Below are 72,089 nucleotides of genomic sequence, written 5' to 3'. Positions count from 1 at the left end.
AACAAAGAGTGACATGGATATATTAACTTAGACACACCTTCAGCTTTAGATAAGATAATTCTTCCAAACACTGTGAGATCTCTGGTCAGCCAGTGACTTAGCGATTTTTTCATATCAGCGACACGTTTTTCAAAGTTGACCTCCTCAATTTTACGAACATCCTTAGTTATAGTTAAACCCAAATATTTGACCTCAGTCTGAACATTTATTGAGGCAATAGAATTCTCGAAACAAGAGTGAATAGGCAACAGAACACATTTTTTAATATTGAGAGACAAACCAGAGGCCTCTGAAAAGGTTTTAATTAATTTTAGGGCAATATCAACCATACCTTTATCTTTTAAAAAAATTGCAGTATCATCTGCAAATTGGCTAATCTTAAATTCCTTTCCAAAGATCTTAATGCCTTGCAAATTAAAATTATTGACAATAGCCAAAGTGAGCATCTGAGTAGTTAGAATAAATAATTTTGGAGAGATGGGACATCCCTGCCGAATTCCTCTAGACATTTTAAAGCTAGGAGTAATTTCAGAACCCAACGACACCGAACTAGATATGTCTGAATATAACATTTTGATTATATTGCAAAATTTATCACCAAATCCCAAACTTTTAATGGTTTCAATAATAAAACCATGCTCCAACGAGTCGAAAGCCTTATAAAAATCAAGGAATAATATTAGACTCTCATTTTCTATAACATGACTGTAGTCCAACATATCAAGAATCAGTCTTGTATGAAAATGTATATTCCTTCCCTTTATAAAAGCAGACTGACATTCACAAATAACCTTATGCAAGCCACTATCAAGGCGATTGGCATAAACACGAGCTAGTAATTTGTAATCTGTACCTAACAGGGTTATCGGTCTCCAATTATCGATAGAAAGTAGATCTTTGCCGGTCTTTGGGATCAATGTAATGAGACCACGCTTCATAGTGGGAGAGAGATTTTGATTTAAAATACATTCACTAAGGGCTTCAAATAAAAGCTGACGAATATCCTTCCAAAAAAAAACATAAAAATCAACCGTTAAGCCATCTAAACCCGGTGATTTGCCCTTGGCCATTTGATTAATAGCTTTATCTAACTCCTCAATTATTAAATCATCCTCCATATTATTCTTAAAGTCATCCTTAATTGAATCAATCCAACCTTGAATTGCTTGAAAAAAGGATTTGCAACTTACCTCGGAGTATTTGGAACAATATAGATTATTATAAAAGTCTCTAACTTCCTTATTAATCACTCTTAAATCTTCAGTAACCATACCGTTGATGCTTAATTTAGAAATGTTCTTTTTTGTTCGCCTCTGTTTCTCAAGATTAAAAAAGTAGGAAGAATTTTTTTCACCCTCCTCTATCCATCGAGCCCTTGATCGAATAAAAGCACCACCCCTTACGAAACAAAAATATATTGCAATATACTAGAATTTATATTGCAATACATTAGAAAATATATTTCAATGTATCAGAAACTTCCTCATATATTTAAAAATATATAGCAATATATGGATGGACAGCCTATTGCTATATATTGATTCATATATTAAAATACATTGATATACAAACAAAACTGAATTATTTCATGTATGTTTATTGAAACAAAGTATTTTTTGTGAGTTAAGCAAGCTCCTGCATATGTTTACAGAGGTTGATTAACAATAGCCCAAATCAGATGGTGCATGACATTCAATATATTTTCTATATTTAGAAAATATGATGGTGCATGACATTCAATATATTTTCTATATTTAGAAAATATTTCTATTAGGGCCGGGACTTTAACGCGTTAATTAAGATTAATTAATTACGTGACTTTAACGCGTTAATTACGTGACTTTAACGCGTTAATTAATTACGCAAAAAAAAAAAAAAAATTTTTTTACCACACTTATTTTTGCACCGCGGAACGTTTTTCAATGAATGAGTTTCGACGGACCAATTATACTGGAACACCAACTAGCGCTCCGGAGTCACGACAACAACGAACCATGTGAACATGAACGAAGCTATGGAACAAGCTGATGAGACTGCTTTGCTTGGCCCCGTGGATGGGAAATTTTGTTTTAAAAAACGAAAGAATGGAAGCGTCGTCAAGAGAATGGTTGTGTGCAAGCTGTACAACAAGGAATTCGCGTATCACCGCAGCACATCGAGCCTCAGATATCACAAAAATGCTTTTGCTAAACTGGCAAACATGCACTGGTCTGCTGGACTGAAATAAATAAACAATATTTTGTTGATTAAGCTTATGTATTCAGTCATTATTCAATGGTATACTAAAAATACATGTGAAAAATTACTTCTCATTGTTCTCAGGTCAAATATTTATATGCAATTAAAATGCGATTAATTAATTACAAAGCCTCTAATTAATTAGATTAATTTTTTTAATCGAGTCGCGGCCCTAATTTCTATATTATATTTTAATCTGTTATATTTTAAAATATATGACAGACAGTGTACATTAGATTATTTCATATTTACCATGTATACAATATATATGATAATTATATACTATGTAATATAAATCAATATATTTAAGACATATGTTCCCATATAAATCTGATTATATTATCCAGTACATTGAGGTATATTATCTCATATATTTTTACATATATATTTACATATACAATGACTCTTCCAATATATAATTTCATATATTGTAGGATATATTTCAATATACATAGCAATATATTGAATAGTATAATGATATGTATTTAGTCAATATATGAAAACGGCAATAATTGCAGTATTGTCCCATATATTGCAATATATGACTTGCATATATAATATATTATTATATAATATATCATATGATATATTACCATGTAAATTTCACAATATATGGAGACACATGAAATATATTGTCAACTAATATATTGAGAAATATATTGTCAACTAATATATTGAGAAATATATTTTTGTTGCGTAAGGGACGAGCTTTATCTAGGAATAAAGTATCTAATTGAAGTTTTAAATTTTCTAATTGGGCTTTCTCCACCCTAGACAACATGGCTTTAGAGGTTAGCCTATTAATGTTAGTAACAATTTCATTTTGTTTGACCCGCTTTTGAAGAGAAGAGTGTTTCCCCCATTTAACTGCTACTTCCTTCACTTTAAACTTAAACCACTCCCATTTATTCAATGAAGAAAAATCTAAGGATAACACTTCATCAAGGAGATTTTTAATTTAATCACAGAACTCATTACTAACTAAAAGATTACTATTAAATTTCCAAACTGTATTTTGAGGTCGTTTGTTTTTAATTATGGTAAGGATTAAAGTCACTGAGCAATGATCAGTCAGGGGAGCTGACGAGATTTCACATTTAGAGATATTATCAATCAAGTTAAATGGAATAAGCCAGTAGTCCAGCCTGGAGCACTGCCCATTATTAGATGCGTTGAACCATGTGTATTTTCTAACTCCAGGATTCTTACATCTCCAACAATCAATCAAATTTATATTTGAAACCAAACTATTGAAAATGTCATCAAAGGTGTGATGGAGCCCTCTGGAGGGAAGACGGTCAACTGCGTTATCAGGGACCAAATTAAAATCACCTCCTAAAATAACTTCATCTGTTAAATATGTCGACTTCCATTGGTTAATCTTCACACAAAGGTCAGCATAAAATAATTTGTTATGGGCTTTACCATTATAACCGTACACACAGATTAAAATGAATTTAACCCCGTCAATCTCCACAGCCACCATTAACCAATGGCCATTTGTGTCACTCTTATGGTCGATAATTAAGCCTTGGAACCTAAAAAACAAAATCATAACACCCGCTGAATGAGATGAACCATGACTGAAATAGGCAGAGTCCCCCCACTGAAGTTTCCAAAAACGTGTGTCCTCAGGTTCAGAATGAGTTTCTTGCAGAAAACAACAATTCACCTTCTGCTCCTTACAATAAAGAAAAATTGCTTTACGTTTGACGTTATTTTTCAATCCCCTTACATTTAACGATAACAAGGATAACATAAAAAGAGTCTATCTATATATGCACCAACAGATAGAAAATTAACAAGAAGAATGCGCAGGAATGAGAAATCTTACTAGCCACACTCGCACACAAAACAGAACCATGGTGATCTGTAATAGCCCTATAACAGGTAGAACATACCTTAGACCAGTACCATTAATACGAACAAAAAACAAAAAGTCAGTCTGGGTCCACCCTCTTGTTATCAATCAGAGCATAGCCTTCTTTCAGGTAAGCACGCTTCCCCCTCCGGCGGGCCTCCTGGACCAAGGGCCATAGTTTAGTACGGGCTAGTCTGTCCTCCTTGGAGAAGTCTTCCTTGAAGCTGATGTGAAGCTCTTTACAGACTCTGGATTCCTTAGATTTTCTCCAAACTTCATCCCGCAACGTGCGCATACCAAATTGAATGATGACAACTCTGGAGACGTTGTTTGAAGAGGCGGCACTCTCTCTCTTGCCAAGCCGGTGCACGGTATCCACGGTGTCACGCAGCCTCTCCACCGATATAGGGACAATCCGGGTCAAGATCCCGATGACCGTCTCCCGGACATTCTCGTCATCTTTTTCAGGCAAGCCGATCAGCCTTAAGTTCCATCTTCTCTTATAACGAGAATGTTCTTCACAGGCAGTCTTCAGAATTGCATTCTCTTTTCTCAGATGCACTACTTGGGATTGAAGGTCTGAAATGTCTTTCTTATTCTTGTCGATGGCTAAAGAATTGGCCCCAATCAGCTTTTCAAAGCGTATAAAACGCTGAGTTTGGTCATCCACTTTTTGAGTTAGCTCGTGCACCGCCTGGAGGATCGCATTTGCCGTGTCTTCTTTGGCGTGATCGTTCGGAGCTATGACATCTTTAGGAAGGTCGTCTTGTGACTTACTTCTTTTCGTTTTTTTTTTGTTTTTTATCGGCGTGTGGTCCCAGTTAACCTTGTTTTCTTTGGACAAGGTCTTTTCTTCGTCGCTAGCTTTGGCCTGTTCAACTTCAATCTCCACAATCATGTCATCGTCGCACGCTTCATGAATAGCATTCAAGTTGTAAACATGGTCCGACGTCATTATTAGTAGATAAAAAATGGCTATCACAAACTACCTGAATTAATTACTTGGCTGATTTTAGATTTCGATTCAGAGCCTGCTAAAAACACAACCTCTCACTCCGCCATCTTGGGACCTCCCTCCAGGTCTCCATATTCGCACTAACAAGTTCGTCTTTGATCCTTTTAAGTCAAGTCGAACAGCATTAGATTGCCCCCTACAGGTCAATACCAAACAGCTCACTCTATAACATCCCATTCCACCCAAGTTGACATTGATATTTCCTCCATAATAAATCACAATATATAGCACAATCATATAACTACAATAATATTAAAGAGCTCACCATCACAAAGCGGGAAACTATACACAACCAAAACCAATTAAAGTTCACAGTTGTTGTTTTTTTGTTTTTTTCAATCAATCTTCCAATAACACTTCTTTTTTTTCTTACTTCAGTTCATAATCTTTTAAATGATCAGGCAATTTCCTGGTTCTCTGTGACCGTCTCACAACAGGGCTAACTGGTTTGTTCATGTCAGTGCTCATCTCAGAAGTTTGGGAGGAATCCCCAACTGTTTCAAAGGGATTTGTTTCTCAAGGAATGTCCACAGTCCCTGTTTCCTCAGTCTCTTTAGAAACGATCAGAGCAGAGTGATTAGAGAAGTCAGAATCTGGTTATTTACAGTCCATGTCCTCTGAAAGGTTCACATGCAATTTCGGCCGGCCATGAACTTGGCCTACATGTCTTCGGACCACTCTCCCATTGCCCAGCATCATTTTTTAAGAACTTTGTGCCTTGGAATCCATTACTGGATCCAGTACTGGATCTCCAACACCAAAACTACATTCATGGGCCTTTTAATCATGATGGACTGAATTTTTCTAGTTAAATCAGGATAAATAAAGTCCAAAGAACATAGCAATTTCTGTACATGTAATATTTCATCTGGGGAGAGCCCTGTAGTGGTCTGAGGAGTAATTCTATAACTGAATAACACTCGGGTCAATTTAGTGGCAATCGTTCCTTCAACACATTTTTTTAACATGCCTTTAATATTTTGAACTCCCCGTTCTACTAAACCATTACTGGAAGCAGGATGAGGTGCAGACGTTACATGCCATACTCTGCTTTTATTCAGGGACTCTTTGAATTCAGCATTCAAAAAACAAGTAGCGGATACAATCAGTTCAGGTAGTCTGACGCTATTACGCGAACATTCAATAGTGGTAGCAGATGTGGCTGAGTTCGCTGGATACACATCCATCCATTTTGAATGGGCATCAATCAAGACAAGAACATTTCTCCACGAATGGACCTGCATAATCCACATGCAATCTCTGCCATGGTTTTTCTGACCAATTTTAAGGATGGAGTGGAGCTACAGCAGGAACATTCCTATGCTCTTGGCACATTAGACAGGTTTTAACCAACCTTTCAAAAGCTTGATCTAACTTGGGCCACCACACATAACTTCGGGCCAAAGCTTTCATCCTAGACGCTCCTGGGTGGCACTGATGCAGTTGTTTCAGAACTTCCGATCCACCCAAACTGGGAATGATTACTCGGGCCCCCAGAGCACACAGCCATCACAGAATCATCTTTGTACCATTTCTCTCACCCTGAAGAATACCAGATCTTTTTTTGTGTCCATCCTCTCACCTGTTCTATCAAGGTTATGTCTGCATTCTCCAGCATAAGGACTCTTTCCTCCTGTTCCGGGCCAGATTTAGTTGACAATGGTGAACGACTGAGAGCATCTGCAGCGTGATCCTTGCCAGGCTTGTAGATGATGGTGTATTTTTATGCTCTTATATGCTCTCACATTGTTGAATCAATGCCACATAGAATTATGGCAGGTCTGAAGGAGAAAGGGGGTCAAACACAGTATTAGTATGGTGTTCCTAATAATCCTTTAGGTGAGGGTTTATATATATATATATATATATATATATATATATATATATATATATATATATATATATATATATATATATATATATATATATATATATCCTGCTATTTTGCAAGTTCTCCCCCTTAGAAATCATGGAGAGGTCTGAAATTGTCATATTAGATGCATGTCCACTGTGAGAGACATAATCTAAAAAAATATCCAGAAATCACAATGTATGATTTTTTTTAAACAATTTATTTGTATGATACAGCTGTAAATAAGTATTTGAATGCCTGAGAAAATCAATGTTAATAATTGGTACAGTAGTCTTTGTTTGCAATTACAGTGGTCAAACGTTTCCTGTAGTTTTTCACCAGGTTTGCACAGTGCAGGAGGGATTTTGGCCCACTCCTCCACACAGATCTTCTCTAGATCAGTCAGGTTTCTGGCCTGTTGCTGAGAAACACAGATTTTGAGCTCCCTCCAAAGATTCTCTATTGGGTTTAGGTCTGGAGACTGGCTAAGCCACGCCAGAACCTTGATATGCTTCTTGACAGAGCCACTCCTTGGTTATCCTGGCTGTGTGCTTCAGGGTCATTGTCATGTTGGAAGACCCAGCCTCGACCCATCTTCAATGCTCTAACTGAGGGAAGGAGTTTGTTCCCCAAAATCTCACAATACATGGCCCCTGGTCATCCTCTCCTTAATACATTGGAGTCGCCCTGTCCCATGTGCAGAAAAACACCCCTAAATCATGATACCCACCTCCATGCTTCACAGTAGGGATGGTGTTCTTGGGATGGTACTCATTATTCTTCTTCCTCCAAACATGTTTAGTGGAATTATGACCAAAAAGTTATATTTTGGTCTCATCTGACCACATGACTTTCTCCCATGACTTCTCTGGATCATCCAAATGGTCATTGGCAAACTTAAGACGGGCCTGGACATGTGATGGTTTAAGCAGGGTTTCCAGCTCTTTGGTCTTGGCCATGTTAGTAGTTGGATTTTATTAGTTAGGAGTTTATTTGATCATTGTGATATATTACAATTTAAAACAATTGATTTTCAATAAATTATACTCTAAATGATCATTTATATCTGTGATGCAAAGCTGAATTTTCAGTATCATTCCTCCAGTCTTCAGTGTCACATGATCCTTCAGAAATCATTCTAATATGATGATTCATTTTCAAAGTTGGAAACAGTTCTGCTGCTTAATATTTTTTCATAACCTATGATACTTTTTCATAATACTTTGATGAATAAAAAGTTAAAAAAAAAAGAAGAAGAAAAAAGAAGCAAATGTATTAAAAATAGAAATCTTTTGTAACAACAATATACACTACTGGTCAGTAACTTGGGGTCATTCATTTTATGCCTTTATTTTTTTTTTAAATATATCAATAACTTTATTCAGCAAGGATGTGCTAAATAGATAGTAAAGGAGATTTATATTATTTGAAAATGTTTTTATTTTGAATAAATGTAGTTCTTTTGAACCTTTTATTTATCAAATGTAGGCAGCAGATTTTTTTGATCAAATAAATGCAGGTTTGATGAGCAGAAGAAACTTCTTTCAAAAACATTACAAATAGTAATGTGTCCAAACTTTTGGCCTGTACTGTGTGTATGTGTGTGTGTATATATATATATATATATATATATATATATATACACACATACATACATACATACATCATAATATAATATATATATATATATATATATATATATATATATATATATATATATATATATATATATATATATATATATATATATATACACACACACACACACACACACACACACACACACACACGTAGAATTGAACATAAAAGAACACCAACAAGTTCCGGAAACAGCTTCCTGTTCTGAAAACTCTGTGAGGTTCCTTCCTTGCAACCTTACAGAGCTTTCAGAACAGGAACCCTAAAGAGCAAATACCTTCTTGCTCATCATTTCCTGTTTTTTCTGTTATTTCCTGTCTCTTCAGTCCCAACATGACGAATACAATCAGAACTTAAAATCTTTACACACAAATGGATAGCTGAAACAAATATCCAGTGACCATTAGTTGTCTTTCATTATCTGTCCATAAAAAAAAAGGTTTCAAGAATTTCGGTCCTCCTCCTCAAAGAGACTCATCCTTGAGACTCATCCTTGTCCCCATACTTGTGACTTTCATCATTGTGCTCATCACCAGCTGGGTCTGTCCCTGCTGCTGCCTCCACTAAAGGTCAGAAGTTCTAGACATAAGTGTAAATGTATGTACATCAAAAGAGCCGGTGCTTTTAGAACAGTCATGGCGACACAATACCTTCCACAGCCTGGCATTCAGGGCAGTCGGTACCTTCCTAACCAGCCTTTGCCAAGTAACCCACCTTACCGAGGCCAACCCTTGCTAATTGGACCTTTTAGGGGGCAACCATATCAGGAGGCTGGTAATGTCTGCAACAACATGACCAATGTTATTTGAGCAAGATGCCAAACAATGAAAACGATTGCTTTCTTTGTCCTGCAGGTCCAGAGTATTCTGTTCACTTTAGTCAGGCTCCAAATGATGGTGGTCAGGCCATGTACCCTAAACAGCCAGCTCAACCAACCACAGACTACACCTCACCTCAACCTGCATAAATCCCTGCTTACCGCATAAACCTTTGTCTACACCAGCACAGTCAGTCGAGACAAGTTACTAAACCAAAACCACTGGGTCACGCATTTCCACGCTGCAATGCTGTCTGGGTAGATTGTTATAGATGTTTTGAGATTGTACTAATCTAATCTTGTTGGATTGAATTCATTTCATGTGAAAAATGAACCGCAGGCACTGAGTTGAGTTAGTTGACTATCAGAATCCAGAGCTTTTCACTCAGATACCTAATACCTAATGTTTCGCAATTGTCTTGAAGATTGTGACTTGTCTGAGACTCTTGTCTTTGGTTCCGTCTGTTTGTATTTTACAATTTTCCATTGATCAAGACATTAAAATGAACATGTTTCAAATGATACTGGTGGTCTTTCTAAATCCCCTGAAAACTGTTGCTTGAGGTTGCTAATTCAAAGCAAAGCCGTAGCGTAACGCCTTGATTTTGCAGGGCTTTTTATTATGCAGCAGATGACCGGTTTTGTTTCTTCTGGTCAATGTAATGTGTGTCCTGATTTGGCACTCGTTCACACATGTTCGATGAGAGAGAGTTACGCAAGGCTTTAAGGGAAAGGGTGAGCGTAAAGCATTAATATGGAGATGTTGTGGGCGTGTTTTATACAAACGACTAACCTTATGGACACGACCGCTTGGTTAGAAAAATCCAAATTCTCAATTGAACGAAATTAAGAACAAATTCACATGGGTACGAGCATGTTATGAAGTATGAATAGACTTTTCATAAGAAGAAATACGAAATAATCCAAGCAATCATTAGTAAATTAGACTCATTATTCATTGTATGTCCTTATTGGTTAATAAATTGCATGCATCTTAAACTAACTGATGTGTTTAAAAGCATCCACACATTGGGCAAAATATATTTTACACCCTCTTAAAGATGCCTTTTGAACATTAATTATGGAATGATTTGTGCTATAATTAAACAAACAAATCCAGCATTTTGCAAACAAACACGATCTGCTTTGCAAAGGAAAACACAACTTGCAAACAAACAGAAAGCGATGTGCAAATGCAGTTTGTGCAGATTTTCTCACAAATGCAGATTCTCACAGATGCAGTTTGTGCAAATGTTCTCATGTCTCTCAGTTTAACCATGTCTTGAACATTGGTGGGGGGACCAATTGTTTTATAAAGCATAAAGAAACACAACAGTGAACAAAATTCTAGGTCTAATTCTGAAATAAGCCTTTTGGGACCATTCACAAACAACATTTGCATTCATTTTGCATTCACATGTCAAATATATTATTAGTCCAGAGATTCTTCGCCAGTGGTCTGGTGATAAAATGTATGTTAAACTGTAATTCATGTTCAACTGTAATTCTGTATTGCAAGCTATCAAACAAATCAGGCACTGGATCAACATAAGACCCTCCTACATATACAACATTTTTATTCTTAAAGGTGCCCTAGAATTAAACATTTAATTAACCATGGCATAGTTGAATAACAAGAGTTCAGTAAATGGACATCACATACAGTGAGTCTCAAACACCATTATTTCCTCCTTCATATGTAAATCCTGTTTGTGAAAAACACCCCGGAAAAACAGGTGATTCTCAACATAACACCACCAGTGACGCAATCTCTGGGGTTCCTTAATATGTACGCCCCCAACATTTGTATATGGCAGCGCATGTGTCACGCGAGGATAGCGAAAATGGCAGATCATGCAAATAGATGTTATGTTCCAGGCTGTGCTGGGGACGTGAGGACTTTTCATACCCTTCCCACTGAACAAAACTGTCAACAGGCATGTTTATCTATAACCGGATACCGCAACAATTTAATTAAAAGATGTTTGTTTGCTCGGCCCATTTCACCATGGACAGTTTTTCTAACCTTGATAATGGCAGGATTCGCTCAGCGTCTGATACTGGAGAAGCGACAATTCAAACTATATCCCTGCGAGCAGAAAGTAGTGATTTTATCCACTTATTGACCGTCTAAACAATTTCTGATTAAACGGAAAGTTTCTTAGTGAGACAATATTAACGATAATATCCCCTGTGTTGTCTAGATCCAATGCTAGTACAGAAACAATAGGAAACTCCAAGTAGAATACATCAGTATAACAAATGCCAAAGTTAATATTTCCTGCCAGTGTTGTCATACAAATATACAAAATACAACAGTAGATACATATGGCAATTCCTTTTGTCGGATAGGATTATAATTTAGCCTATAGGCTATTTTCATCAACAACACATAACTAAGGAGCTAACTCTTTTTAACAGATTCCTCACTCGATCCAGCTAATGTCATCTCCACCACTTAAGTTGAAACGGTAGTAATTTGACAAGGCATCTTCAATTTGTTTAAAAAAAAACCTCTAGGCTACTGTACTGTACAAACAACATATTTGTGCACAGCGCTAACGTTACCCAGTTCGCTGTTTAGAGTTTGTGATTCAAAGTGAAGAAGCTATCATTGTAAAATCAAACAGTGACGCAATACAGTGATTAAAATGTTTTTGAAAAGCTAAAAACAAAGTTGTGACTGCTGACGATATGAGTTAAGGTGTAAAGTTAATGTTATATACTAGTTCCCATGTAGGCTGCAGTTTTATAGTACTGACGTTACGTTTTGCAGATCTTACTGAAAATAAAAACTAAACTTACCACTCAAAAGCGTCTATTTCCAATCTCAAAACAATTGGTTGTTCCTCAAAATCTTTATCTTCGTCAGAAACAGGATCAAACACAAGGTTGGACATAATCTCTCCAGGATTGATAGTATACGATAGATGCGTTTCTGTCTCTGAAATAAGCCCCAGTGAAACAAACTCCACATTAATATTCATGACCCTTCCAAATAAGGCAAAAACAGAGCATTACATCCTAGGGACAATTTCTGGGGTTGTAAAGGGACCTGTAAACCCGTATCTGGACAATTTTAACCCTTAAATAAGTCACATACCCTATATGTAGATATCAGAGAACAATTTAACGTATTGTTTCAACTCATTCTAGGGTGTGAACAACAAGATTCCAGGAAATTATTTGTGATTTTCAGATTTGCACATTCAGCTAATTTTAAAATGTATGATTCAGATAAAGTTTTTTTGTTTCTTCCTTTTTTCTTCACCCTGCAACTGATCAAGAACCCACCTACCTAATTAATATTTACGGGCAGGATTTGGTATATCTGTAGAGTCAGATTCATCAGAACAGAAGAAGAGCAGGAAGAGCAGCGCCATGGCCTCCACCGTCGTCTTTTTTCTGCTCATGTCTGCAGGTTTATTCACGGTCACAGTCGGTAAGTTAGACGACCTGTTATAGAAATCTATAGAAACACTTGAAACTTGTTTTGGGGCAGGTTACAGATGTCTGTCAAGTACAAAATAGAAATTTAAACAGATAACGTTACTTTAAAATATCAGTTCGGTTTTTTTAATAAAATGATCAACATTTCCCCTGTTCTTTAAGGTTATGGTGATGACTGTAAAGGCTACTACACCAGCAGTAACGTGTACATATTCCCGATAAACTGCGATTTATGGGAGCACTGCTGTGGGACCTGTGAATACAGATACTGCTGCTCCAGTTACCCTTTGAAATTATCCGAGAATGAACAAAACGTGTGCAATATGTAAGTAATTTTGAGTGGTTTCTGTCTTATTACAAATGTCTCTTAGACCCAAAAGTCCCTTTCAACACACCCTCATGCTGTTAAACTTGTAGGCCTCTTTCACCTGAACAGAAAAGGGGAGAAATTTTGATGTGTAATGTAGGCTAAGAGTTTAAAAAGAACATTTTTTATTCAGTTTTTGCTTTAAATTCTCCCTCATAATCGGTAACTGTAAAAGTTCATATTTTTCTTCTTGACTGTGTGGTGTGTAAGTTGTGTTGTATATTCTTCATTTCTCAATCGAATTGTTGTGATTAATCTGAAACCTAAAACTTTATTATCAAATCTATTTTCTAAATGTAGAGGTTCATTTTAAACCCGAAACCTTTTTATCAAATTGAGATTTTATTTTTGCATTTTACTTGAGGTTTCGTCTTCCCCTCTGTAGCTCCACTCATCATTTCCTACAGAGGTTGTGTGGTCTTGACTGCGGTTTGCAAAATGCATCCCCCAGAATCACATATTACATCCGTTTCAAAGCCTATACTCCATCTACAGTGCGTATGCGGCATGTTGCAGTAACGTATGTAATGCAGGAGCTGTGAGCAACGTAATATATAAACTAAAGGCTATATAAATATAAAATAATTGAAATAAAGGAATTTAATAAAAACGTTTTTATATTAGTGCTTTTACATTTGCATTTATGCATTTAGCAGACGCTTTTATCCAAAGCGACTTACAACTGAGGAGTAGGCCTACAGGAAACGATCTGTCATGAGGCAAAGAAACGCAAGAAGAGGAAGGGTTAGAATATAACACACACATTCTGTCGTGCGTATGGAGGACGGAAGATCGTTCAACCAACCAGGAACAATGAATGAAAAAGTTTCCATGCCTCTCTGTGATGGTACTACTTCTCCGCTACTCTGCTCCTTAGTTGAGCGAAGGCTTCTGGTAGGGGTGTAGACTCGTAGGAGCGAGTCGAAGTATGCGGGTGCGGAGCATGTGGTGGACTGTGGTGGAGGAAGTACTGAATCTCAGTAGGGTACTTAAGTAAAAGTACAAATAACCAGAGCCATATTTACTTTAGTAAAAGTAGAAGTACTACAACGACAACCCTACTTAAGTAAAAGTAAAAAAGTACTTGTTTTTTAATGTGCTTTAAGTATTAGGCTAAAAGTGAAAGTACTTCACAACAATAACTTCACAACTTACTTCATAACAATTTATTCTCTTAATGTCTATATTCTAATAATTAAAAAGAAGAAAACAGTATGCCAGTACAGGCATTCATGGAAACTGAACTATGCTGAGAGCAATGTAAGTGTTTTAACTTCTCAAATTAATTTCTATAAAAGTTAAGCTTCCAAAGGCATGAACTGAAAATGCGCCAGACTGAACACGTGTTGTGAATGTATGCCGCGAGTGTGGACGCGATTAGCTCAGCTCTCATCACACACTGCAGGCGGAGTATGTGTGAAACGGCTTTTACACTTTGAAGTGCCAGTTATTTGCTTGATATTTAAAGAACAAACAATGAATATCAAGTTATTGGTTGTGAAAGACTGTAGAGTTCACATTTATAAAATCAATTTAAAGACAAATGTGGCAAGAGAGACGTAGCATGATGCAATCCGCATTTTTTTGTTGTTGCTGAGGGGTTTTCCAAGACAAGACATGCATATATTTAACATTGACACTATTATGTTGAATATATTTGTTTTGTGTGTCTTTGTTAATGTTGTTTGTGGACAGATTAATGCTGTTAGGTCTGTGGAGAAAAAGTTATAGTTTTTGAAGTAAAAAAAAAAAAATTCCCTTGTAGTAAAATGAAATGACCCTCCTCCAGAACTGGCCCAGATGTATGTCTTTTTTTCTTCAGTTGAACAGAAATTACAGTTTTTAAAGGGAAACAGTCCAGGATTTTTCTCCATCCTTAACACACAGGTTGATGGTCCTTCAGGGCTTCAGAGGCTCTGCACAATCTCAGTAGAGAAATGGGGTCTTATCTAGAGAAACCATCGGTCATCTTCAAGAAAAAATAAAAATGTATACACATTTTAACCACAAATGCTCGGCTTATGACGTCATGACAGCAGAAAAGTCACGCAGGATGTAGGTGGAAGCACCGACCCAGTGCCAAAAAAATCTCATGTTTTCCTACAACTTCAAAATCGTCAAACATCAAACTTTCCAATTTAATGACGTCACAGCGTGGCATTTAAACATCAGGACTCTAGCAGAACACTTTTTTTGCACCTTCCGCCGCATTGCGCCAGGTGTATGATAGGGCCCTATATGTGTTAGGCCAGTGGATAGGTTTGCAATTAGGGCCTGGGGTTTGAATCCTGATTATCTTATTGAATATATTGAATATATATTGAATCCTGGGGTTTGAATCCTGAATCCTGAAGGGTTAAAAATTGTGCATTTTTAACCCTTGTGCATTTTTCAAATTCACAACCCTTTTGTTAGGTCCATGGCTGAAAACAGCCAAAACTACTAAATGTAAAATAAATAAATAAATAAATAAAATCTGGATCTTTACTTTTTAATTGCTAAGTTCATAAATGATGTCACTGATTTGGGAGGGGAAAAATTGACTTAACAATATGCAACCCGTTCTCACTCCCAAGGCGTCAAAATCCGAAGCATAGTCAAGTGCCTTCCGCGTCACAATTAAGACGCTAAAGGTGCCCCTGGGCGTCATTTTGCGACGCGCTGGGTGCTCCATTCATTACGATGATAAACCTTTGGCGTCATAAACAGACGCATTTAATTATTTGCGTTTATAAAAGCAGACATGATTTTATTAATATTTAAAGGCTACTTTTATATTTTGGAGCAACTAACTCCACTCCTACCCTAAACCTACCCATATCTAAACAATATAAAACACATAACAGGCAAATAAATGTACAGTCACAGGTATTTATTGCAAAAACTGACCAAAACAGTATAAAAGTATTAACTCATGTTGCATTCCAAGTCTTCTGAAGTCATACGATGTCTTCATGTGAAGAACTGAGTTGATCTTGATGTTTTAATCGCTGAAATGATGATCCCGCTGCCCCGTGAATGAACTCATTCATTTCTCATTCAAATAATTCGAAAGACTCCTGAGCAGTACGCAATCGGTCACAATACACACGAGAGCCAATGACATTTTACAATCAATGCTGACGTAATGACGCAATTGGTCACAAGACATACGAGAGCCAATGCAATTTCACTATGAAATCTCACGTAACGGGCGCCAATATTTGAAATTTGATTGTGTTTGTTGATGATCTTCTGTGGATGGAGATGCTGATCGCTTTTGGGGATTTTCTTCATACAAATCAATCTTTTGGCCTCGGAAAACTTGGATTATTTAACTTTTTTGAATAACTCGTGGATGCAGTCGTATGTTATATCCTGTGTTTTATATCATGTTCACACAAATGGGTAGGTTTAGGGATGGGATGGGGTTGGGTTACATGTTAAGCATGTCTAAATAGTGTAAATAAAATAAATGTAAATAAAATTATGCTTGCTGATTAAATTGAAAAACACACTCCAACATGTCATAATGGCAAAATTATAAACTAATACAATTTCACCATGACGATAACATTACTAATACCCAGTGCGTATGTTTATGACGCCAAAGGTTTATCATTGTAATGAATGGAGCACCCAGCGCGTCGCAAAATGACGCCCAGGGGCACCTTTAGCGTCTTAATTGTGACGGGGAAGGCACTTGACCATGCTTCGGTTTTTGACGCCTTGAGAGTGAGAATGGGTTGCAATATACAGTTGGTGGTCATATAATTTGAATATCATGAAAAGGTTGATTTATTTCACTAATTCCATTCAGAAAGTGAAAATTGTATATTATATTCATTCATTACACATTCATTACATTACATCAGACTGATGTATCTCAAATGTTTATTTCTTTTAATTTTGATGATTATAACTGACAACTAAGGAACATCCCAAAGATTATTACTTAAGACTAATACAAAGAAAGGATTTTTTAGACATCTTGGCCTACTTAAAAGTATGAACATGCAAAAGTATGAGCATGTACAGCACTCAATACTTAGGTGGGGCTTCTTTTGCCTGAATTACTGTAGCAGTGCAGCTTGACATTTTTTAGAAATCTTGGCCTACTTAAAAGTATGAACATGCAAAAGTATGAGCATGTACAGCACTCAATACTTAGGTGGGGCTCATTTTGCCTGAATTACTGTAGCAGTGCGGCTTGACATGGAGTCAATCAGTCTGTGGCACTGCTCAGGTGTTATGAGAGCCCAGGTTGCTCTGATGGTGGCCTTCAGATCTTCTGCATTGTTGGGTCTGGCATATTGCATCTTCCTCTTCACAATGCCCCATAGATTTTCTATGGGGTTATGGTCAGGCGAGTTTCCTCGCTAATTAAAAACAGGGATAACATGGTCCTCAAACCATTTACTGGTTGCTTTGGCACTGTGTGCAGGTGCCAAATCCTGATGGAAAATTAAATCTGCATCTCCATAAAGTTTGTCAGCAACAGGAAGCATGAAGTGCTCTAAAACTTCCTGGTATACGGCCCTGTTGACCTTGGACCTCAGAAAACATAGTGGACCAACACCAGCAAATGACATGGCACCCCAAACCATCACAGACTGTGGAAACTTTACACTGGACCTCAAGCAACATGGACTGTGTGCCTCTCCTGACTTCCTCCAGACTACAAGACCCTGATTTCCAAAGGAAATGCAAAATTTACTTTCATTAGAGAACATAACTTTGGACCACTCAGCAGTCCTTTTTGACTTTAGCACAGGCGAGACCCTTCTGAAGCTATCTGTTGTTTAAGGGTGGCTTTACACAAGGAATGCTGCAGCTGAAACCCATGTCTTGCATACGCCTGTGCGTAGTAATTCTTGAAGTACTGACTCCAGCTGCAGTCCACTCTTTGTGAATCTCCCCCACATTTTTAATAGGTTTTGTTTCACAATCCTCTCCTGGGTGCAAAGACAGTTTGAGGTAAATAAACAATTTTGGAATGTGCTGCTGCTGCGGCTGGATGTGCAAATGTTTGGACTTTGTTTCTGTTTAATAGAATTGTAAATATATCTATTAAAATACTGATATTTTGCTCTATAACTCCTCCATTAACCTCCCGCTGCCCTGTATCTCACTCGTTCATTGGCTGTCGGTCATCGGGACTGTATCTCACTCGTTCATTGGCTGTCGGTCATCGGGACTGTATCTCACTCGTTCATTGGCTGTCGGGGCAGCAGTGGCTCAGTAGTTTATGTAGATTGTCTACAAACCGAAAGGTTGGTGGTTCGAACCCCAGTTCTACCTGACCAAGTGTCGAGGTGTCCTTGAGCAAGACACCTAACCCCAGCTGCTCCCGACGAGCTGGATGGCGCCTTACATGGCCGTCGGTGTATGAATGGGTGAATGTGAGGCAAAAATGTAAAGCGCTTTGGATGGCCATAGGGTCTGTTAAAAGCGCTATATAAATGCAGTCCATTATATAAATGCAGTCCATCGCCGATGTAATTTTCAGTCAGAACGCTGTTCACACAGCAGGAGTTTCAATCGCCGACAGCTCCCGATATTAAACATGCCAAATATCTCAACGGCGTCGGCGACTCGTCTGCAATTCTCTCTGATCGCGTCTTTGATTATTCACACTGCGTGATTGTCACCCGGATGCACGAGCACCGATTTGCCTGTGATCTCGGGCATTTGTCGGCGATTTCACAAAACCTGTCTGCGACTCAAAATCGGGGCAAAAATCGGGCAGTGTGAACTAGGCTTTAGTCATTGCCTGGGTTACGTATGTGTGGGGCGGAGCTATCTAAAAAGGGCCGAGACCCTTTTTGGGGGTAGGGGCGTGTTTGTTTTGGTGATTTGAAATATCAACAATGGTTTCCAGATAGCACTTACCCCACCTTTAAGTAATCCATTAATGCAGCGTATGTTTTGTGATTATTCAAGCCACTATTCAGAAGTGTTTCAAGTGTACGATTACCAATCCCCATTTCTCTTAATTCTTCCAACAGAAATAACTGTTCATTTTCATGAGCAGTACAATATTAGAGTACATGCTATACTGTTTCTTCTGTTCCACATAAACTACAATTCCCAGACTCAGGTTTACTCAGTATATATAGAGAACAATTGAGATAAATTTCGCCAACTCGTGTTCCTAACAATTTTCTAATACCTTTTTAATTGGATGAGTTTCATAATGTCCCTTTACCGAAATCCAGTAATTCAACATTAATTTTAATCTTCTTATATCATGTCATCCATTTCCTGTAATGAAGGAATAGTAAAAGATCTGAGAGCACCACAACATATTCGTAATGCCTTTGACTGGATAATTTCTACTTTATGTAGCAAAGTTTTGGACCCAGACCCATATGCTATACATTTATAATCTATAGTTGACCTAATTAACGCACAATATATTATTTTCAAAGAGTGACATCTGGCACCCCAACTAAACATCGTAATATATTTAAATGCATTTATCTACAAATTTTGGAATATGTTTTGCAAAAGTCATTTTTGTGTCTAACCATACCCCCAGATATCCTATCATATTCACTTGTTCTAATTGTTTGCCGTATAATTGTCTTAATCTTGTACTAAGACATTCTTAGCCTAGAAATCTAGACGCTCCCTAGCGGCACCAAATCTAATCTGCCGCGAGTGTCGTCTAGCAACTCTCAATATACTTCTGGGCTGTAAACGCCAAACTCTGGTTGGGCCAATTACTTCATAATGACGGCCGAATTGCGCTTGCGTGCTTCTAGTAAACACAGAAGCTGGCGAACGGCGCTCTTTCGAATCGGCTTTGACCGTGACTCTGGAAGACTTGGAGTTAAGCTTTTCTCTGAAAAAAAAAAAAAAGAGCGACACTGAAGTCATTCTTAAAAAGGGAAGATGTGTTCTGAATTTTTCTGACCGGATATATCAAAAGTTTAATCTGAGAACTAGCTCTGCTTCACCTTCGTTGCTCTGGTTGGTTGTAGCGCTATCCTATCGCGTGCAGAGGGAGTTTGAAAGACAACCGTTTATCCCGCCCCTCGGATTGAGCCCTGTCAATGGTGAGTTTCCAGACCAAACATCTTGATGTGGGTCTGGCTTGTCAGGCTAGGACATTCTCTCTTTTTTGAAAAACGAATAACCTGTGTTTTCAGCACTGATAAACGAAATCCTCATTTATCTGTCCACTTTTCCACCTCATTAATTGCATTTTTTATACTTTTAACCACATGCGTAACATTCCTTCCTCTCTTCCACAGTGCTCCATCATCATCAAACAGAGACTATTCAACTCCTGCACTAACCGGAGAAAACATGTCACTAATCATTACATTAAATGGGATCATAGGACTTTACTGAATTTATACTCAATAAAGTCATTAAAAAACATGTTTTCCTAACCCTTTCTAGTGCTTTATCATGAAGTGCTATTGCTTTACTGTACTCAGTCCACCAAGGGACTGCATTCTTCCCAATACTTATTTTACCTTTACCAATCATTTCCTCTGTTGCTTTACAAAAACTACTACTTATTGAATTATTCAGGTCTTCAATATCCTCTACAGATTCATCTTGTTCTCTCATTAAAATCTCACTAATCTCCTTATATTTATCCCAGTCAGCTGACTTAAATTTCCATCTAGGCATTTTCCCTCTACATTCACATTCACATCAATTCCTATCTTGCAAATAATTGGAAAAATATCACTACCTATTAAATGTTGATCCAATATATCACACACACACCTCCTTGCCAGATTTCCAGTAACAATGGTTAAATCTATTGCAGAAAACCTCTCTTTTACTAAATCAACTCTTGTTGCCCTTCCAATATTAACAGAGACTAAATCACACCTATCTAACATATCTTCGATGATACTTCCAGTAAAATCATTTTTTTTCCCCCCATAATGATTCCATAATAGCTTTGGTAATTTTCAATGTATTGTTTATACCAACAGCATCAGACACAAACTTCAACAGTACTTTATATTATTCCGTTGTTCTTGTTGAATGATGCTCCTTTTCACTATCTGTTCACGAAATCTCACTCAAACTCTTTTTCTTTTTTCCACCACCGACCATTTCAAATTCATCCTACCGCTACCTTCCATGCCATTCGCTTCATCCATCTCTGAATCATGTCCGGGTACGTGAGAGATGGCAGCTTTACTTTCATCAGTGAAAAAGACAATCGCAAACTTTCGGTGAGGACGCTCCAGCACGCAGTGGACATTAGAGGGTAATTATCAGGAGGGAACAGGTGGGGTTAATTAAACAATAATGAGATGATAAGGGCGGGGTCCAGACAGAAGACAAGAGCACATGACCCAAATACAAACCAAAACACCACAAGTGCAAAACCAGACAGGACAGACATGTGACAGAGAGAGAATGGACAGATGGGCTACTTTTTATTTACTACCTACAATATTCAAGCAACTTAATTATTAATGCTACAAAAGTTACGATCAACATTTTAAGGTACTTACTTAGGGCCTACTATTTTGACAATTGTTCCAAAAAAAAAAGATTTTCACAACCATTCCATTAAAGGACCATTTTTGGTTCCCTTAAGTATCTTTCAGTGAACAGTTCTAAAAATAACTTATCTTAGTGTAAAGAATATTTTAATAATCTAAAGAGCTGTTTGTGCCATGAACATTTTCCATGAATGTAAAGGTTCAAAAGACGACAATAAAGAACTCAGTGTAGAAGTGAGTTTTAATGTCCAGTCACCAAACTAACTACAGATACATAGGAAATAATAAATAAATAACACATAAATAATAAAATTATAATTTAAATATGATCGTATAGATTAAATATACTAGAACATGCTAAAGAGTTTTTATAATTCTTGTTTAATATTTCTATTTCTATAATCTGTCCCGCAGAACAAGCGATAATAACATCGTCGGCATTGTTGCAGGAATAGTAATAACTGTGGTCTTCTGCATTGTGTTCGTCATCGTCATCGTCAGCTGCTGCTGCTGCCCCTGCTGCTGTATCTATAAAATGCGCCAAAGGCCCAGCCGTAAGTGTTTTAGTGTTAATAGAATGTATAATGTTACATTATTTAGGCTGGTAGTAAACTAATAAGAATTATCATGTTTATTTGTCTTGTTTTTCTCACAGCTGTGGTAGGAACACAGGTATATACAGTCATGAATGCACAAAGCATTCAGCAGCCGCCTGTCATGCAGCCAGTTCAGTATCCAGCATACCAGCCTGTGCCGACTCAACCGGGCTACGGCGGTCAGCCTATGCAGACGGGACAGACATACGCACCAGGAACCGCACCCCCACCCCCATATCAGGTGGCCGGTAAGAAGACCTAGTACTAGAGCAGGGGTGCAACACTTATTTTGTTCCATTTAGTTCAGTTCCAACCCTGCTCCAACACACACGTACCTGTAGTTTTCAATTAGCTAAGTCGCAAGGACTTGATTAGCTGGATCAGGAGCGTTTAATTAGGGTTCAAACTAAAGGTGGCTTCACGCCATGTTGTAATTCACATCAACAATCCTGAACCGAGCTTGTCATTTCAATGGTCCTCATTTATCAATCTTGCGTAGAAACTGGTGTATATGTTGGCGTAAGATTATGCTTACACTCCTCTCACCGCCTGATTTATGAAACTGTGCGCACCTCTGCAATTCAGGTGTACACAATACCTGCCCTTGATAAATCCCGCAGCTGAAAACGATCATCATTAGAATAACACGCCCCTATATATTCAAGTCTCCGCCTCCCGCACGCACTCATTTTACGCCATGGACAAACAGTAGACGGCAAAGAAGCGAAACTTCTCCGACGTGGAGATCGGGCGCGCTCAATCATCTCACTAGTTCACTAGTCAGGGCAGTGATTAGGACATAAGTCAATGGGCTGACTCCCTGATCAGTGCTCTGACTACTGAACTAGTGAGATGATTGAAATGTGATGTGGAGTACCATTCATTCAAATTAATATTTACATGACAATTTGTAAGATTCTTCTTCTTCTTATTATTATTATTCTTATTATTATTATTAACGACGCTTGTTATTTAGAAGAAGAATGTCGTTTTTATTGATTTTATTATTATTTAAAAGAAGAAGGTCATTTGTATTATTTTGTCAGTCTGAATTATTTTAGTCCCAGTCCGTGCGCAGCTGGCGGGCCAGGCGGACCGGTAAAGCGCACAGGCTCGCGACTGGAGGAATACATATGCCTACAAATCAAACGCTTTGGTAAAGTCACACAAATTAAACATTGACGTTCATGTTGCGCAAAAATAAACACTGAATGTTGTTGTTGTGGTTTTTAACAGTGGGTCATATAACATATCTTGTCAGTGCGTTTTGTGGTGTTAGGAATTGTTTTTCTGCGAATTTCCCACTAATGGGTCCTGCACACTGTGCGATTTTTCAAAATCCTTTGCGAATGTCCCTTGTCAGACTGTACGAACATGATCGCCATGTCACACTGTAAGATCTCAGTTGACATTAATGTCAGACTGCACGATAGTGAAGGCGCGCTAAAAACGGACGCGCGCAAGAAAACTCACCCAGAGTTTTACATCATCAATGAATGAGGCGTTCAGTGACAGTGAGCTGCATTACACGCAGGACTGAAATGCTGGCTACAAAGAAATCTCTAGCTCTCGTTTTGGTCATAGTTTGTCTTGAAAAACGGAGACTGTTGTCGTAGGAGAAGTCACACTGCAGGATTGTGTGCCAAATCTTCTGACACTGCCAGAATTTCATCTGAGGTAAAATTTGAAGACGTCAGATTTTAGCCTAGGATCTGAGGAATCTTTTAGGATTTGCTAAATTTGTCCCAGACGGCCAAATCGTGGCCAAAATCGCACAGTGTGCACCCGGCTTAACTCAAACGTGCGTACACCACCTCCTGAGCTGGCGTAGGATTTGAGCGTGCCGTATGCCAACGTCCATATTGATAAATCTCAAAGTCACCGTGGGTTTGGGTGTACGCAAGGTGTACGCTGGAAATTTGGTGTACGCACTTTTGGTAAATGAGGGCCAATGTGTGCAGACAGATGTATGACATCAAAGTACCGTGAGAGTGGTTCGAAAGCATACACATGCGTTTTCTTTCTCAACAAAGCGGCTTTACAGCTCTGAACATTTTTTTAAAGACCATTTAACATTGAGAAATCCATGTTAATTGATCTCTTAATTTTTTTGAGAGCTGTATAGTATTTGTGCACTGTGTGTGTATGAGCACAAAATCTGCAGGAATTAGTTAAATTAGACCTGTGAAATGATAAATGAGGATAATGTATAATACTCCTAGGCTAAGAGTTCAAATCTTTCAAATCAAATCAATTGTATTAATATATGTATCGACATATTGTTTGACATCAAAACGTTTATAATGGCCCAGTCCTAAATTGCATTCTAAACACTATAGAGTCTACACTTTCATGACGTAATGCCCCTTTGACTGTCAGGTTGAAGTCTGCTGGAAGTGTATGTCTAATGAGACGCCGATTAGCTGGTGCAGGTTGGACACACTTGCAGTTGTTACGCTTTACTGCCATTCATAAATCCTCTCCTGTGGCCTCATGGGATAGTAAAGTGCCCATTAAATGTGTCATGAGTCATGTGTCACTGGCTTTTAAATATATATATATATATATATATATATATATATATATATATATATATATATATATATATATATATATATATATACTGTTGTCTGAAGTCAACTAATGACGTTTGTGTGGTTTTAACATTCAAAAACATCATAAGTAATAGGCTATGTTCTACACTGGTTTTAATGGGCACGCACTGGAGACTTGGAATTGAGAAGATTTGCATATTTACGGTTCTTGTTATCGTTTTTTCTTTTAATCGTTAACACTCCAGAAATTTACTTCAGCTATGATATTTGGCTTACTTATCTACAATTTAGGATACAGTATAAAAAAAAAATGTATATCACGTAATCATGCACAAACTGAACTTGACTTGACCATCTCTTAGGAAAGCTCTGTGAGATTTTGATACAGCAAGAGGGAAGACATTGATGACATGCTTTTAATTTATTCAGCAAAAAAAGGAGTATGTGTTGCTATATTTACAGGAACTGATGTGCCCTTTTAGCGCAAAGATTGAACTGAAGAATTAACTTGCATTTATCAAACTGCCAACTTTCACTGTAGCTTCAAGCCTTTTTTATACTCGACGCGTGCTCACGAGCGCGAGGGCGCGCGTGGCAAAACTGACGTCAACGCGGAGTGCGAGTCCCATTTCGGCTCCGCAACCAAACAAGCACGAGTTCCAGGCGAATCTGGGCGAGCGTGACGTCTCCTCATGGCGGCACCCAGTCTGCGCGTGGAGTATAAACCTCCCCAAACGGACATGCACCATCAGCGAGAGAGATGAGGAAAACAAACAGGCATGCAAATGGAAATTATCAAGCTCATTATTTTTATCTTGATTAACTGACTTGTTGACTATCGCAACAGGCCTAGATATAAGCGCGAAGTGCGCACACAAGCGGGCGGGCGCTCTTTATCAAGTCAAATATCAAGTCAAGAGAGGGAACATTCACAATGCAGATCGAGAAATTAATGTTATTTCATTATTTAAGATTCACTGGCCTGCTGATAGGCTTACGTTTTGGTCTGGAAAACACATAGCCCTGGGATGTTGGGCTTTGCGAGCCCCCTGGCCCATAACATATCCGATCTGATCTGATCCTAAAACGCTATAAACCAACAAATAAGGTATTCTCCAGCCTGTGTATGTTCTGTTAGACACGTACACATAATCAATACGCTCTGTAACAATGCAATACTTTCGCTTTTTTTTCTTCTTTTTTTTAAACACGTTTTATTCACACAAGTGTGTTGCACCATTCCTGTCGGATCCAATATAATAGCAGAAGGAACAGCATTGTTGTTTAATCTCAATATGTCTACAAATCCAGTGTCGACCTGTGTGAATAAACATTTATCTTTCTATTTTCGGCGTGTTTATTGCTCTGTAACTCGATCAGTTTAGCTCCACGAGTCGGTGGGCGGGGCTACAGAAGCAGCGAACACAGAGGCGGAGTTTCACCCTTCTAATACGTCATTGATTTGAGAGCCTCGTTTTCTGGGCCTGATGGTGTCTATAAAAGCTTTTCTTTTACTAACAAGGAAGTTTTCAGCTCCGAAACCTACAGGATATTATTATATTACAATTACCTTTTATCAAAGGCTCAAGGGAAAGTTGATTCTCAGATTCGCACTTCAGAATCTCTGCGGAAGGTCATCTGGAGACATTTCGCCTAATCTTTTTTTTTTTTTCAAACACTGTGTTTGGACATACTACTATTTTGATATACTGTTTTTCGCATCTTATATAGGGAAGTATTTGATTTCAGATGGAGCATCAGATTTCAAATTGTGTCAATTTTATTATAAAATTCAAACAAAAATTTCAGTTATTGGGCTCTTTAGTGTGGCGTGACAGATCACTGTAGAGCCTTGATGAAGCGAAGCGGCAGTTCAAAATGCACGTGAATGGATCATCTCTTCCTCTTTACTATTAGTTACTGCACAAAATAAACATCAATAAACATATGAAGGTGTGGTAAAAGATACAGTACACCTTAACAAAATCTGTAACTTGTCTCATGTAATCACTCAGTGTTTCAACCGCGGAAAGACATCAGTTTGTAACAAAAACTAGCCTGACAAACCAGACCCACATCAAGATGTTTGGTCTGGAAATTCACCATAGACAGGGCTCAATCCAACGGGCGGGATATCCGGCTGTCTTTCAAACTCCCTCTGCACGCAATAGGGTGTCGGCAAAACTCTGAACACATCTTCTCTTTTTAAAAATGACTTCAGTGCCGTTCTTTGTTCTTTTCTCAGAGAAAAGCTTAACTTCAAGTCTTCCAGAGTCACGGCCAAAGCTGATTCGAAAGACCGCCGTTCGCCAGCTTCTTTGTTTACTAGAAGCACGCAAGCTCAACTCTGCTGTCATTGTTAAGCGTCGCCCGCCGACTCTATACACGATGTACTGTAACAGATTCAACCCGGCGCTCTGGTGGAGTTTAAATAGTCTGTAATCGGTGCTCTTGGGAAAGGGAAAAGACGAATGGCAAAAAAGGCAGGTCCAAGGCACTCAGTTAAGTAAAGGATGAGGAAATAATTAAAAAGCCTTTATTTGGTATGGCTTAAATCATTTTAAAATACAAGAGCCAACATGTTTCGACCCAAATTGGTCTTCATCAGGACAGAAACATGTTGGCTCTTGTATTTTAAAATGATTTAAGCCATACCAAATAAAGGCTTTTTAATTATTTCCTCATCCTTTACTTAACTGAGTGCCTTGGACCTGCCTTTTTTGTCTATACACGATGTGATTGGCCCGAACAGATTTTGTTTTTTACAGCTCAGACGTGTATTGAGAGTTGCTAGACGACACCTGCAGCAGATTAAATTAGCTGCCACTAGGGTGCGTCTAGATTTCTAGGCTAACAAAAAGCCATTCAATGACCAAAAACATTCAGTGTTTTTCAGACAGCAACATTCAGACAGCAAGACAAATAAACTCTAGAGAGGAGGCATATGTACCATACTACATACTCATTGTTGGAATAAACCTGTAAAGTTTTTATGAAGCCAGCAAATGTTTAGAAAAGACGAATTGGGTAGAAACTTGTAATTATAAAGTTAGTTTTATAGTTTATTAATTTATGTGTTTATTATATTGAAGATTAATATGAACTTCTGTGTATACAATGTACAAGCCGACTCCCTGTATAGTTCACAGCATTAGTTTTTCTTTGAGAATTTGCCCTGTACTGTCGACTCGTATTGAATCAGAATCAAATTGAAATCGAATCATAAAATTTGACAATACCTATAATGCATGTATTGCCTATAATGTAATTATTGCAAACATCAGCCTGACAGTTAATAAGCACTTTGTTGACACTATTATTTTTGTCTTTTTTAAACATAACATACATCACGAATACTCAAGTAACTATTATTGTTTTGTCAAGTAACGACAAGCTACCACCTATAGTGGACAGAGTGAGACCATGTACTGATATTTTCCTTGAAATGAATTAATTATTGTCTTTTTCCATTTTTAGCGAGCCCTGGATATCCCAGCGATCAGGGTCCATATGGTGTAAGTCAGGCCCCGTACCCCATGATGCCGCCTGCCCAGCCCGGTATCGCTCATCTGCCTCCAGAGACCAAGAAGCTGACCTATAACCCCACAAACATGCAGCCACCGAACACCGGCCACTAAACCCCAAGCGTCTGTCACATCACTTACTGCTGGATTGTGGAGATCGACACACTCTCACACGGCAGAATGTCCCGAATTCAATGCAGATTATACAAGACTAGTGGATGTGTTATTTCTGTTTTATTTTCAATTTGTCCAGTTTAGTTTTAACTCTGCGACACATTATGAATGTAAATATTTTTTGTTAAGTTGTAAAAAAAAAAAAAAAAAAAAAAAGTTTATTGGAGTAAGTGTTGCATAGAAAATACTATTTCAGTCTATCTACTTTTCTAGTTCTTTTATTTTATTCAATTTGACATTTCTTTGTAATTAATTGGGAAAGTTTTACTTGTGATTCGCGAGTGAAAACTGTTCCTACACAATTTTTCCACTTTCAGTATTAATTATTCTAGTATTATACTAATATTGAACTGTATAATATATATTGCACATTTGATACAATTTGATATACTAAAAGGACTAAAATCTAAAATAAAATGTGGTCATTTTTACGTTGTAGTTTAGTTTTGGCACTTTTGCTGTTGTATTAGCTTTTGTTAACAGCACAACGCTCACAGACACAACTAGCAGGGTCTGTTTAAAGAAAGTGTTAACAAGTTTTCCATTTTGAGTTCTTTCCTTTGAGGGTCTAAAATGCAGTCGCATTTGAATACCAATGAGTGATGCAGAATTCCCATAATTCTGTGCTGTGTCGCTGACCTGCTGTACTGAGCAGTTGAAAAGTGAGCTTGTGTCGTCAAGGTATTGGAGAAAAATGAAGCCTCCTGTTTCCTTCCTGCACACCCAGACTGTAACATGGTGCTTGTGTTGTTTATTATTCATCTAACTGTAATAGAGTACGCTATTACATAGCCTACCTTACTCTTTATGTATTTAAATACTTTTAAATTATGTGTAGGCTATGTGCTTTTTACATATTAGTAGAGAGACTATTTTAGCCGTTTTGAATATGATGCTGAATATTTTTTCAATCGGTCCCAGAAAACATGTTTTAGTCTCATGCTATTTTGAGCACAGAGTTTATCCTGAGAAACCTGGGAAAGATCATTCTTAAGCAACTAGTTATAGACCTACAGCATTAACTTCAAATTAATGCATAAGCAAACTCATGGAAAGAATGATAGTGAATAGGCTAATGTATTATATTGAAAAAAAGAGATTTGTTTTCTCCCGCCAAAGTGGTTTTCGTAGTGGAAGAAATACAATGGATGCTGTGGTATGTCTAAAGCCGGATGTAAGAAAGCCACAGATAAGTAAAGAAAAGGTTATAGCAGTGTTTTTCGATATAGAGAAAGGCTATGACATGCTATGGAAAGATGGTTTATTAATTAAAATGAAATCCTTAGGCATTAGAGGTAGAACATATAATTGGGTACTGGATTTTTTATATAATAGGACAATTCAGGTAAGGGTGGGAACAAGTCACCTTAAACAAATATCAAATTGAAAATGGAACGCCACAGGGAAGTGTTTGTAGCCCGCTCCTGTTTAATATCATGATTAATGACATCTTCAGTCAGGTAGAAAATAGTATGCGAAGATCGATATAGGCTGATGATGGAGCATTGTGTAAGAGAGGGTGGAATATGACTTATACTGTTAAAAAAATTCAAACAGCAATAAACTTCAAAAGTTGAAGATTGGTCTATGAGATGGGGATTCAGATTATTGGTAGAAAATACACAGGTTATATGTTTCTCAAAAAAGAAGCATATCCCAGTAAAGTTAAAGGACAACTCCGATGAGAAATGAACCTAGGGGTAATTAACAGATGGTTACCGAGTAGATCGTTCTCTGTGATGCGTTTTCATGAAAATCGAATGCAAAGAGTTTTATCTCTAAAACAGATTAGCTTATAGCGCTTGTCTATGGGGCACAGGGTAGACACAGGGTAGTAAAATTAAATCGCTAGTTAATACCACTAACAAGGCTCAAAATAGCCTTAATAAATAATGAGAAGATAATGAGAAGGGAAGATATTTTGAAGAATGTCAGTAAAGAAACAGTTAACTGGAGCCATTGACTTCCATAGTATTTTTTTTTTTCTACTATGGAAGTCAATGGCTCCAGTTAACTGTTTGGTTACTGACATTCTTCAAAATATTTTCCCTTGTGTTCAGCTGAAGAAAGAAATTCATACAGGTTTAAAACAACTTGAGGGTAAGTAAAGGATTACAATATTTTCATTTGAAAGTGAACTATCCCTTTAAGACAATGATCATGTGCGTCACCATCACTCGACAATTACATCATTCTTCGTGAATTTTCCTATGTAAAATTATTGGCAATACAGAAACATGACAGCCACAAAAGTCATCGCTAAATTGGACTAATTTGGACGGCCACGCTAAAAGTGTGCGGTTTTAATAAGAGGATTTTAGGACTTTGTGTCAGGGGGAAATAATTTAAATATGTAACAACAGCATTTTTTTCTGATTTCTTACCCTGTTTTTGATGTGAAGTAAATGGAGTCGATTCAGTCGAGACAGAGCATATTTAGGCCACGCCCACACCGGGGGGGGGGGGGGGAACAATCCAACGCTCTCAATTGACTTTGCGTTGCGTGAAGCGGTCGCCTCGTCTTTTCTTGCTTATATAACAAGAAACAGAACAATGTCTTAAAGCTGATATGTGAAAGGTGTGCAGAAAACAAGCTAAAAAACATGTAACTACGTTTTTATAAGCTGTCGATCCCAAAACACGAGCGTTTAAGGAGACAAAAGTGCATACAGGCAATAAGACGTGAAGCTTCAGCGGGAAGAATGGTTTAGTTTTGGAATCCAAACACTCAGCATGACTAGGTATGCCTACGTGTGCTGTAAACATGCTGTCAAATATCCAAATGTCAGTTTTATATATTATATTACCTGTCGCTGATTACTTTACCCTCCAGTGGGCGCAGTTCTCAGTAATATGCGTTAAGTCGCGCTTTGACTCAAGTGCCTGTATCCAATTTTGTGTCCTTAAACGTTCGTTTTTTGGCTCAACAGCTTATAAAAACTTCTGGCTTTTTGTTCCTGGGTTTTTTAGTTTGTTTTCTGTACACCTTGTCACATACCAGCTTTTAGACATTGTTAGCTTTTTTTGTAATAATTCAGAAATGACCTATGGAAATGACAAGGAGGCCGCTTCCCGCAATAGAAAGTCAATGCAGACGGTTGGTTTGTATTCCCCCCCGGTGGGCGTGGCTTTCAGATTATGACGCGTGTCGCTCTGTCTCTATAGATAGTGGGAGTCAGGAAGGTCGGGAATCGGAGTCGACTCAAAAAAAACCTGGAATCGAACACCCTAAAATTCCGCCCACCTCTACCTTCCGCGCCATACGCTTCATCTTCCAATCTCCGATTCACTTCCGGATACTACGCTACTTCCATCAACGAGCCAGTCACAGGGTGCGTCTCAATCAGCTCCCTAGTTCAGTTGTTAGGGCACTGATCAGGGAGTCAGCCCATTGACTTATGTCCTGATCAGTGCCCTGACTAGTGAACTAGGGAGCTGATTGAGACGCAGGGACAGTCCAGTGTTGCCGACGTCGACTGTACCAGGACTGTACTTCCCTTTCTTTTACTGTCTTATGGTACTTCCAGGTCAGAGAGCACCCATCAAAAGCTCTTTATCCAATCAGAGTTAGATCACTGTTAAGCCCGCCCCCACGAGAGGTTTGTGTCAAAACAGCAAACGAAAAACTTTTTGTAATGGCATATTTTTGATAGTTTCTGAAAAAGTTTCGTTCAGTTTTATAAAGTTTCGTTCAGTTTTATTAAGACACAGGTAATTTCATAGGTGTTTGAAGACACAAGCAAAGTATAATGAATGTAACTGTTAGAGGATATATATTCAAATTAAAATATTGATTCAATTACAACTGTATCGATCCAATACTAATACCAGTGTTGGCATCGATACTATCGATATTTAGATCGATCCGCCCACCCCTAGTACTTTATCACATCAGAAGAAGGAAGAGCAGCGCTATGGCCTCCTCCGTCGTCTTTCTTCTGCTCCTGTCTGCGGGTTTATTCACGGTCACAGTCGGTAAGTTAGACGATCTGTAATAGAAATCTATAGAAACACTTGAAACTTGTTCTTGGGCGGTTTACCGATGACTGCCACGTACAAAACAGTTGAACAGATAAAGTTACTTTAAAATATAGTTGTTGTTTTTAAATCAAATATGCCACATTTCCCCTGTTCTTTAAGGTTTACGTGATGTCTGTAAAAGCTACTACACCAGCAGTAACGTGTACATGCCCTCGATCACTTGTCATTTATGGGATTACTGCTGCGGGACCTGCACTAACAGATACTGCTGCTCCAGTTACCTTAAGAAATTAACCGAGGATGACCAAGAATTGTGCAATATGTAAGTCATTTTGAGTCATTTTTGTCTTATTAAAAATATCACTTGGTGTATACACAAAAATATATTGCAATATATTTGAAAATATCATGCAATATATTCACATATATGGGATTTAATATTTATATTTTCCAATATATTGCAATATATTGAAAGCGGCAATCATTTGTATATTTTGCAATATATTGCATGAATATATAATATATTTTATAATACCATCAATATATTATTCCATATATTAAAATATATTTCAAGAAAATATATTGGTAAATATATTTTCCTTTCGTAAGGGAAGTGCCACACACCCTCTTGCCTTTCCAAACTCGTAGGCCTCTTTCGCCCGTTGAACAGTAGAGGGGGGAAATTTTGATAATGTAGGCTAAGAGTTTAAAAAGAACATTTTTTTTTATTTTGGGGTCAGTTTTTGCTTTAACTTCATAATCTGTATCTGGTAAAACTCATTATTTTCTTCTAAACTGTGTGGTGTGTATGTTATATCTTATCTTAATCAAATTGTTGTGGTTAATCACAAACCTTATTATCAAATCTATATTCTAACTGGTTAATTTTAAACCCGAAACCTTATTATCAAATTTTTATTTTTGCATTTTGTTGCTTGAGGTTTCGTCTTCCCCTCTGTAGCTCCACTAATCATTTCCTACAGATGTTGTGGTCTGCAGTGTGCAAAATGCATCCCCCAGATTAACATGTTACGCCCGTTACACACATACTCCGTCTGCAGTACAGTGCAGTATAACTAAAGGCTATATAAATATTAAGTCATTGGAATAAAGGAATTTCATAAAACATTGTTTATATTAGTGTTTTTTAATGTGTCATTTATGAAAGAGTGTAGGCTATACAGGTGAATTGCAATGGTGACAAGCCAGGTTCAGTAAAATAACTTTTTAAATTTGAAATTAAAATAATGAATAATGCTGTGCTGTGTTTGTTCTCCTGCACCGCACACACACTGCAGGCGGAGTATGTGAAACGAGCTTTACACTTTGTGAAGTGCCAGTTCTTTGCTTGATATTTCACAACCAATATCAAGTTATTGGTTGTGAAAGACTGTAGAGTTCACATTTATGAAGTCAATTTAAAGAAAAATGTGGCAAGAGAGACGTAGCATGATGCAACATCCACATTTTTTGTTGTTGCTGAGGGGTTTTCCAAGACAAGACATGCATATATTTAACATTGACAATGTATTATGTAGAATATAATTTGTGTGTCTTTGTTAATGTTGTTTGTGGACAGATTAATGCTGTTAGATCTGTGGAGAAAAAGTTATAGTTTTTGACGTAAAAAAAAAAAAAAAAAAAATGTAATCCCTTGGAGTAAAATGAAATGACCCGCCTGCAGAACTGGCACAGAAGGCACCACGTTATAGTGTTATTGTCTTTTAAAGAATTAGGTCACTTCAAAATGAAAATTTCCTGATCTCATCCAAGTTGTTCATGTCTTTTTTTCTTTTAGTTAAAAATAAATTACGTTTTTTAAAAGGGAAACATTCCAGGATTTTTCTCCATATAATGCATTTCAATGGTAACCAATGGTTTGAAGGTCCTTCAGCACCTCAGAGACTCTGCACAATCCCAGAAAAAAAACACGAAAAAAACGCCATCTCATGTTTTCCTACAACTTCAAAATCGACTGACATCAAACTTTCCAATGTAATGACATCACACGGCGTGCCATTTAAACACCAGGACTCTAGCAAAACGCACTTGTGCCTCCCGCAGCATTCGCCAAGTGTATAATAGGGCCCTATATGTGTTAGGCCAGTGGGTAAGTTTGCAATTAGGGCCCGGGGTTTGTATCCGGATTTGATATATTGTACATTTTTAACCCTTGTACACCATTCTAATTCACAACCCTTTCGTTATGGCCATGGTTGAAAACAGCCACTACTTTAAACTGCTGTAAAAATGTATCAGGTAAATATTACTCCTTTTTTTGTTGTTGTTGCATAAATCTATTAATCAACCTCAGTTCTGATCAAAACTACTAAATGTAAAATAAATACAAAAATCTGGATTTTTACTTTTTAATTGCCAAGTTCATAAATGATGTCACTGATTTAGGGGAAGGAAAAAAAAAAAACACAAAATGACTTAACATACAGGTGCGGGTCATATAATTAGAATATCATCAAAAAGTTGATTTAATTAACTAATTCCATTAAAAAAGTGAAATATGTGTGTGTGTGTATATATATATCTTAAGACCAGGGGATGCATTGCAAGTTTTACACATTTCGCACTTTTGGATCATAACCGGGTTGTAAGCTCTGCTTCAAAATGCCAAAAGAAGAAACAGGAGCAAGAGACAAAAAAAATAGAGAGTAGGCAATTTATTGAAACTTGCATTTAAACTCAAACAGGCCGTTCATCAGCTGATCAAAAGTTTAAGACCATAGCCATAAAAGGTCAAATCCGCACAAAAATATGGCTTTCATGTCATTGTCCTTCAAGCAGTCATATTGTCAAGATGTCCTGATGGCAAAGGCAAAAATGCTTTCTCTCTTTGAACGTGGCAGAATTGTTGAGCTGCACAAGCAAGGCCTTTCGCAACGCCCCATCGCTGCTGAGGTTGGACGCAGTAAGACAGTCATTTTACATTTCTTAAAAAATCCTGAGAGTTATGGGACAAAAAAGTCAAGTGGTAGACCCAAAAAGACTTCAGCTGCACTGAACCGCAGGATCCGACAGGTTGTCCGTGAAGACACAGGTCGATCCTCAACCCAAATGAAGGCTCTTACTGATGCTGACTGCAGCCCAATAACCATAAGACGTCATATGCTAGAGAAGGGCTTCAAGAACAAAAAACGTCTTCAAAGGCCACGTCTCCTCCCACGACACAAACTTGCCTGTTTAGAATTTGCAAGGGAGCACCAAACATGGGACATTGAAAAGTGGAAGAAAGTTTTATTCTCTGAAAATGTTTTACCTGGACGGTCCTGATGACTTCCAACGTTACTGGCATGACAAGGAGATCCCACCTGAGATGTTTTCTACGCGGCACAGTGGAGGAGGCTCCATCATGATCTGGGGTGCTTTTTCCTTCAATGGGAAAATGGAGCTTCAGGTTGTGCAGGGGCGTCAAACGGCGAATGACTATGTGGATCTGTTGCAGCGGGCATCCCTCTTGACCGAGGGCCCCCGTCTGTGCGGTAATGACTGGGTCTTTCAACAGGGCAACGCCGCAATTCACAAAGCCTGCCTGACGAAGGACTTCTTCCAGGAGAATAGTGTTGCTCTTTTGGACCGTCCTGTGTGTTCCCCTGATCTAAATCCCATTGAGAACATTTGGGATGGATGGCAAGGGAAGTTTACAAAAATGGACGTCAGTTCCAGACCGTGGATGCCCTTCGCGAAGCCATCTTCACCACATGGAGCCACGTTCCCACCAGCCTCCTGTAAACAGTCGAATCAAGCATGCCGAAACGAGTTTTTGAAGTGATCAACAAGAACGGTGGGGCTACTCACTACTGAGTCCTTTTTTGACACTTTTAGTACTGTTGTGCGTTTATTTTGGGCTATGGTCTTAAACTTTTGATTAGCTGATGATTTGGCAATTTGAAGCAGCACTTACAACCCGGTTATGATCCACAAGTGCAAAATGTGTAAAACATGCAATGCATCCCCTGGTCTTAAGATTTTGTTCAGGGGTGTATATATATTCATTACACACAGACTGATGTATTTCAAATGTTTATTTGTTTTCATTTTGATGATTATAACTGATAACTATGGAATATCCCAAATTCAGTATTTCAGAAAACACAGTGGACCAACACCAGCAGATGACAGGGCACCCCAAACCATCACAGACTGCAAAATTTACTTTCATCAGAGAACATAACTTTGGACCACTCAGCAGTCCTTTTTGTCTTTAGCATAGGCAAGATACTTCTGACACTGTCTGTTGTTCAAGAGTGGCTTGGCACAAGGAATGCGACAGCTAAAACCCATGTCTAACATACGTCTGTGCGTAGAAGTTCTTGAAGTACTGACTCCAGCTGCAGTCCACGACTGTGAATCGCCTGTCAAGTCAGTTGAAAATAAGTAATTGTGTCAGTTGAAAATAAGTAATTGTTTTTCCCCCCAAATCTGACATAATATGAATTTGACAATTTAGAAGTTAAAATATGGAAAACATAGTTTTTATCAGGACTGAGGTTGATTAATAGATTTATGGTGGCTGTTTTCAGCCACAAACATAACGAAAGGGTAGAGAATTTGCCCACGGTGTATTGTTGAGTTTTTGAAAATGTTTGAAAAAAGTAAATCCATCCATTATCTTCCGCTTATCCGGGGCCGGGTCGAGGGGGCAACAGTCTAAGCAGAGATGCCCAGACTTCCTTCTCCCTAGCCACTTCCTCACACTCCTCCGGGGGAACACCCAAGGCGTTCCCAGGCCAGCTGGGAGACATAATCCCTCCAGTGTCCTAGGTCTTCCGAGGGCCTCCTCCCGGTGGGACGTGCCCTGAACACCTCCCTGGGAAGGCGTCCAGGAGGCATCCGAAAAAGATGCCCGAGCCACCTCAGCTGGCTCCTCTCGATGTGGAGGAGCAACGGCTCTACTCTGAGCTCCTCCCGAGTGACCAAGCTTCTCACCAGTGACCAGGTGAGAGTAGGAACGTAGATTGACCGGTAAATCAAGCGCATTCGCCTTATGGTTTCAGCTCCTTCTTCACCACAACAGATCGGTCCATCACCCGCATTACTGCAGATGCTGCACCGATCCGTCTGTCAATCTCCCGATCCATCCTTCCCTCACTCGTGAACAAGACCAAGATACTTAAACTCCTCCACTTGAGGCAAGAACTCTCCACCAACCTAAAGTGAGCAAGCCTTCTGACCTTTTCCTACCCTTTTCCGACTGTGAACCATGGCCTCGGACTTGGAGGTGCTGATTCTCATCCCAGCCGCTTCACACTCTGCTGCAAACCGTCCCAGTGCATGCTGAAGGTCCTGGTCTGAGGTTGCCAACACGACAACATCATCTGCAAAGAGCAGTGACGAAATCGCGTAATCCCCAAACCGGACACTCTCCGGCCCTTGGCAATAAAAATTATGGACAGAACCGGGGACAAAGGGCAGCCCTGCCGGAGACCAACATGCACCGGGAACAAATTTGACTTACTGCAGGCAATGCGAACCAAGTTCCTGCTCTGGTCGTAAAGGGACCGAACAGCTCTAAGCAGGGGGCCCCGGACCCCATACTCCCAGAGCACCCGCCACAGGGTGCCACTAGGAACACAGTCAAATGCCTTCTCCAAATCCTAGAAATAGTCGGGCTCACCTCCATGCACAGCTTGGGCTCTGGGGCCACACGAGAGAGAGACTGGACTCTCTACCACTCTGAAGTTGCCCATGGTGAGAGGCGGCGGGCTGGAGTGGGTTTGCTTATAGCTCCCCAGCTCAGCCGCCATGTGTTGGAGTTCACCCCGGTGAACGAGAGGGTCACTTCCCTGCACCTTTGAGTCGGGGATAGATCTCTCACTGTCACTCTCACATGTGCCTATAAGAGACGAATGGAAGTGCAGAGTACCCGGCCCTCTTGGGGTCTCTGGGAGGGGTGATGGAAAGTGAATCGTTCTACTGGGGGAACTTCAACGCCCACGTGGGCAGTGACAGAGCCACCTGGAGGGGCGTGATTGGGAGGAATGGCCCCACCCCCCGATCTAAACCTGAGCGGTTCTCTGTTATTGGTCTTCTGTGCTTACCATGGCTTGTCCATAACTAACACCATGTTTAAGCATAAGGGTGTCCATCAGTGCAAGCTGGTCAGGGGCTGGAGCAAGCAGAGCGGTGCGGCCAGAGCAAGGCACCTGGGCGGTGCGTCGGAGAAGACTGCAACCTCCGGGACAGTCTTTGGGCTTTGGACCACCGGATTTAGAACCACTGGAGCTGGGACCACTGGACTTGAACAACCGGACTGGGTCACCGAACAAGGACCACCAGCACTGTCACGAAGGGAGCCTTTCTTCTCCTCCTGTTTCGGGACCTCCGGACTCGGGTCTACAGGACCATCTGATCTAGGACAACCAGACTCGGGACCACTGAAGCTGTCGCGGTGGGAGCCTCTCTTCTCCTCCTTGATTTCGGGACCACCAGAACTGGGGCCCTTCTTCTCCGTCCCAGAGTCCTCAGAGGGCTGGGCCCTCCACTGACTGTTGGTGGAAAACAGGGAAAGTCAGTGGGCTGGGATGCTGCTGGTCTGATCCAGTCTTCATGACTTTGACTGGATCATTTCTACTTTGTGCAGCAAAGTTTTGGACACAGACCCATATGTTATACATCTATAATCTCTAGTTGACCTAATTAACGCACAGTATATTATTTTCAAAGAGTGACATCTGGCACCCCAACTAAACATCGTAATATTTATACAAATTTTTTGCATTTATCTACAATTTTTTGAATACGTGTTGCAAAAGTAATTTTTGTGTCTAACCATACCCCCAGATATCCTATCACATTCACTTGGTAATTGTTTGCTGTATAATTGTCTTAATCTTGTACTAGGACATTCTCTCTTTTTTGAAAAACAAATAACCTGTGTTTTCAGCACTGATAAACGAAATCCTCATTTATCTGTCCACTTTTCCACCTCATTAATTGCATTTTTTATACTTTTAACCACATGCGTAACATTCCTTCCTCTCTTCCACAGTGCTCCATCATCAGCAAACAGAGACTATTCAACTCCTGCACTAACCTGGAAAAATATGCCATCAATCATTACATTAAATGGGATCATAGGACTTTACTGAACTTATATGCAATAAAGTCATTAAAAAACGTTTTCCTAACCCTTTCTAGTGCTTTATTACGAAGTGCTATTGCTTTACTGTACTCAGTCCACCAAGGGACTGCCTTCTTCCCAATACTTATTTTAATTTTACCAATCATTTCCTCTGTTGCTTTACAAAAACTACTACTTATTGTATTATTCAGGTCTTCAATATCCTCTACAGATTCTTCTTGTTCTCTCATTAAAGGTCCTGTTCTTTAGTTCGTTTGTGAAATGTTGCTGTTAGAGCATAATACCTGTAAAATTATAACGCTCAAAGATCAATGCCAAGCGAGATATTTTATTTAACAGAAGTTCGCTTTCAAAGCCTACAGCGAACTACACCCCTGCACTTCCTTGCAGGAATGACGTCACTAGAACAGTTTGTTGACTAACCCTCCGCCCACAAGAACACGCAAAATAGGGGGCGTGGTCTTGTTGCTCTCCCTCGTGGAGAAGCGCGCACATTGAGCGCTTCTATCTCCCCGTTATGGTAAGAGGTGGGACCTTTCCGGGCAAAGTGTGCTAAGCTGCTGTCCTATCACAACAATTGGGAAGCGCTGGCCCAATCAGAACTCATTACATGTTTCTGAAGGAGGGACTTCATAGAACAAGGAAATCATCAGGCTGTTTTTAGGACAGAAAATATCAGTGTACACATAAGTAAAGTGTGTGAAAAATACTGTTTTTTTTACACACGAAACATGAACTCATAAAATATGGCACACTGTACACACAATCAAGGCTTCAAAAACACACGAAAAACAGGACCTTTAAAATCTCACTAATCTCCTTATATTTATCCCAGTCAGCTGACTTAAATTTCCATCTAGGCATTTTCCCTCTACATTCACATCCAAATCAATTCCTATCTTGCAAATAATTGGAAAAAGATCACTAACTATTAAAAATTGATCCAATATAATCCCACACACACCTCCTTGCCAGGTTTCCAGTAACAATGGTTAAATCTATTGCAGAAAACCTCTCTTTTACTAAATCAACTCTTGTTGCCCTTCCAACATTAACAGAGACTAAATCACACCTATCTAACATATCTTCGATGATACTTCCATTAAAATGATTTTTCCCCCCATAATGATTCCATAATAGCTTTGGTAATTTTCAATGGATTGATTATACCAACAGCATCAGACACAAACTTCAACAGTACCTTATATTCTTCCGTTGTTCTTGTTGAATGATGCTCTCACTATATGTTCCCGAAATCTCACTCAAACTCTTTTTCTTCCTTTTTCATTTTTCCACCACCGACCATTTCAAATTCCTCCCACCTCTACCTTCCACGCCATACGCTTCATGCATCGCTGAATCACTTCCGGATACAGCGTTTATCCCTTCAATCAACAAACCAGTCCCAGCCCTGGATTGCCAAAACCACCCAGACCGGACTATGAAGGGTAATATTCAGGAGGGAACAGGTGGGGTTAATTAAACAATAATGAGATGATAAGGGCGGGGTCCAGACAGAAGACAAGAGCACATGACCCAAATACAAACCAAAACACCACAAGTGCAAAACCAGACAGGACAGACATGTGACAGAGAGAGAATGGACAGATGGGCTACTTTTTATTTACTACCTACAATATGCATGCAACTTAATTATTAATGCTACAAAGTGCAAATGTTTTATTTTGGAAGTTACGATCAACATTTTAAGGTACTTACTTAGGGCCTACAATTTTGATAATTGTTCCAAAAAAAAAGATTTTCACAACCATTCCATTAAAGGACCATTTTTGGTTCCCTTAAGAATCTTTCAGTGAACAGTTCTAAAAATAACTTCTTCTCTTAGTGTAAAGAATATTTTAATAATCTAAAGAGCTGTTCACGCAGTGAAAATTTTCCATGAATCTAAAGGTTCAAAAGACGGTAATAAAAAAATTGTGGAAGTGAGTTTTAATGTCCAGTCTCCAAATCAACTGCTGATACATGGGAAAATAATAAATACATAACATTTAAATAATAAAATTAGAATATATAAATATGATTGTATATATTAAATATGCTAGAACATTTTAAAGAGTGTTTCATTATTGCTTAATATTTATATTTCTATATACAGACTCAATGCTGCCATTGCTGCAGGAACAGTGGTAAATGTGGTCATCTGCATTGTGTTCGTCATCGTCATCGTCAGCTGCTGCTGCTGCCCCTGCTGCTGTATCTATAAAATGCGCCAAAGGCCCAGACGTAAGTGTTTCAGTGTTAATAGAATGTATAATGTTACATTATTTAGGCTGGTAGTAAAATAATAAGAATTATCATGTTTATTTGTCTTGTTTTTCCCACAGCTGTAGGAACACTTTTGACTACAGTCATGAATGCACAAAGCATTCAGCAGCCGCCTGTCATGCAGCCAGTTCAGTATCCAGCATACCAGCCTGTGCCGACTCAACCGGGCTACGGCGGTCAGCCTATGCAGACGGGACAGACATACGCACCAGGAACCGCACCCCCACCCCCATATCAGGTGGCCGGTAAGAAGACCTAGTACTAGAGCAGGGGTGCAACACTTATTTTATTCCATTTAGTTCAGTTCCAACCCTGCTCCAAAACAGTTATCAAATAAAGCCTAGTTCACACTGCCCGATTTTGAGTCGCCGACAGGTTTTGTGAAATCGCCGACAAATCCCCGAGATCACAGGCAAATCGGTGCTCGTGCACGCGAGTGACAATCACGCAGTGTGAATGATCAAAGACGCGATCAGAGAGAATCGCCGACGAGTCAGCGACGCCGGTGAGATATTTGGCATGCTAAATATCTGGAACTGTCGGCGATTCAAACTCCTGCTGTGTGAACAGCGTTCTGACTGAAAATTACACCGACAGCCAATGAGAGAGTGAGATATAGGGGCAGCAGGAGGTTCAGGGAGGAGTTATAGAGCAGAATTTCAGTATTTTAATAGATATATTTACAATTCTATCAAACAGAAACAAAGGCCAAACATTTGCAAATCCAGCCACAGCAGCAGCACATTCCAAAATTGTTTATTTACCTCAAACTGTCTTTGCAGAACACAATCCTGGCTCCCTCTGTCTCCAACAATTTCTTCGCCATAATCTTTTTTCTTTTTCTCCACAAATCAGCGCACATACAATTTGAAGCAATTTTTGTGCAGTTTATCATTTTTAATATCAATTTCAAGTCTCGCGCGAGAACTCCGGTCTGCCGCACGTGATCTCGCGTTTACTTGTCACATCGCACGTGTAGTTGGGAAACGTAGTTTGCGCACCGGAGAGAGAGTTGTCGGCGATTCTTCCTCTTGTTCAGTCATGCAGTGTGAACTCCTCTATCGTCAAACCATCATGCAGTGTGAAAAGAGCAGTGACCCGACGAGTTTGAAAATCGTGCAGTCTGAACTAGGCTTAAGTCGCAAGGACTTGATTAGCTGGATCAGGTGCGTTTTAATTAGGGTTCAAACTAAAGGTGTTTTCACGTCATGTTGTAATTCACCTCAACAATCATGAACCGAGTTTGTCATTTCAATGTGTGCAGACAGATAGGTGTATGACATCAAAGTACCGTGAGAGTGGTTCGAAAGCATACACATGCGTTTTCTTTCTTCAACAAAGCGGCTTTACAGCTCTGAAAGAAAATTAAAAGACCACTTAACATTGAGAAATCCATGTTAATTGATCTCTTATTTTTTTTGAGAGCTGTATAGTATGTGTGCACTGTGTGTGTATGAGCACAAAATCTGCAGGAATGAGTTAAATTATGCACAATATGGGCAACCCCATGGAGAAATTCAAGCCCTGTAAAACTATCAATATATTTATCCAGAGCAAATGAAACTATTGAGTGAGGGGAGGCGGGTTTGTATGTCAGCTGTCGGAGAGATGAGAGAGCGAGAAAGTGCAGCTGGTATCTATTCTGCAGGAAATGAGTATTGGAAGCTTTTCAGATATTTCAGTATCGATATATATTGAAAAATTACATTGCCTTTACTGTTGAAGACCTGTGAAATGATAAATGAGGATAATGTATAATACTCCTAGGCTAAGAGTTCAAATCAATTGTATTAATATATGTATGCACATATTGTTGGACATCAAAACGGGAGCATATCTACAGCAATGGGGGCACTCAAGAGCACACTTCTGTAACCTAAAATGACAAATGGAATACCCTTTGGTCTCGTGTATCTTTGGTGGAGTGCATTCAGCGGCCATTGTAAGTCCACAAGACCATAAGTGCAACTGAAGTGTGCCATTTGGAACAGGACCAATGTGGTGTTATTTTGTTTATGTTAAAAACATGTTTTTACATTACATGTAAGGCTGGGTATAAAATATATCTTTTGAATTTGAACTTACTTTGCGACTGTTAAAAAAGCACACACAGGGGTGTCCAAACTCCTTCCTGGAGGGCCACTGTCCTGTAGAGTTTAGCTCTCAACACACCTGCCTGGAAGTGTGTAGTATGTCTAATGAGACGCCGATTAGCTGGTGCAGGTTGGACACACTTGCAGTTGTTACGCTTTACTGCCATTCATAAATCCTCTCCTGTGGCCTCATGGGATAGTAAAGTGTCCATTAAAGGTGTCATGAGAGGTCAACTAATGATGTTTGTGTGGTTTTAACATTTAAAAACATCATAACTGTTAAGTAATAGGCTATTTTCTACACTGGTTTTGATGGACTGGAGACTTGGAGTAAACACCCATGGCTAGGATTGGAGAAGATTTGCATATTTAATGAGCTTCAGCTCACTTGTCAGTTTACAGGAGGGATTGTTTTGAAAGCGGCAACCGGAATAATTATCTGGCAGGGCTCTCAAAACGTATCTATCAAACAAACACAATGATTCATCTCTCATCCACCCGCGATTGATTTGTTTTTTATTACTTGGCCCGTCCGATCGGTGGATATAAGCGCAAACCGCACACACATAAGCGGGCACGCTCTTCAAATATCAAGTCAAGAGAGTGAACATTAACAACGCAGATCAAGAAATAAATGTTATTTCACTAGTTATTTCGCCAGCCTGCCGACAGGCGTACATTTTAAAAATTTCAAAAAAAATTCTGTGTGTAATTTATGTGTTTATTATATTGAAGGTTAATATTAAGTGCTTTATATACAATGTACAAGCCGACTCTCTGTATAGTTTACAGTATTAGTTTTTCTTTGAGAATTTGCCCTGTACTGTCGACTCGTATTGAATCAGAATCAAATTGCAATCAAATCATGAAATTTGTCAATACCTGGACTTAAAGCTACACTGTGTAACTTTTTTAGTTTATTCTTAGCTAAAATCACTTAGTTCTTTCAAAAATATATGTGCTCATTAATGTATATTTACTTCTTTCAAGTAATAATGCATTCTCTTAATTTTATAATATACCATTGAAAATACATACGGGTGAGGGTTCGGATGGCGGTCGCCATGTTGCTCCTCCATCTTGAAAGTACATTTGCCAAAGAGGGACATACCTGTAAATTCAAGCTTCGCTTTTCGCGTTTTTACACTCGATGGCACCGTGTCGACTGTGAAGAGGGGGATTGCTTGAGGCTGCTATATGACGATGGAGGATCACTCTTAAGCCCCTTTCACACTGCACGTCGGACCCGCAATATTCCCGGAACATTGCCGGGTCGCCTTCTGTGTGAAAGCAACCACGTCCCGGAATTGATTACCGAATTCGACCCGGGTCGGGGACCTAGTAACATTGCGGAATATGTATCAGAGTCGCCAAGGAATCGGAAAAGAGAATTAAGACGGTAACGCAACGGGCAAATCAACAAGACAAAATAAATATTGGAGTGGCCTTTCCAAGATGGAAAGAGCTCATGAGGAGCAACGATTTAAAAAAGAACGCCAACGTTGCCTGCTTTCTTCTCGACAGGTAATATTAATTCAGTAATTTGTGTATATTGGAAGTTTTATTGTTGCTTGGCTAATTATATCATGGTGTGCTGTGCATAACACTAGAACAACGTCTAGGATAGTTTTCCTCGCGTCAATGATGAAAAAGTATTGTTTACCTTATAACATAAATCCGTGTTTTATGACGGATAACATGAGATTAAGGTTTTAATTGCATTATAATTTGTTTGCCTTACGCTAGTGGTGTTGTACAATATACAGAATAACGATAGCACTGATAAAAGTTACTTTACTAAGATTAGCTTGCATTCGTCTGGGAACCTGATAGCTGATGTTAGCAATGAACTGGTTAAAAATAACGAAAACATAAAACTATTATTCATTTTACATAGATTAATTTGATCATAGATCATTTGGTAAATTAAATAACTGCAAATTATAATAGTTTTCAAAAATTACCTCATCACTTGAGTTGAAGCAACTCTCACCGAAGAGGTCGAACTGGAAGCCATGACTAAATCGGCCACCGTAGGAGTTGAAACGAAATCGAAATTGAGAGGAGCAGAAACTATTATTCACTGGATGGTCATATACCTTTTCACCACTAGATGGGGGAAAATATCACACAGTGTAGCTTTAAATACATAAAAGATGTAATTATTGCAAACATCAGCCTGACAGTTAATAAGCACTTGTTGACACTATTATTTTGTCTTTTTTAAATGGAAACATAAATCAGGAATACTCAAGTAACTAATATTGTTTTGTCAAGTAACCGACAAGTTACCTATAGTGGACAGAGTGAGACCATGTACTGATATTTTCCTTGAAATGAATTAATTATTGTCTTTTTCCATTTTTAGTGAGCCCTGGATATCCCAGCGGTCAGGCTGCATATGGTGTAAGTCAGGCCCCGTACCCCATGATGCCGCCTGCCCAGCCCGGTATCGCTCATCTGCCTCCAGAGACCAAGAAGCCGACCTATAACCCCGCAAACATGCAGCCACCGAACACCGGCTACTAAACCACAAGTGTCTGTCACATCACTCACTGCTGGATTGTGGAGATCGACGCACTCTCACACGGCAGAATGTCCCGAATTCAATACAAATTATACAAGACTAGTGGATGTGTTATAATTAGAGTTATTTCTGTTTTATTTTCAATCTGTCCAGTTTAGTTTTAACTCTGCGACACATTATAAATGTAAATATTTTTTATTAAGCAATTCCTCAACTGGCCGCTAGGGACAGGCTCCAGAAGGGAGCAGAATCTCATGTTAAAATTCTCAACTTTAAAGCAGAAAAAAACATGTTTACAGCCTGGTACAATTTGTGGTTTTGGCCTATAAGGCTAATGTTGATCTTCATGAGGACTGTGAGGGGGGTGAATTTTTTTATTACTCATTCGTTTACGTTATATAAAGCCTTAAAGTTCTGCATAATTATGGGCGTGGTTACAAGTGGATAGCCATTTATCTGCCGTCTAGTCATTGCGTCACCTCAGCTCCACGCACATCCCACCTTTTTGCCCATTTTCTGTTATCCGGGAGTGACACGCGATGACTCGCTCACAAGATGGCAACGCCCAGCTCGGCCATACTTTAAACTTCAGAACGGCTTATCGGAATCCTATGGCTGACGTCACAGACACTACGTCCATTTTTGTTTACAGTCTATGGTAATAATTAGGAAAGTTTTACCAGTGATTCACGAGTGAAAACTGCTTCTACACAATTTTTTATTAATTATTCTAGTTTTATACTAATATTGAACTGTATAATATATTGTATATGTTTGTATACGATTTGATATACCAAAAACACTAAAATCTAAAATAAAATGTGGTCATTTTTACGTTGTAGTTTAGGTTTGGCACTTTTGCTGTTGTATTAGCTTTTGTTAACAGCACAACGCTCACAGACACAACTAGCAGGATCTGTTTAAAGAAAGTGTTAACAAGTTTTCCATTTTGAGTTCTTTCCTTTGAGGGTCTAAAATGCAGTCGCATTTGAATACCAATGAGTGATGCAGAATTCCCATAATTCTGTGCTGTGTCGCTGACCTGCTGTACTGAGCAGTTGAAAAGATCAAGTTATTTTATTAAAGCAACCTTTGTTAAAGCATTAGGAAACCACATCTCTTTCACAGTTCCTTTTCAGTTTATATTGTACCGGTTACATAGTTTTTTGAGATGTGTTCTTTTTTAAAAACTGTTATAGATTTTTTTAAATGTTTAACTGCTGTTTTGTATATCGAATACATATTTTACTGTCTTTATAAAAATGGAAAAGAAGGGAATTTAAAGAAGGGTCTACAGGAAAACACCCAAAAATGTCAATCTCAACTGACAGCAAACCTGCTGGAGAAAAATCCACCTAAAGATTTTGGACTGCTCCTTTAATGTATTGTTGGTGAAGTTACAGCACTTGAATGTTTTGGGACCCCCTACTGGTGAAATAAAAAAGAAACAATCTCTAGTGTCACAATCCTCTCCTGTCCCGGACTCCATTCCCCAGAATCCTCCCTGCCTCACCTGTTTGCGCTCTCTCATCAGCTTTCCCGCTCTCCCTGGATTCTCTGGACATGGCCCTCTTCATTAGCACTCCCTTTATGGCCCTGTCCCAAATGGCACCCTAAACCCTCACGGTTTTCCTCCGAGTCCGCACTTTCACACCGTAATGCCGCTTTGACTGCCGGGCAGAAGTCCTCTGCGTAGCACGCAAACTTGCGGGCTCAGCTGAAGTGCGCATCGAAGGCGCATGGCAGCCTCAAAGGGGCGCTCACGAGTACCCTTCTTTAAGCTTAAATGACGAATGGGACACCCTGGTCTTGTGGACTTAAAGGGTTACTTCACCGCTTTTTCATATTGAACTATGTTATTCCCTTAACTAAAACGAGTTGATACATACCTCTCTTGTCTCAGTGCGTGCACTTAATCTCTCTGACGCGCGGTGATGATCTGATAGCATTTAGCTTAGCACACTAAGCCCAGTTCATTCACTATGGTACCAAACAGAGATCAAGTTAGAAGTACCAAACACCTCCATCTTTTCCCTATTTAAATACAGTTACACGAATAGTTGAACGATCAAGTATGGTGACAAAAAAAAAAAACGTGGTACTTCTCTAATCTGATTAAAAAGAAGAACTACAATGTATGGCGGATTAACACTTCTGAGAGTACTTCAGCTCGGCGCAGTAAAAAGTCCCGGCCGAAACATCTTTCCTCACACCTCCCCCTCACTCTCTCATTTCTGTCAATAGGGAGATGTGAGGGAAGATGTTCCGGCCGGGACTTTTTACTGCGCCGAGCTGAAGTACTCTCAGAAGTGCTATTCCGCCATACATTATAGTTCTCCTTTTTAATCCGATTAGAAACGCGCCACGTTTTATTTTGTCACCATACTTGATCGTTCAACTACTCGTGTAACTGTATTTAAATAGGGAAACGTGGAGGTGTTTGGTACTTCTAACTTGATCTCTGTTTGGTACCATAGTGAATGAACTGGGCTTAGTGGGCTAAGCTAAATGCTATCAGATCGTCACCGCACGTCAGAGAGATTAAGAGCACGCACTGAGACGAGAGAGGTATGTATCAACTCGATTTAGTTAAGGGAATAACATAGTTTAATATGAAAAGGCAGTGAAGTATCCCTTTAATGGACACGTGCATGCAGCGGCCATGTAAGTTCACAAGACCGAAAGTGCACGTGAAGTGTGCCATTTGGGATGGCCTAAATTGTTCACACTTCTCTGCACTCCTGTTCCTTTCTCGTTTATTTTACCTGTGTTGTTGCCAATCCGTTCCGTTCCACGTTTATATCTTTATTTTAAGTCTGCCTCCTGTTTTCTTCCTGAACACCCAGACTAACATGGTGCTTGTGTTATTATTTATCTAACTGTAATAGAGTACGATATTATCTACCTTACTTTTTATGAATTTAAATACCTTTAAATTATGTGTATGTGGGCTTTACCCTTATTTTTACACACTAGAGACTTTTCACTGTTTTGAATATGATGCTGAATATTTTTTTCAATTGGTCCTAGAAATCATGTTTTAGTCTTATGCTATTTTGAGCACAGAGTTCATCCTGAAGCTTCCAAGCTTTATACTGGCAGGGATGGGCAATGTTTGGCCACTTGTGATGCCATGAATGTTCTTTTTTTTCCCTATTATTAAAGATTCCGTTTTATCATCCCGCTTCTATTTACAACAAACAAGTGATGGACCTCCTCGTCATGCACGGCCTCGCAGAAAGAATAAAATGCAGCGCAGACGACAGATGCGAAATGAGGGGAAAAATCCATTGAAGAGACGCCTATTTTTTCCGCGACACGCAACGTGTTGGAAGCGTTTCCAGGCAAAATAGAATAGGAAAATATGTTTTTATGTCAATTTTACACGAATACATATTATTAAATGACATTTTCACGTTTGAAAGTCTGTAGGTTAACATAAATGCAGCCTTATTGTAAAAAAAATATTAAACCTGTCAATATAGGCCTACAGAACGAAAAATTCTGTAGCTTATTTTGCCGTCAATGCGATAGATATGCCGCCCATGGTCAATAGGCCACTGCCGACATTGTCTTTGCTGTATCAATAGGTAATATATTTATATTTAACATGAAGTAGGGCTTCCCTGTCAATAGCAATTCCGGGCAGAGCCGATCCTGAACTCCCTGGCCCTAAGCAAAATTCTGCTAAGGGGCCCTCCTACCTGACCCGTAAGCTATGTAAACCATTTGCCATTGCCATGCAGTTACACCTGACACCTTAGTGCTCCCAATACAACCCTCCCTCCTTTGAACAAAACAGTCAAAGAATGAGGTTCAAACAAACAATATTTATTGAAGAGTATTTTCTATAGAATCTTAAGATAGTACTTGCTGAAGACGGCTTTACTGTTGGTGAATCTGGCTGTACTGGGTCTGTGCTAGTACTGTCTGAGGCTGGATGTGGATCATCTGGGTCTGTGCTTGTACTGGGAGATGATCCAGCATCTCCTCTATGTACAAACTTAAGCATAGCACTTGCAAATTATAGATACATTTTATAAGCAGCATCAGACCCATTCAAACCCCTGGCTCCCCCAAAATTTCCTTTTAGGCAAGGCAAGTTTATTTGTATAGCACATTTCATACCCAATGGCAATTCAAAGTGCTTTACATAGAAATGAATTAAAACAGTGGTAAAAAATGCATGAGAATAAAGAATACCATATGGACTAATAAAAAATTAAAAACAAGCATAGTTAAAACAGTTGTAAAGATAATAATAGTAATAAAGAAAATAATAATAATAATAAAGAAAATAAGATAAAATAAAATGGTCAGATCCACAATAATGGTCTGATATAAAAATAAAACATTCTTCAGTTTACAGCCTACATACATGTACCATCTTTATTAGAACACCTCTCATTCATTTCTTTCTCAAACACATTTTAATCACTATTCCCTGATTTTTACTCAGGAACCTTCTTGTTAAACCCATACTCACTCATCATACCCTCCACAGATTTACACATACTCAAACCTTATTGTCAAACTTACTATTTCCATCAAACCCAGTTTTCACTCATCATATTTAACTCAAAAGAACATATAAAATAAACAATAACCAAAGATAAGAACAAAGGTAAACTAAAACAATTATAAAAAGAATAAAGAGATAAGATAGGGTGCAATCAGTCGGACATACAGTGCTCAGAGCTCATTCAGTAAATGCACAGCTGAACAGATGTGTTTTGAGTCTGGATTTGAATGTGGCTACTGTTGGAGCAAATCTGATCTGTTCAGGAAGCTGGTTCCAACTACGGCTGGCATAATAGCTAAAAGCAGACTCTCCTTGCTTTGAGTGAACTCTTGGTATTTCTAACTGACTTGATCCTGCTGATCTGAGTGATCTGTTGGGTTTGTATTTAATCAGCATATCTGCGATGTATTGAGGTCCTAGCTCATTGACTGATTTATAAACAAGTAATAGTACTTTAAAATCGATCCTAAATGTAACTGGAAGCCAGTGTAAAGACCTGAGGACTGGTGTGATATGGTCATATTTTCTGGTTCTGCTCACAATCCTGGCAGCAGCGTTCTGTATGAGCTGCAGCTGTCTAATGGTCTTTTTGGGAAGGCCGGTGAGAAGGCCATTACAATAGTCCACCCTACTGGTGATAGGGTGGTACCACCCTACTCTAAGTCTTGCCTGGAGACAAAACATCTAATCCTTGCAATATTTTTCAGATGATAGTATGCTGATTTAGTTATTGCTTTGACATGACTACTGAAATTCAGGTCTGACTCCAAAATCACTCCAAGATTCCTGACTTGATTTTTTGTTATCAGGCCTTTAGCCTCAAGATATGCGTTCACCTTGAAAATTTCATTTTTGTTACCAAATGTAGCGTTTTGTCTTTGTTTAACTGAAGATAGTTTTGGCACATCCAGCTGTTAACTTCATCAATGCATTTGCACAGGGAGTCAATGGGGCTGTAGTCATTAGGTGATAGTGCTAAGTAGAGCTGGGTGTCATCAGCATAGCTGTGGTAAGCAATATTGTTCTTTTTCATTATTTGGCTCAGTGGCAGCATATACAGGTTAAACAGGAGTGGTGCAAGAATGGACCCTTGTGGGACTCCGCATGTCATGGATGTCCACTCAGACTTATGGTCTCCTATACTCACATAATAACCTCTCCCTTCTAAGTATGACCTGAACCATTTGAGGACCATTCCAGAAAGCCCAACCCAGTTTTCCAGCCTGTCTAGAAGTATGGTGTGGTCAACAATGTTGAATGCAGCACTGAGGTCAAGTTGTACCAGAATTGATGTTTTGCCTGTATCAGTGTTTAAGCGAATATCATTTATAATCTTTATGAGCGCTGTCTCTGTGCTGTGATGCGGTCGGAAACCAGATTGAAAATTGTCAAAGAATCCGTTTGAGTTTAAGAATTTGTTTAGTTGATTGAAAACTACTTTTTCAATGATTTTGCCTATGAAGGGGAGATTTGAGATTGGTCTGTAGTTGCTCAGTATGGAGTTATCCAGATTTCTCTTTTTCAGAAGAGGCTTAACTATTGCAGTTTTAAGGGCGGTTGGAAAAGTCCCATAGAGAAGTGAGCAGTTTACCACTTCTAGGAGATCTGCTTCTAAACAGTTAAACACACTTTTGAAGAAAGAAGTGGGGAGTGTGTCTAGGGCACAGGTTGATGTTTTAAGATGCGGTACTGTGTCTTCTAAAATTTTGCAGTCAATAGCTTCGAAATCTGACATGGTAATTTTCCGAGGGTTTGGTATGATCTGACTGACCCCAGAGCAACTAGAGGATGTGCTGATCGCCTTTCTGATATTATTGATTTTCTCGGAGAAGTAGGAAGAAAACTCACTGCATTTACTGTCTGAGAGCATTTCACTAGGAGTCTGACTCGGGGGGGTTTATTAGTCTCTCGACAGTAGCAAAAAGAGTGCACGTGTTGTTTCTGTTTCTGTTTATAATATTTGAGAAGAAGGTCTGTCTAGCTTTGCCTAGTTCAACATTGAAAGCATGAAGGGTGTCTTTATAGATGTTATAATGGACTACAAGTTTTGTCTTCCGCCACATGCGTTCAGATTTTCTGCATTGTCTTTTCATTATTTGTATTTCTGTTGAGTTTCTCCAAGGTGCTTTTTGTTTGGTACTCTTTTTCCTGACTTTTAGAGGAGCAATATCATCAATTACACTCTTAACTTTTGAGTTAAAGGAGTCAAGGAGAAAATCAACACAGTCTGCAGATATGCTTGGTGCTAGAGATAAATCCTTCATAAACAGCACATTAGTGTTCTCATTTAAGCATCTCTTTTTGACAGAGACAGATCTAGCTTCAATGGCAGGAGAGATTGATATATCAAAGAAAATACAGAAATGATCAGACAGTGCCACATCCTTAATAACAATTGATGAAATGTTTAGACCCTTACTGATAAGTAAATCTAGGGTGTGTCCACGATTGTGTGTGGGTCCATTTACATGCTGTGTCAAATCAAAAGTGTTAAGAACAGTCATGAGCTCTTTTGTTGTACTGGATTCAATATTGTCTATGTGAATGTTAAAATCCCCAGCAATAGCAAAACAGTCAAACTCTGTGGAAATTATTGGTAACAGTTCTGTAAAGTCCTCAGTGAAGCCTGCAGAGTATTTCGGAGGCCTGTAAATAATGATAAGCACGATGCGTGGAGAACCTTTTAACACAATACCCAGATATTCTAGAGACAAATAGTCACCAAATGATACTTGCTTACATTGATAGAAATCTTTAAAAAGAGCAGCAACACCTCCACCTCTCCTAACAGCTCTGCAGACACTCATAAAAGTAAAGTTAGGAGGGGCTGCTTCATTGAGGACTGTTGCACTACAGTTTTCTTCTAACCACGTTTCATTTAGAAGCAAAAAATCTAGGTTGTTAGTGGTTATTAGGTCATTGACAAGAAATGATTTGTTCTTAAGTGAACGGATGTTTAAAAGCGCTAACTTAACAGTAATAATTTTTTTCCCCCACATTAATCCTATTTTGACATGTAACAGGCAGCAGATTATATTGGTTTATTAAACGGCCTGACAAGGCCTTAGACTTTCTTTCACGTAACAGAACAGAGATAGAGAAAGAGACAGGCACACTGGGTTCCCCCTTGTTTTGTAAACATTTGATAAAGTTACTGTTATCATAGCGGGGACCCAAAACACATCACTGAGAGCTGGAATCAGTTGTTTTTGGTTCACCTACACCAGATAGAGGGGGGTGTGGGCCCTGGCGTTGTGACCGAAGAAATCTCACAGGAGGAGGGTGAGGACGAGCTGGGCCCACAGGCTTTGGTGGTTGTGGGGCTTGACGATTTTTGGTCGATATTTGGGGGCTCATAGCGATCGAGTGTGATAGTCTGATTCCAGCATGAACCAAGTCCTCCATTTTCTCTGAGAAGCTCAGATGCGGGGATGCTGGAGAGAGGAATGACATGTCCGGTGAGAGGGGCTGTTGCTCTGGTGTTATCGGAAGCTGAAAATTTTATACATTTTCAAATAAAATACTATTTATACTATGGCTTGGCTCTTGTAATGTTTAACAAACTAGTGATTCAGATATCAAGAATCTGTGAGTGATGACATCATTGTTGATATCAAGAATTCACTTGTACAAGTGAACATTTAATCCCTGATATCAAAAAGACATTGTTACTAGTAAAAATTCCATACCTAATATCAAGAATTCATATCGTAAATAGTGAATATTTATTTATTGACATTAAAAATGCATAAATTGTGAATAAATAAAAGCTAAAGTGGCTTGCCATAGGATGCAACTGTGTTTTATTTGATGCATGTTAAAGCAATATTTTATGTATTGTTATTATTTACTGAGGGATGTGCATCCATATTGACCAGTATGTCCAGCTAATTAATATCAACATTTTACATTCAATATAGCCTATAAATCAATAGTCAATCAATGTCAAACTGTCAATACATTGCTTTCCATCTTGCATAATTTGTGCAGTAGTTTAGATTAAACATCGACTAAGACTATAATCATTGTCTTGTTTTAAAAGTATGTAGCCTATGTGCATTTATGATGAGGAGGAGGACCATCATGCCAATATACTGTTCTGTCGGTCTGGTATCCACACAGATATTTCTGCTGGAATATACACGTTTCGTTTCGTGCACGGGAACGCATGTTCATGCGCGACGCGGATCTTTTCCGAGCTGCAGTAAACAAACACCGTTGCCGTTTATCCAAAAACAAAACAAAAAAAACCGTAACTTTATTTCTGAGGCACAAAGACACAGAACACAGCCCTGAAAGCGGCTGGCATTAGCTAGCTAGACAAACCAAGAGATGGATAGCCTGCCTGTCAAGCTTAGCAAGACAACAGAAGAGACGCATATCACAGAGCTGCCAACTCTCACGCATTGGCCGTGAGACACACGCATTTGATTGGTTTCACACGCTCACACGCCACACCCCTTATTTCTCACGCTGAAGTGTCAACCCTGTCGGTCAAATGGCTGAAAGATAAGTTTATCTATAGATCTACCTGATGAGCAACTCTTAATCAGAGCCGGTCGCCTAGGGCCCCGCCTTATCTTGGGAGGCCCCGTCGAGAGCGCATTATTGCAGCGCGAAAGTACATTAATGTAGTGCGCGAGCGCGAATCTCTCTGCTCGCGCGCGGAATATAATGCGCGAGCGCAAATTTCTCTCTTCTCGCGCGCGGAATGTAATGTGCCGAGAGCGAATCTCCGTGCTCGTACGCGAGAACTCTGCGTGCGCTCTCAGATACGCTGCACTTGGAAGATTTTTCTCTGGGCTCACTCAGAGAATATGCCTGCACTTAAAACGTGTCCAGTGCAATCGCGAATCTCTGTGTGTGTTGGAGAGAGATGCACGCAAAAAGAACTATACCAAACTAAGCTACTGATTTTAGTTGGTCTGAATCATGGGCGTCCAACTAAAATGGTCTAAATCAATTCCATTTGTTGCCTTCAGTAAATTAAATAGCTCAGTTTTTTTCTGCCTGTATTGGGCATAAGATTAGTAGCCTAATGAATGTGTGCATATTGTGAATTAATTTAATAAACGTAGTCACCTTTCCCAGTAGCTTTCAATAAATTAACGTGTCTGCAAAAATGATTCATAAAACATAAATATCAGTTAACCAGATTTACTTTCTTCAGTTAGCCAGAAAATTGTCCTTGACATGTTTTTTAAGCTATTGTTATCAAATTTTTTTGGTCTTCAGAACATATTAAAATGCACATATGTAGATCATAGAAATCAAAATTTTCTCGGGGGTGCATGCCCCCGAACCCCCCTAACTAACTCACATTTGGAATCTCAGTGATTATAAAACTGTGCCTTTATTATGATTGAGGGATGTAGGTCCTATACAGAATAAGGCCTTAATATTTGATTTATAAGTAGCAATAAACAGCCAATATCCTAATATAGAATTGGACCCTAAACTAAAGTTTTACCATTTTTGTCATACCCTCACTGGATCCGTCATTACTAAGTTACGCCACTGTCTCTATAGTGCTTTAAAATTGTGTGTGTCTATAGGATGTATACAAACCGCCATATAGATGCAAAAAAAAACCGAACAATAGTACCCCATTTAAATGCAGATGCATATATAGAGAGAGCTATTATTATTATTTATTTGTTTATTTATTTTTTGCAATTTTTGCTTTGTACGGCAACATTTTGGTTGGCACCACCAAATCTCACTCTAAGTTTTTTTGAAAAGTTGGCAGCTCTGATATCAAATTAACTTTACTGTTAGCCTATTTGCTGACATCAAACTTGGAGAGGAGAGAACACAAGTTTACCTGATTGTTGTTCCTGCAATTCACTCTTGTGGTGTTTTTTCCCTCTTTTCATGGCCAGAAGGATAATTCCGCTTAATTATCATCAGTGTTTACAACATTGATTGACGCGCTTTGACACGAGGGGGAGGCGGGGCCTTGAGTAAATTGCGGGGCCCTACGCAGCTTGCGTAGTGAGCGTATAGGGCTGTTCGGCTCTGGTTCTGGGTCAGACATGCTTTTCTGTGTGCAAAGACAGAGAAAGTCTATTTATATGTGCGTGTCCCTCCTCGTCGGTAACCTCAGGATAAACAGAGAGACATGCTATTAGGCCTATATGTAATTTTTCTTACAGTATTAAAAAACCCATTGGATAGGCTAAAGGGGGTCGCACACCGGACGCGGAGCTCGGCGGCGCGCCACGTCTTTAAAATTCGAACACATTGTTTTCAATGAGTGTACGCACACCGGTGGCGGCATTCGGCGCCTGTCCGTGGCGACTCAGGAAGTTGTTCTAAATCCTGCCGCGCCACAGAGCACCATTTCAAGGCTTTATATTAAAAGCATATTATCGTTATGATATACTGATTTCACCCTTTGCTACAAGACACATTTGTTTTACATTCTCAGTTCAACAGCTTGAATAAAGTCTAAACATATTTTGGGGAAATGTATAATAAACGTAGCCTTTTAAAATCCTTTTAAAATGTGCGCGTCCGGTGTGCGATACCTGAGACGCTGCGCGGCGCGCCGCTAAGCTCCGCGTCCGGTGTGCGACCCCCTTAAGGGAGAGTTTTTCCACTTCTGCTTGACCTTTCTTGCTAGAAATGACATCAGATTACATTTACAAATTACATTTACACACAAACTGACCAGCAAATGCAACTTTCAGACGCCATCTTTTTTCCACAGCTCAACTGTCAATGAATGGAAAGCACAGGATTGTGGGATATCAAGGCATCGAAGGATACATGTATGCTGCCTTCAAAAATCCATCAGATAAAGGTCTCTCAGGAGACAGGAACATAGTTGCTAAGTCCGCGTATAACACGCGACTTTGAGCTTCTTTTTTTGGCAAGTCGTGTTAAAAAATCTCGAGTTGCGGGTTGCGGTTTTTTGGGCTTATTTTAAAAAATGTGGTTGCTTGTTAGGAAAATATGACAAGCAACTTTGTTTCTTTACATTTATGGTCGCTGTTTTGTCCAATACATTGACTGACACTGTCTTCTCACAGCTAATGGCCATTTAATGCAAAGATACAAGTGCTGTAGTAATTCGTCCTCATACATCCCGCCTCCTTCTTCCCCTCATTGAAGAAAAATATAAATGCACTTAATGATAGTTCGTAGACGTAAATAGACGAATACATTTTTTTTTACAAACAATGCAACAGAGATGGAAAGGAAAAAGGGAGGAGAGGCACCTAATTTAATTAAAAGTATATTTTTATAATATATTTATTATTATTAAAAAAACAAGTAGCCCCATAGGCTACTAATAATAGGTATGTTCGAATGTATTTTATTATAAATAAGTCGCTAACTCCCAATCATAGACTGTAAAAAAAGTGCATATTATTAATAGCCATGTGACATTAGTAATTTTCAATACTATTTAGGGCAGATTATGGTACTTCCGACTGGTTACCATAGCCTTTATTCTGTTCACAGCCTTTATTGCAATATGAAGAATTTTGTAAAATCACGTTTTTGCTTTTCAAATCCGAGAGGATTCGATTTAATATGTTGCAGGCTCATTTATTGATAAATTATTGATCATAAATTATATTGATGACAATAAATAATATAATTATATTGGGCTTGTTTTTGAAGCTGTGGTTGCTTATTTGTCTCACGAGAGTTGGCAACACTGGACAGGAAGTGAAGCTAATTCGCACGTTGCTTAATGCCTTCCTGCCTTCAAATGTGTCCTCCAAGGGTAGCATTTTGCAGGTTTCAGACGAAGCCTCCATATGCACACTAACAAGTTCTTCTTTTCTACTTTTAAGTCAGGTCGAACAGCATTGCCCCCTACAGGTCAATCCCAAACAGCTCACTCTATAACATCCCATTCCACCCAAGATGACATTGATATTTCCTCCATAATAATTACAATACTATGCACAATCATATAACCACATAATCTCGAAGAGACTATTAATATTTTATATATAGATATAATATTAAAAAGAAGCATCACTATATATATATATATATATATATATATATATATATATATATATATATATATATATATATATATATATATAAACCCTACTGTTCAGACCGGGACTTTAACCCAAGACTGCCAGCATGAGCGTCGGACGCTCTAATAAGGAGGCTAAAGGCTGCAATCTTTAGCATCAGTCGCCAGAGCATCTCTTGAGGTCAGAGGAGTGAGGTTTTACTTTGCACAGCAAATACTAGCTGGCCTCTGTTACATTATATATATATATTATATATAATGTACATATTATACATATCTGTTACATATTATATATACATGTACATGCAAGTAGAGTTGAACATAAAAGAGAACACCAACGACAATGAGTTCTGGACACAGCTTCCTTTTTCTGTGAGATTCACAGAGCTTTCAGAACAGGAACCCTAAAGAGGAAATACCTTGCCATAATTTCCATTTTTTTGCAATCACAGACTGTGATTGCAAAAAAATGGAAATTATGGAAAATGGAAAAGAGGTAATTCAGTCTTAACATGACAAATACAATCAGAACTGAAAATCTTTACACTCAAATGGATGGCTGAAACAGATATCCAGTGACCATTTGTCATCCTTCATTATCTGTCCAGAAAAAAAGGTTTCAAGAATTTGGGTCCTCCTCCTCAAAGAGACTCTGTGCCTGTTGAAGTCCTTGTCCCCATAGTAGTCCCGATGTGACCTTCATTATTTTGCTCATCACCTGCTGGGTCTGTCCCTGCTGCTGCCTCCATAAAAAGTTCAGAAGTCATAGACGTGTCTATGGGTGCGTTTACATGCACTGCAGTAAACTGATAACTTAAAAAAAAATCAGCTTTCCCCGTTTACATGCACACCAGTAAACTGACAATGCAAGTAACCCACGTTTACATGACTTTATTAACAAACCAGGTTTTTCCTTGTAGTGACATAAAAAATAATAATGTCCGTATCTGATTCAGAGTTTTTCAAATGTTACGTCAGTTGTGATGTTAAATAAAGCGTGCACCGTGTCAGCGGGAGATTTACGGCTCATATTATCCCTCATGCAGTTACAGATGCAACGTTTTGACTGAACCTCTTCTACTTCTACTGCATGAGATGAGAACACATCTTTACAATTTTGTGGGTCTTAAAAGAGTCTGTGTTTGTGATATATGTCCTTATTTCATGTAAAACGCTAGCTCGCTCTGTCTGGATGCGTTTAAATCTGCTTTAAGTTTGCGTTTTTGTCACCTATCATGCATGTGCACTTCAATAAGCCGACAGAAAGCAGGTTAATGCGTTTACATGCAGCGCAAAGTCGAGGTAAGAGGCAAAAAACTACCTGTTCCGACCGGTTTATGCTTACGCCGTTTATGACCTTACTCTGATAAAAGAAAACGGGTTACCGCGTTTACATGACCATGTTCATTGTCAGCTTATTAGGCATAATCGGCTAAAGAACCTGCATGTAAACCATAGACTGTAAAAAAATATGGACGTAATGTCTGTGACGTCACCCATAGGATTCCGATAAGCCGTTCTGAAGTTTAAAGTAGGGTCGAGCTGGGCATTGCCATCTTGCCAGCGAGTCATTGCGTGTCACTCCCGGATAACAGAAAATGGGCAAAAAGGCGGGATGTGGGCAGAGCTTTGGTGATGAATGACTATAGACGGCAGATAAATGGCTACCCAACTGTAACCACGCCCATAATTATGCAGAACTTTAAGGCTTTATATAACGTAAACGAATGAGTAATAAAAAAATTCACGCCCCTCACAGTCGTCATGAAGGTCAAAATTAGCCTTATAGGCCAAAACCACAAATTGTACCAGAACAAAATGTAAACATGTTTTTTTCTGCTGTAAAGTTGAGAATTTTAACATGGGGCTCAATAAGATTCTGCTCCCTTCTGGAGCCTGTCCCTAGCAGCCAATTGAGGAATTGCAGATTACATTACTTCAGTATTGGCTTCAGGAGAGATGGGAGGTTACCGCTTGATGTAAACACACCCGATGTATGTACATCAAAAGAGCTGGTGCTTTTAGAATGGCATTCCAACGGGTTTCCACCTTGGATTCTTCTTGCAGCTGTGATTGCGACAACTACAATCATGTCGACACAATACCTTCCACAGCCTGGCATTCAGGGCAGTCGGTACCTTCCTTACCAGCCATTGCCAAGTAACCCACCTTATGGAGGCCAAGCCAAGCCAATTGGACCTTTTAGGGGGCAACCATATCAGGAGGCTGGCAATGTCTGCAACAACATGACCAAGGCTATTTGAGAAAGATGCCGATCAATGAAAACGATTGCTTTCTTTGTCCAGCAGGTCCAGTATATTATGTTCCCTTCAGCCGAGCTCCTAATGATGATGGTCAGGCCATGTACCCTATACAAGTAGTAGTGGGAAGTTCAGATCATTTTACTGACTCGGATCTTTGAGCCTCGTTCAGCAAAATGAACGAATCTTTTTGCGAGTCATTTCGTTCATTTCAGCAAAATATAATTAAAATGACATGTTAAATAGCCCAACACATCTAGTACTTATGAAAATGTTGATTACGTTTGTAAAACTAAATAAAAATACTGCAACGAAAGCCAAATTATAAGAAACTGAAATGTTTAATTAATTGATTAGTTGTTGGATCAGGCTATATTGCAGTCTAACTCTGTTAGTTCACCTCACCTCCTGATCTGAGATATTCTTTCTTTTTGCAACTTCATATTTATCACGTTTGTTCTCCGCCTCTCGTGTCTTCGAACTCCTCGAGATGTTAGTTGTCGACTCGTCTGTGTCGGACTCTGATCAGATCTGGGGCTGGGCCGCCCGGACCGTGTGACACAGGTCCAGAAACAAAAATGATTAGTTCATCTTTCGAGTCTCTCGAGTTCGGGTTCGGCCGGTTCCGAGTCTTTCGTTCTTCCTGTCAGTCCCATAGAGTCTATGCTGTCAGTAACGGAAACAGAAACGATTAGTTCTTACAAGTCTTTCGGTTTTGAGTCGTTCGTTCTTTTTTCACGTGACTTGTCACCGAATCTTTTTTGTAAAAGAGCACATAGTTTTTTTTTTTTTTTTTTTTTAATATTTTTAAATACAGGTCCTTCTCAAAAAAATTGCATATTGTGTTAAAGTTCATTATTTTCCATAATGTAATGATAAAAATTAAACTTTCATATATTTTAGTTTTTAAAAGACTCAGGTGTTTAGAGTTAATTAGTTGATTCAGATGATTAGGTTAATAGCTCGTTTAGAGAAACTTTTCATGATATGCTAATTTTTTGAGATAGGAATTTGGGGTTTTAATGAGCTGTATGCCAAAATCATCAGTTTTAAAACAATAAAAGACCTGACATATTTCAGTTGGTGTGCAATGAATCTAAAATATGTGAACTTTTAATTTTTATCATTACATTATGGAAAATAATGAGCTATCACAATATGCTATTTTTTTTTTTAGAAGGACCTGTAAATCTGTAATTCTCAGGACACTGCTCAATACATTTGTTTGTACGTACGTTCAAGAAACCAATTTGAAATGATTCGAGCTTTGTGACATGGTGCGTTGTCCTGCTGGAAGTAGTCATCAGAGGATGGGTACATGGTGGTCATAAAGGGATGGACATTATCAGAAACAATGCTCAGATAGGCCATGGCATTTAAACAATGCCCAGTTGGCACTTAGGGACCTAAAGTGTGCCAAGAAAACATCCACACACCATTACACCACCACCACCAGACTGCACAGTGGTAACAAGGCATGATGGATCCATGTTCATGGTTTACACCAAATTCTGACTCTACCATATAAATGTCTCAAAAGAAATTGAGACTCACCAGACCAGGCGTTTTTCCAGTCTTCAACTGTCCAATTATGGTGAGCTTGTGCAAATTGTAGCCTCTTTTTCCTATTTGTAGTGGAGACGAGTACCCGGTGGGGTCTTCTGCTGTTGTAGCCCATCCGCCTCAAGGTTGTGAGTTTTGTGGCTTCACAAATGCTTTGCTCCATACCTCGGTTGTAATGAGTGGTTATTTCAGTCAAAGTTGCTCTTCTATCAGTTTGAATCAGTCGGCCCATCCTCCTCTGACCTCTAGCATCAACCAGGCATTTTCGCCCCCACAGGACTGCTGCATACTGGATGTTTTTCCCTTTTCACACCATTCTTAGTAAACCCTAGAAATGGTTGTGCGTGAAAATCCCAGTAACTGAGCAGGTTGTGAAATACTCAGACTGACCCGTCTGGCACCAACCGCAATGCAACGCTCAAAATTGCACTTAAAAAATTTAATTTAATCACTTTTCTTTTCCATTCTGACATTCAGTTTGGAGTTCAGGAGATTGTCTTGACCAGGACCACACCCCTAAATGCATTGATTGCCATGTGATTGGTTGATTACATTATTGCAATAATGAGAAATTGAACAGGTGTTCCTTATAATCTGTTAGGTGAGTGTATCAGCTGTACACTTGTTATTGCAATGCAGTGTGGGATTGAATGAGTGCACTCATTAACAAATGGCTGTCCCCTTAAATAATGCCCTAATGAGGGTATGGGGGCAATTTCTGATTCAGCGATAATTTTTCTTTACAAGGTATCATCGTCATCTACTGCCCTGCCATGAATAATACAGCCTTTTATAGTTGTTTTTGCAGATCAGGGTGAACAGGGATCTCTTTGACAACATTGTCGTTGTACGTTTCCATGTCTGTACACTGTTGTCATGTAAATACCCTGAGTCAACTCAGTTCAGTTCAATAACAGCTAAATTGGTCAATTATGAAACAGTCACTATGAAGCAGCTCTGCAGTAAACAGTGGTGGCATCATCCAGCTCGATTCAGTTCAAGTATTGTTCTAATCCAATATTGTCAGTGCAGTCAAATAAAAAATACAAAAAATGGGCCATTAAAATAGTGGAAGTAACGGTAGACAGTGCAAGCAAAACAAAAACAAAAACACCTACATTTCGTCTTCCTGTTTTGTGCAGAAATTCCCGCAAAGCTGTCTTTGCATGCCAAGACATTTTTGAGAGTAAGATTGTGGCAACAGTTGGCCAGGAGAATGGTTTTGCAATCCGTGTGAATAACGCTGGCAACTGAAAACAAGTGAATTGTGCAACTAGCCCATCATAGAAATTTCTTAAAGTAACATTAACATGACATTCTTTCAAAGTTATTTGGTATTTTTATATGGTCTCTCAAAACATTAGCACAAAAAATATTTAAACATTGTTGGTATCAATATAATGTTTTTCTCCCTGAAAATTGATAGTTGCACATTCACATTTTGTTTTAATGTTCTCTGAACATTCTGAAGCATTCCAATGGGTTCAAAATGATCAAATAGAATGGCCTTAAAGCCACAATATATAATTTTCCCCTGCTTATTCAAAACAAACGCATAGCTTGATGACGCCTTGATTTCGCAGAGCTTTTGATTAGTTTTCTGTTGATGAATGTAACAGTTGTTCACCTGTCTCATAAAACACATAATATATTAAAGCAAATTTGGCCATGCTTTCCATCAAATAAAACTGGAAATTGAGGGTTATGCCGGAATAATGTCATTGATAGGAGATGCATGGATGTGTCCTGGTTAAAATTGCTTATTTCTCCCGATTTAAACATTCTTGGAAACATATGGGATAGCTAATGCAAACAGAAGACAATAAAATATATAGACTTAACATTGTTCTAGTGATTTTTGGATATTTTTAAAATATATATATAATTTTGTGTACACCTTTAACATTCGGCTACGTAGGCAGGTTTAACGTTCAGAGGACATTCAAAAATAACCAATTGTATTTACTGAACGTTAGCAAAACATATAGAACATTATTTCAGTTAGCAGGGTTTTTTAGTTTCCCCAGTCACGACTCACTGATTGTTTCTTTGTCTTTATTTAACCTAAACGCAAACGACCACGCGCCCGCTATAGCCTACTCCACATTCTCAATAAAACGAAATTGAGAACAAATTTACGTGCGTACGAACGTGTTATGAAGTATGCAGAGATTTTTCGTGAGAAGAAATACGAAATCCACGCAATTATTAGTAATTTACACCAATTGGTCATGGTTAATAAATTGCATGCATCAACTAACTGATGTGTTCACAAGCATCCACACATTGGGGAAAATATATTTTACACCCTATTAAAGATGCCTTTTAAACGTTATTCTGTAGGGCAGGCTTTCAAACAAATCAGGTACAATGCAGGTAAGTCTTGGTAGTCATCGACATAAGGCGCTCATTTTGTTCTTAAAGGTGAACAACAAAAGAATAATAGAAATTATTTGTGATTTTTCAGATTTACACGTTCAGATTGCCTATAATTTCCGCAAGTTTTCCTTTTCTTTCTTCTTTCGCTTTCGTTTCACCGTGCAATTGATCAAAAACCCACCTACCTGATTAATATTCACGAGCCTAGGCAGGATATGGCAAAGCTGTAGACTTCATCAGAACAGAAGAAGGAAGAGCAGCGCTATGGCCTCCTCCGTCGTCTTTTTTCTGCTCCTGTCTGCGGGTTTATTCACGGTCACAGTCGGTAAGTTAGACGACCTGTTATAGAAATCTATAGAAACACTCGAAACTTGTTCTTGGGCTGTTACCGATGACTGTCACGTACAAAAACATTTAAACAGATAACGTTACTTTAAAATATAGTTTTTTATAATTAAATGTGTCACATTTCCCCTGTTCTTTAAGGTGATGGTGATGACTGTAAAGGCTACTACACCAGCAGTAACGTGTACAAATCCCCGATTAACTGTGGTTCATTGAAGCACTGCTGTGGGACCTGTGAATACAGATACTGCTGCTCCAGTGACTCTTCGAAATTAACCGAGGATGACCAAGAATTGTGCAATATGTAAGTCGTTTTTGTCTTATTAAAAATGTCTCTTAGACCGAAGAGTCCCTTTCAACACACCCTCATGCTGTTAAACTCGTAGGCCTCTTTCGCCCGCTGAACAAGTAGATGGGGGAAATTTTGATGTGTAATGTAGGCTAAGAGTTTGAAAATATATATATTTTTTATTTTGGGGTCAGTTTTTGCTTTAACTTCTCCCTCATAATCTGTAACTGGTAAAAGACGTTCATTTCTTCTAAACTGTGTGGTGTGTAAGTAATGTTATATTTTATCTTAATAGAATTGTTGTGCTTAATCTCAAACCTGAAACCTTATTATCAAATCTATATTCTAACTGGTTAATTTTAAACCTGAAACCTTATTATCCAGTTTTTATTTTTGCATTTTGTTGCTTGAGGTTTCGTCTTCCCCTCTTAGCTCCACTCATCATTTCCTACAGAGGTTGTGGTTTTAAATGCAGTTTGCAAAATGCATCCCCAAGAGTAACACGTTACAACACGTTGTGCCCGTTTCACACATACTCCGTCTGCAGTACAGTGCAGTATAACTAAAGGCTATATCAATATTAAGTAATTGGAATAAAGGAATAAAGGTGTTTTTAAATGTCATCTATGAAAGTGTAGGCTACAGGTGAATTGCAATGATGACAAGCCATGTTCAGTAGAATAACTTTTTACATTTGAAATTAAAATAATGAATAATGCTGTGCTGTGTTTGCTCTCCTGCACCGCATACACACTGCAGGCGGAGTATGTGAAACGAGCTTTACACTTTGTGAAGTGCCAGTTCTTTGCTTGATATTTCACAACCAATATCAAGTTATTGGTTGTGAAAGGCTGTAGAGTTCACAAAAAAAGTCAAGATTAAAGACAAATGTGGCGAGAGACAAATTTAATTTAAAGACAATTGTTGTTTGTGGACAGATAAGTGATGTTAGATCTATGGAGAAAAAATAAAAGTTTTTGAAAAATAAATAAATAATAATAATCCCTTGGAGTAAAATGAAATGACCCGCCTGCAGAACTGGCACAGAAGGCACCACGTTAGTGTTATTGTCTTTTAAAGAATTAGGTCACTTCAAAATGAAAACTTCCTGATCTCATCCAAGTTGTTCATGTCTTTTTTTTCTTCAGTTGAAAAGAAATTACATTTTTTAAAAGGGAAACATTCCAGGATTTTTCTCCATATAATGCATTTCAATGGTAACCAATGGTTTGAAGGTCCTTCAGCACTTCAGAGTCTGCACAATCTAAGTAGAGAAATAGGGTCTTATCTAGAGAAACCATCGGTCATCTACAAAAAAAAAAAAAAAAAAAAAAATTTGTATGCACATTTTACCCACGAATGCTCGACTTCAGTGTTGTGATTCTTCATGGCTTATGACGTCATGCCAGAAGAAAGATCACGCGGGATGTAGGTGGAAGTACCGACCCAGGGAGCCTCTCTTCTCCTCCATTTCGTGACCACCAGATTCAGGGACCCTCCTTCTCCGTCCCAGAGTCCTCGGAGGGCTGGGCCCTCCACTGACTGTAGGTGGAAAACGGGGGCAGTCAGTGGGCTGGTAGGCTGCTGGCCGAAGATGTTCAGACTTCTTCAGGTGATAAAGTCACAGAATTCCAGCCTCTCCATCTCCCCCAGACAGAGTGGCATATCCAGGACCAAATTACCAACTTCCACAAGGAATTGGCAAGCAAACTCTTACATCAGCCCCCTGCTGACGGATATATTTAGAGTTCACCTGCTAGAGTTCACTAGGGTTTCATGGGGCGGACGGGGGAACAAAGAAACTCCCTCTTCTGCTGAGTTCTCTAATGGTCAAATCGTTCAGCCATGTTAAACCAAGGAAAATCTGGATGGAGGAATCAACAGGGGAGATGGGTAGCCTGACAAGCCAGACCCACAACAAGATGTTTGGTCTGGAAACTCACCATTGACAGGGCTCAATCCGAGGGGCGGGTTAAACGGTTGTCTTTCAAACTCCCTCTGCACGCGATAGGATAGCGCTACAACCAACCAGAGCAACGAAGGTGAAGCAGAGCTTGTTGATAGATTAAACATTCGCTGTATCCGGTCAGCAAAACTCTGAACACATCTTCCCTTTTTAAGAATGACTTCAGTGCCGTTCTGTTCTTTTCTCAGAGAAAAGCTTAATTCCAAGTCTTCCAGAATCGCGGTCAAAGCTGTTTCGAAAGATCGCCGCTGCTCGCCAGTTTCTGTGTTTACTAGAAGCACGCAAACGCAACTCGGCCATCGTCATTATGGCCCCGCCCGCCGACTCTATACACGATGCGATTGGCCCGACCAGAGTTTGGCGTTTACAGCTCAGAAGGGTATTAAGAGTTCCTAGACAATACTTGCGGGCAGATTAAATTTGCTGCCGCTAGGGTGCGTCTAGATTTCTAGGCTAGGAGTTGGGTGCTTTATTGACAAAATAAACATAATAAATAAATAAAAAACACGAGGGAGAAAAATAAAAATAGAAATAACAAAACCAACTTGGAATAGAACATCAAGGATCACGGGGAAAACGGGAGATGAAAGACATTGATCTGACACAAGACTTTTCACTTTTTATGGTGGTTGGAGAAAGAAAAAAAACGATAGGTACATTCCCGCCACCTACTGGACTGGAGTGTGGACCATTGATGAATATGGACGAAGTAAATTATTAAATCAATAAATGAGAAAAAAGAAAGAAAAAAAATAGAAATAAAACAACAAGTGCATTACCTTTTAAATCATTTTAAACAGATATACCTTTTTTTAAGTAATCCATTAATGCATCGTATGTTTTGTGATTATTCAAGCCACTATTCAACAGTGTTTCAAGTGTATGATTACCAATCCCCATTTCTCTTAATTCTTCCAAATGAAATAACTGTTAATTTTCATGAGCAGTACAATATTAGAGTACATGCTATACTGTTTCTTCTGTTCCACATAAACTACAATTCCCAGACTCAGGTTTACTCAGTATATATAGAGAATAATTGAGATAAATTTCGCCAACTCGTATTCCCAACAATTTTCTAATACCTTTTTAATTGGATGAGTTTCATAATGTCCCTTTACCGAAATCCAGTAATTCAACATTAATTTTAATCTTCTTATATCATGTCATCCATTTCCTGTAATGAATGAATAGTAAAAGACCTGAGAGCACCACAACATATTCGTAATGCCTTTGACTGGATCATTTCTTCTTTGTGCAGCAAAGTTTTGGACGCAGACCCATATGCTATACATCTATAATCTATTGTTGACCTAATTAACTCACAATATATTATTTTCAAAGAGTGACATCTGGCACCCCAACTAAACATCGTAATATATATCTAAAACTTTTTTGCATTTATCTACAATTTTTTGAATATGTATTGCAAAAGTCATTTTTGTGTCTAACCATACCCCCAGATATCCTATCACATTCACTTGGTAATTGTTTGCTGTATAATTGTCTTAATCTTGTACTAGGACATTCTCTCTTATTTGAAAAACAAATAACCTGTGTTTTCAGCACTGATAAACGAAATCCTCATTTATCTGTCCACTTTTCCACCTCATTAATTGCATTTTGTATACTTTTAACCACATGCGTAACATTCCTTCCTCTCTTCCACAGTGATGTGTGGACGTCACATCATCATCGTCATCATCAAACAGAGACTATTCAACTCCAGCATTAACCGGAGACAATATGTCATTAATCATTACATTAAATAGGATAGGACTTTACTGAACTTATACTCATTAAAAACATGTTTTCCTAACCCTTTCTAGTGCTTTATCACAAAGTGCTATTGCTTTACTGTACTCAGTCCACCAAGGGACTGCCTTCTTCCCAATACTTATTTTACCTTTACCAATCATTTCTTCTGTTGCTTTACAAAAACTACTACTTATTGAATTATTCAGGTCTTCAATATCTTCTACAGATTCATCTTGTTCTCTCATTAAAATCTCACTAATCTCCTTATATTTATCCCAGTCAGCTGACTTAAATTTCCATCTAGGCATTTTCCCTCTACATTCACATTCACATCAATTCCTATCTTGAAAATAATTGGAAAAATATCACTACCTATTAAATTTTGATCCAATATATCCCACACACACCTCCTTGCCAGATTTCCAGTAACAATGGTTAAATCTAGTCCAGAAAACCTCTCTTTTACTAAATCAACTCTTGTTGCCCTTCCAACATTAACACAGACTAAATCACACCTATCTAACATATCTTCGATGATACTTCCATTCAAATATTTTTTTTCATAATGATTCCATAATAGCTTTGGTAATTTTCACTGGACTGATTATACCAACAGCATCAGACACAAACTTCAACAGTACCTTATATTCTTGTTGAATGATGCTCCTTATCACTATCTGTTCCCGAAATCTCACACAAACTCTTTTTCTTCCTTTTTCTTTTTTCCACCACCGATCATTTCAAATTCCTCCCACCTCTACCTTCCGCGCCATACGCTTCATCCATCCCTGAATCACTTCCGGATACAACGCTACTCCCTTCCATCAACGAATCAGTACCAGCCCTGGGTTGCCAAAACCACCCAGACCGGAGTTCTATAAAGGGTAATATTCAGGAGGGAACAGGTGGGGTTAATTAAACAATAATGAGATAACAAGCACATGGCCCAGATACAAACCAAAACACCACAAGTGCAAAACCAGACAGGACAGACAAGTGACAGAGAGAGAATGGACAGATGGGCTACTTTTTTATTTACTACCTACAATATGCAAGCAACTTAATTATTAATGCAGCAAAATGCAAATGTTTTATTTTGGAAGTTGCAATCAAAACTAAGCTACAATCTTGATAATTGTTCCAAAAAAAGATTTTCACAACCATTCCATTAAAGGACCATTTTTGGTTCCCTTAAGAATCTTTCAGTGAACAGTTCTAAAAATAACTTCTTCTCTTAGTGTAAAGAATATTTTAATAATCTAAAGAGCTGTTCACCCAGTGAAAAAGAGTGTAGAAGTGAGTTTTAATGTCCAGTCTCCAAACTAACTGCAGAGACATAGCAAAATAACTAATAAATACATAACATTTACATAATAAAATTAGAATATATAAATATGATTGTATATATTAAATATACTAGAACATGTAAAAGAGTGTTTCATTATTGCTTAATATTTATATTTCAATAATCTGTCCCGCAGAACAAACAATAATGGCGTCACCGGCATTGTTTCAGGAATAGTGGGGATTGTGGTCATCTGCATTGTGTTCACCATTTGCTGCTGCTGCCCCTGCTGCTGTATCTATAAAATGTGCCAAAGGCCCAGCCGTAAGTGTTTTAGTTTTAATAGAATGTATAATGTTACATTATTTAGGCTGGTAGTAAACTAATAAGAATTATCATGTTTATTTTTCTTGTTTTTCCCACAGCTGGAGGAACGCATGTAACTACAGTCGTGAATACACAATGCATTCAGCAGCCGCCTGTCATGCAGCCAGTTCAGTATCCAGCATACCAGCCTGTGCCAACTCAACCGGGCTACGGCGGTCAGCCTATGCAGACGGGACCATATCAGGGACAGCCATACGCACCAGGACCCGCACCCCCACCCCCATATCACATGGCCGGTAAGAAGACCTAGTACAGTCCCTGACAAAAGTCTTGCTGTTATCTAATTTCTAGAAATACCTGATATTAACCTGACTTTTAATTAATGAATTGGTGTTAGAAATAGCTCATATGAAAAGCTAAAACCCTCCCAAATGATGTTTAATGCACTGAAATAAACAATTTTCACAGAAAAAATATTTATCATTTAATCAAGACAGAAAGGTCAAATTTTGGCAAGATAAAAGTTTTGTCGCCTATACAGAAATGGAACAAATTTACTGCAAATACAAAAATATGTCAGCAAATTAAGTTGTGGTGCTGTGAGATTCAAATTTAATATCTTGTATGACTTCCATGAGCTTGAAGGACTGCATCCATGCGGTTTGGCAAGGATTCATACAATTTATTGATGAAGTCATCAGAAATAGCTAAGAAAGCAGTCTTGAATGCCTCCCAGTTCATCAATATTCTTTGGTTTCGTCTTCCATGCGTCCTCTTTCATCCTACCCCACATATGCTCAATGATGTTCATGTCTGGTGACTGGGCTGGCCAATCCTGGAGCATCTTGATCTTCTTC

General features: G+C 38.8%; 3 protein-coding genes across 5 annotated transcripts in view; all 3 read left to right on the top strand.

Moving 5' to 3' along the window:
- The first annotated feature begins 20,627 nt into the window (after positions 1-20,627).
- LOC137040193 (protein shisa-5-like) lies at positions 20,628-28,690 on the top strand. Its single transcript, XM_067415636.1, has 4 exons — positions 20,628-21,459; positions 22,115-22,254; positions 22,356-22,544; positions 28,329-28,690. The coding sequence occupies exons 1-4, from the start codon at positions 21,359-21,361 to the stop codon at positions 28,487-28,489; spliced, it is 591 nt and encodes a 196-aa protein (XP_067271737.1). The 5' UTR covers positions 20,628-21,358; the 3' UTR covers positions 28,490-28,690.
- A 2,860-nt stretch (positions 28,691-31,550) lies between these two features.
- On the top strand, positions 31,551-47,373 carry LOC137040189 (protein shisa-5-like). Of its 2 annotated transcripts, XM_067415633.1 has the most exons (7): positions 32,127-32,260; positions 32,409-32,524; positions 32,690-32,852; positions 41,003-41,074; positions 41,743-41,870; positions 41,972-42,157; positions 46,374-47,373. In XM_067415633.1, the coding sequence occupies exons 2-7, from the start codon at positions 32,464-32,466 to the stop codon at positions 46,532-46,534; spliced, it is 771 nt and encodes a 256-aa protein (XP_067271734.1). In that variant the 5' UTR covers positions 32,127-32,260; positions 32,409-32,463; the 3' UTR covers positions 46,535-47,373. The 2 variants fall into 2 exon arrangements, with proteins under 2 accessions (XP_067271733.1, XP_067271734.1); XM_067415632.1 differs by having other exon boundaries at positions 31,551-32,524.
- Positions 47,374-65,456: 18,083 nt separating this feature from the next.
- The window catches only part of LOC137040188 (protein shisa-5-like), an 11,570-nt gene continuing 4,937 nt past the window's right edge, over positions 65,457-72,089 (top strand). Inside the window, exons 1-5 of one of the 2 annotated variants that reach the window (XM_067415630.1) lie at positions 65,457-65,587; positions 65,749-65,911; positions 70,457-70,504; positions 71,102-71,229; positions 71,331-71,528. In XM_067415630.1, the coding sequence (XP_067271731.1) occupies positions 65,527-65,587; positions 65,749-65,911; positions 70,457-70,504; positions 71,102-71,229; positions 71,331-71,528 (598 nt within the window). In that variant the 5' untranslated portion in view covers positions 65,457-65,526. The remainder of the gene's footprint in view (positions 65,588-65,748; positions 65,912-70,456; positions 70,505-71,101; positions 71,230-71,330; positions 71,529-72,089) is intronic. The other variant, XM_067415631.1, reaches the window with a different exon arrangement.

Source organism: Pseudorasbora parva, chromosome 14 (assembly GCF_024679245.1).
Source record: "Pseudorasbora parva isolate DD20220531a chromosome 14, ASM2467924v1, whole genome shotgun sequence".
Taxonomy (NCBI): Eukaryota; Metazoa; Chordata; class Actinopteri; order Cypriniformes; family Gobionidae; genus Pseudorasbora; species Pseudorasbora parva.
Note: the sequence above shows the minus strand (reverse complement) of the source record. Positions and strands in the feature narration are given on the sequence as shown.

Coding starts and splice junctions, on each gene's coding strand:
- LOC137040189 (XM_067415632.1), top strand. CDS start 32,464: ATGGCCTCCTCCGTCGTCTTTCTTCTGCTCCTGTCTGCGGGTTTATTC. Junction 32,525..32,689: donor TTTATTCACGGTCACAGTCG/GTAAGTTAGACG, acceptor CTGTTCTTTAAG/GTTTACGTGATGTCTGTAAA. Junction 32,853..41,002: donor GACCAAGAATTGTGCAATAT/GTAAGTCATTTT, acceptor TTCCGGATACAG/CGTTTATCCCTTCAATCAAC.
- LOC137040193 (XM_067415636.1), top strand. CDS start 21,359: ATGTCCGGGTACGTGAGAGATGGCAGCTTTACTTTCATCAGTGAAAAA. Junction 22,255..22,355: donor AATGCGCCAAAGGCCCAGCC/GTAAGTGTTTTA, acceptor TTTTTCTCACAG/CTGTGGTAGGAACACAGGTA. Junction 22,545..28,328: donor ACCCCCATATCAGGTGGCCG/GTAAGAAGACCT, acceptor TTCCATTTTTAG/CGAGCCCTGGATATCCCAGC.